This window comes from Lytechinus pictus, chromosome 2, assembly GCF_037042905.1.
Source record: "Lytechinus pictus isolate F3 Inbred chromosome 2, Lp3.0, whole genome shotgun sequence".
Taxonomy (NCBI): domain Eukaryota; kingdom Metazoa; phylum Echinodermata; class Echinoidea; order Temnopleuroida; family Toxopneustidae; genus Lytechinus; species Lytechinus pictus.
The window spans coordinates 68899548-68971636 of NC_087246.1; the positions used below are offsets into that span (position 1 = coordinate 68899548).

General features: G+C 36.1%; 1 protein-coding gene across 1 annotated transcript; it reads right to left on the reverse strand.

Annotated features, from left to right (window-relative positions):
- Positions 1-33777: 33777 nt before the first annotated feature.
- Positions 33778-38727, reverse strand: LOC129253732 (uncharacterized). The gene has a single exon (XM_054892153.2). The coding sequence runs from the start codon at positions 38688-38690 to the stop codon at positions 36753-36755; it is 1938 nt and encodes a 645-aa protein (XP_054748128.2). The 5' UTR covers positions 38691-38727; the 3' UTR covers positions 33778-36752.
- Positions 38728-72089: the final 33362 nt, after the last annotated feature.

Sequence of the window (72089 nt, forward strand, 5' to 3'; positions counted from 1 at the left end):
GTACATGTACTTTTATAGCAAAAACAGAAATCAAACTGCTTGTACATTATTGTCCAGAGACAATAAGAATAATACCAGATTACCAGGTTATATTGAATAACATAGATTACATGTAGAACCAATTGTAAATCATGATATTATAGTTATTCGTTATAATATTCCTTCAAATTTACTTTTGTTATGACTGGTAGATTCCAAAGTAGACTTGTCTACCGTTTTACCCTCATGTTATCAATGCATATTGAAAAAAAAACACTTATCACTGAATGTCCACATTACATGTAGATACAGAGTGCAATAGTTTCATGAATTATTCATGTTTACATGTGGCGAATGGAGAAATATGCTGAATCACTCATGTACACATCCCTGACCCAATATCATAAAGAACATTTCTGCAATGTCATACACATGTAACAACACTGAACTGACTTAAAGGTAAATGCCAGTTGTGGTAACGATATCAAAATGAGTTCGTACAGAATCCAATGAAATGACCACCAAAGTGTTTGTTTGTATAAAAAAAACATGTGCCAAAGAATTCTGGAAGAAATTGTGTAATTGCTGAGAAATCAGCAAATAAGCACAGGATTCAGGTCAAGCGTTGGGCCGACATTCAAGGCAATAATAATACACTGTCCCACATGCGCTTATCTGTGTTGGTGATCTTCATTGTGAACATTTTTCAGCGTAGATTTCAAGATTTCACAAAGTTCAGTCTATGTAACTGTACCAGATCTAGATCCTCGATGATATACTGACAATTAAGCCTGGTTTACAGACTTTCTCATGAAATCAGTGTTTACTGCAACTACTGGCATTTCACTTTAATATTTCATAAAATAACAGTTTTGTATGGTAGTTAGTTTAATACTTTGGCCCATAAATATAACAAGACGATAAAGGTACCACCATGGTAACTACTATACAACGATTGACAGCCTATTAAAATCAAGGATTTCATGGAATGGTGAAAATTACAATTATGATACACAACCAGTCCATTATCTAATGCCTGCTTGGTTTAGTCCAAATGTTATGAACACTTATGAGAGGGAAGGGAGGGGGGGCGGAAATCGGCAAAGAGAATGAAAAAGAGTATGAAAGCCCATCTAAAGACCAACAAAAGGAACCACTGGTGTCAGAAGTTAGGTTTATTTCAGTGATTTGTCTCTGGTGTTGTTTCTCCAAGATATCCCGCTGATTTTATATGTGTACATGTATGTGCCACGGGCCTGACATACATGTTTTATCTGGTAAGTCAGTCAGTCACATTCCTGAACTGGGTCCCAATGAACGGCGAATGCTCCAAGCGTTCTTGGACCCTGCACCCAGCATATTTAATATTGTAATTGTATAATGCTACCCATCACCTCTGCCCCTTAGGAAATATTTTTTACTTTTAGGGGCTATTTTTCTTTACAACAGCAGAATTTAGATGGGCTATTTCTTTCATTTGAAGAGCTGCTTACTCTTCTTGCCCTTTTCTCACTTTCTTAATCTCTCCTTCCATTCTCATCTCCTCCTTTTCCTCCCTTTTCACTCTTTCCCTCATCCCCATGCTGCATCATATCTTTTCCCACTGATCCTTTCCAAATACACAGGTATCAAAATGGCTGGAATCCCAGACTAGTCATCTTCCCATTGCATCATATGAAAGCTGACTGTGTAGTCAAGTGAGTAATGTTTTGGTCAAGATAAACTCTGATTAGCTGTAAGGATATTTGCTGACCTCAAACTGAACTAGTGGTATTCAGTCCAGACCATTCCCTACTCTCATACTCTACTGGGTCATCAATGAGAATGGAACCACTGACGCCAGTTAAAACCAGATATCACCACTGTTAAAATTTTGCAACCAATCATTCTGAGTTCTATGATTATATCTTTGTACCACTGTTTGTGCTTGATTTAAATAAAATACTATACTATACTACAACTATACTAAGTTCATTTTGGCGTCCATATTGTCCATGGGAATCTTGAATTCTTTTCCACTGTTCATGTGAAAAGGGTAGCCAATGGGTGTGTGTGTTTCTAATCAAAGGATGACATTTACCACTGAATGTACATGTATCAGCACAAAGATCAACAAACTTTCTTAGGTTCATTCACTTCCATCCCACAGCGGGTTCAAAACAAACTTTCCACATGACTAATTCCAAATTCTAAGGATAGAATACAAAGAACGCATTGAAAAGACTAGAAAAGCAAAGACTCAATCACTACTGAATTGAGATAGATCTGGAAAAACCCAAAGAACAACAAAAAAGGGTGTGACAGAGTTTTACAGATTTTTTTTCTTCTGGAAACATCATGAAGTATTCATTCCTTTAACCTCTTGATAATGAATAAACTATGTACAATACTTCATATCTGCCTTGCATACATTACTTGTTGCTATGTCTGACAAGCATCTGATAAGCTTACAAAGTACTGTACCATACCTTTAAATTTTACTTTGCACCGCCTTGAAGATATGAATGATGCAATCCTACAAGAGAACAAGGGCTATGATGAAACATAAAAATCATCATCTTATTGTCGTTTTTAAAACGGTCAGCCGTCCTTCCCCATTTTTTAAACTAGACTTTGCGGCTCTGCATTTATGCATACATGTACATGTACATACAGAAGGATTTCCCCTCCAATAAGAAGAATAACTGCATGTACATGTACAGTACATATGTGCAATACAATGTGAGACATAAGAATAATAATTTAAAGAGCGCAGAAACTATTCACCACTGCGATATTATAAGACTCCCTATACAATGTATGCATGGAGCTACTAATGGATGTGTACTTGTTATTAATAAAATGTGTTTTTAGTTTTGATTTGATGCTTTCCTGACATCCAGGGGCGGTATTCTGAAAATCGTGTTAACTTTGGTGTAAAATATTGTGTTATCTCTCTGATTTAACACGCCCCTAACATACCCCCAAATCGGTATTCTGAAAAGTGGTTATCTGCATGTTATCTCATTTCGTGTTATCTTCGGCTCCTCCCACTCTACATCTATTTAATCCAATCAAATGCGCTGTTAAAGAAACAAATCGCGCAAAATTTTCAGGGAAAAGGGGAGTGCGCGCTCGGTGACACGAAGCCTGCATTGTGACATCATCATTTGAAAGCGCATACAGCTAAATAAAAGTTAGATCATCATCAAGAAAGAGACGTCGGGAGGGATGGTTGTGACAATTAAGAATGGATTATTTCAGACAGCATGGATAGGCCTACAAAATTATGACAGGAGACAGAGGCCTCGATCGATTGTGGAGCAGGCAGGGGACGATCGCCCCTAAAATATGGGGGCAAGCATAATTCATACATGACCCCAATCATTTTAAGAACTTGAAAAAATAAATATGCAATGTAAATTTTGAAAAGCATGAAAAGCACTTTAAGAAAAATTAAACCTGACATAGAAATATCAAACATACAAAATTGTATTTTTTCTTTATTAAAATTTATTGCGTATATCGATAAGCCCCCCCCCCCCCCAAAAAAAAAAAAAAAAAAAATTGCCTGTCCCCCTCCCCTATCCGAAGCATATATATTGACTGGCGGGATAGATGAATTAAGGATAACCTAGAAGCACTGAGAGTAAAAAAAGTGAAATCTTTGGAACTATATAACCATTGAAAAAGGGGGGAATTGTGAATATTATATATAGAAGAGTTCCCCAATTATCGCCAATTCTATTCCTTTTAATTTCTGTTTGTGACTTTTTAAAGACGTTTTAAATTTTCTTCCTCTCCTTCTGTCTTTTCTATATTATGGCAAAAAGTAACTCATTAAATAACTCATGAGCATTTATGATAGTGATTTTAATTAATAAAAATTAAAGATGCATTCGAAGTGTACTTTCACAGGAAATTCCAAAGAAATTGTTGTTTAATCATTGTTAGTAGAGAGAAAGGTAGATGGAAAATAAAGCTGGAAAAATGAAAGAAAATTACAGTAAATTCTTCCAGACGATAGTTATATGCCCGTTTATGTTCTTTTTGACGTTTGCGTCTGCTAAAAAAAGTGCAGCCATCGTCATCCCCAACTTAACCTCTCCTTAACGCAGTGTTAAATGTTCGTGTTATCTTTGAACAAAATTTTAGCTAACACCATTTTCAGAATACCAAATTTCGTGTTATCTTCCTCCCTAACACCGCGTATGGGGGTTGCGCGTTGCGCTCTGCGTATTTCATGACCTGCGCGGTGTTACCACTTGGGCCACGTGTTTTTCATGCTAACACGATTTTCAGAATACAAATCGTGTTAGCTAACACCGTTTTTGTGCTAACACGGTTTTCAGAATACCGCCCCAGGGGTAAGCTATTCCAGAGTTACCTCATGTCTCTTTTCTTTGTAAAGATTGCATGCTAGAAGCAAGGAATCCAAATTATGAAAAGGTAATTCAACATTTATCGTTGCAGTTGATAATAAAGGAAAATGATGAACAAATCACTCCATGGTACATTACATCTACATGTAAACTGTCGACTGTGATGACTGATGAGTTAAACAGATAACAATCAAGAACTCTCCAGACGAAGTACTACATTACCAAAGACTAATGAGCAAGACGTGTCATCATGTCGCACCAAAGCGACTTAAAGATGTAATTCGAAGGATGATGGTTAAATCCCAGCAAGGTACTAGCATGCTTTGGCAAGGCATCAATATTTCTCTCCATCCAGGACTCCTGGTGGTTCTTGACTTTAACACCGTCAATGAGTTATTTTCCCAGGACCTTATATGGCGGTCAGCATAAATACGCTACTGACAATAATCGATATCCAATCTGCCTTCTGTATTCGCTGCTATGTGGGGCAAGTGTAGGAAACTGATAACATTTTCCAGGGAATTTTACAAAGTCTGCAAAAATGCTAAAAAGTAGGAGCTGCCATATTTACCAAGAACTTTTGCTCACAAATATTGATGTTGCTCCCATATGTGTACAAGGATGTACTATGAGACCCAATTTATATCAAATTTGTATTTCACATAAAAGATGCAGGTGTTGCCATGTTTACTTTAGAAGAGGGTACTCAGAGCTGACAACCTGTCACACAACATACAAAAGACATAATACTTTGGTGCAAATGAGATCATGTTTTTTATTAAAAGATTCTTGATTTCATTGAGGTATGCAAAACAAAGGGATTCTTGCCGTGGAAAGCTGTGGATGAAAACAAAGTCAGACACTCAATGCGATTCTTGGACAATCAAATGATGAGTATTCCTTCTTTATCCTTTTACATAATCTTTAATCTATGATCACATATATGATTGATAATCAATGGTTTACCTCTTCATTCCAATTCCACATATAAGAACTTAAGGGCCTATAAGCAAAAAATAATCTATTCAATAATTATCCTGTTATTTAGGGGATGGGGTTTAGTTACATTGACAGGTAAACAAATCTATGACTGCAATTATATTTTTTCTAAGTCTCATGCTCTTAAAAAGTTAATCCTATTAGACTTAAGGGTCTATCACTCAGCAATGAATCTATTTATCCATTATTTAGACAAAATCTGTGACTGCAATTGTTTTTGTGAATACTCTCTTTAAAAGTTAATCTTCTTTGCACCTCAATAACTGACAGTTAAGCCCTTTTTTTTGGAGGGGGGCAATGCTGAATATTATGAAGTTCTCACAATCAGAGCAATGGAGGTACAAAGGCCACATTTATATGACCAACTGCCATTTTATCCATCAGACAATGTGCATATTTCATTTTTTTTTCTTCACTGATATCCATCAATGTCAGCTTTATTTTCAATAATCAGAATATAAGCTCTATTAGGCCAAGTAAAAAAAGAAAGTAGTTGATCGTCCTCGCGCGCATCTATTTTGGCCGCCGCATGAAAATTTTTACTATTTACTATTTTCAAAAATTGGCTAAAAAAAAAAAAAAAAAAATAGTGATGTTTCTCCTCCGTGCCTGCTTTTCTTTTTTATTGCAGCATCAATTTTATTGATATTTACTATTTTTATGGCTGCTGAATAGCGAAAAATATTCACAAGATTGGCGAGTGATTTGCTCTCATGTGCTCTGGGATCTCTCTCGCAAGTTAAAAAACAATTGCTAAGTCCGATATCGCCGTAACTGCAAGAAGGAAAAAAATTCTGATTTGGTTTTTTATTGGAATTTTGAAGATACCATCATAAATTAGCGAGAAAATGAAGTTTGCAAACTCGGAAAAGATCACGGATTTCTTCATTTTTAGTGCATTTTCGGGGACCCCGCTTCCTGAATCTGAACTAATCCGTCGCGTGCTTTGGAAATATGGCGCAGATAAATCAATTTTAATGATGTAATTTGTATTTTAGCGGGGTATTTTGCTGAGTGATAGCGCCAGTACTTCGATGTGTGTTACGGTGAATGAGCTGTGCTTGAGACTCTGTTGGGTGAATGCATGTGTGCTGGGATGATGTGATTGACTGTGCTGGCGCGACATGTGAATTTGTGAAATTAATTGAATTTTCTGGCAAGTTTTCTTACGTCAGCAGGCAATGCATTGAATATTCAACAAATCATTTCAAGTGGGTTATTCATTATCAATATTGAAAATCATTAATGGGATTCCAGGAAGTGCCAATTCTGTTCAAATTTGAAAAAAATTCATTCTTCCTCGAGCTATTCAATTTGATGGACAATTGTATTTGTAATACTAACAGTTACAAATATTGAAAATTTGAAATAATAAACATTATGTGAACAATTAACAATTAATTCAATAATCATTTAGCATTTGATATCAATTAAAAAAATGAATAAAAATTGAACAGTATTAAACATTATGTAAACGAATATGACGAATATACAAGCAGCTTGAAACTGCGATGCGAAACCATGACCAGAGCTAAAAAAGAGATTGGCTCTGGAAAACTGAACATGGCTCCATGGTAATAAAAATGACCCCCCCCCCCATGCATGTTTTACCCTTACATATATATTAATATAGAATAATGTTTAAATCATTCACTTGACATGAACATTTTGTTTTACAACAAGTACCGGTATACATCAGTAATACTTCAATAGATTTTTATCGCATAATACATTTTCCATATAGATTTCCAATCAATTGTATACATGTATATATATTACGCATATATATATATATATATATATATATATTTCTACTCATTTATTATTAATATTGAGCATGCATCGATCACATAATTCGAGCTTGACATGGCCTGACAATCATTTGAATAAAAAATAGCAAAAAAAATAGTAAATAGTAAGGACCTCCCTCATCACTGATTTCAAAAAACGGGCCGAGAAAATGCCTCCTTGTTTTTAAAAAAAATAGCAAGATAGCAAATAGTAAGGACCTCCCTCATCACTGCTCTCAGAAAACCCGGACGATCAACTACTATCTTTTTTTACTTGGCCTTATCTTCAAGTTATATCTAGTCTTTAAGGGCGGGATTTGAACCCCTGCCACCCATGGCACAGGGATTGTACCTTTTACCACTCTACTATGAGCAATTGACATCAGAATCAAGTGTAGCCTTCAATTTATAGAAATTATTTACCTTCACATACATGTAGATCTGTTTATTTTTTTTTTACATCCTACATGTAGGTAGGCTTCTTGCCAATTTGAGGATTGCTCGAGATATTCACTATTTAGCATGAACAAAGAATTCATGCCACTTTTTGGTGTATTTTGTACATCAAATAAGCACTTGAAAATGTTCAGGTGGAATCAGAGATCAGCCATCATCAGCAACTGTGGCAACATATCTTATTAAGATGTAAATCAGGTTAATCAGCATTGTATTTTCTTCAAAAAGGAAATAATGACTGTGAGGTTCTCAATGACAATAAAAAACTGGAGAATGGTTAAAAGACTTTGTGTAAGATGCCCCCTATAAACTTGGATGTTTTTAACAAGGGGGAAAATGTCTTGTATACCTGAAAATACAGTACCGGTACAGTAATTGAAAACATTACTATGGAATGTATTTTTTAAAATTCACTTGTTCAATAGACATCTCCAACTGGTAAAAAAAAATAATTACACATGCTTAAACAGGGTATCAATTACAAGATACATGGTAAAAAATACAAAGACAATTCAAATTATTCACATAGAATTTGCACAGTAAATTATTGATAAAGATGAATAAATAACAGAAGAATGGACTGATAAAATTATTCAAGATAAAACTCTTAAAACACATTTACGTTAATGGTTTTAAAATCAATTCATAATTGCCAAGCATGCAGATTAAATGTTTAAAAATTTTCAAACTATTATTTTGGTTAATATTCAAAATATTCGCACACGTATGTACAAGATTTGGGAGGGCACTGTTTCTAAATCTATTTGGTTTGCATTTGAATTCACTATATTTTTGTGCATTTCAAAGAAAATCATTATTTCTTTGAGGAGGTAACCAAGCACCAGTTGAAATCAAATAAAAAACTTAGTATCTCGTCAAAATCTGATCCTGGCATCCATTAGATCTACTTAAGACCAACTTGAGGTTTCTCAGGCACTGTTAGACTCGAGTCAATATTTGAATTCAGACAAGTCAATCACAACAAGTGTATTTATCATAATATCAATTCAATTCAATTTCAATCTATAATTATACATACATAATTGCACAATTATTGAAATATAGTTTAAATTATTAGGGTGCCCCTAAAAGCAGAAGCTTAATCTAAGACTAAAGTTATATCTAACATTAGACCCTCTAATTCTAAATAATTCTAAATTATCTAACTAGAATAAATTGTTAAATGTTACCAGTGTTGGTTGCCTTGACTCGAGACATGTCTTGAGACAGTCTTTATGTGTCTCGTCTCAGGCTCGACAGAAATGTCTCGGTCTCTTAGGCCAAGACATCGAAGAGACATAGAAAAACAGCTCAGTTTTTGGACGAGGGTACATTACATGCCATGCACAGGAAAATCAAAGGCACGACGCATGCAACTCTCTCTCTTCCATTTCTTTGGAGATTCCTGGAGTCCAGATGAAACACTTCCATGGGATTGCACGTGATAAATTAATTTGACAAAATCTAAAATCTACCGTAATCAAATTGTTCCATTTCACTAACCGATCAATGTCAAGTCCCTTCAAATGGTGACTTCTCTTTAGCACTCTGTTCCCCAAAAACGATATTCTTTCTTGATCTTGAGGTCGCTGCCTGTAAAACCACAACATCAATATTTGGCCTAAAGAGGGCGTGCAATTTATATTCATATCAAAGACTGGACAAGGGAAAGACTAGGCACCTAGACTATTTTACATGCAAATCAACGCAAAGCATTACGCAAAGTCCGTGAAGTATCTTTTCCTTGTATAGACTTTGGTGGACCATATTGACAAATGAACAAAGCTTGTACTCTGCTAGTTTCGTTCAAGGTATGGGCAATTCCACCGTTACGGATGTTACATTCATAGGCGACTTCAAACATTTAATTTATTAAAAAAAATATTTGCAGTTGGAAAAACAGCTTATTTCTTCTTACACTTGTAGAAAACATCTAAGTGTTTAAAATAATATGATTACACTGTTTTAGCTTAATTGATTAATTAACCACAAGCGTTGGAAGCGAGCGTTACGGACGTTACGCATTATGACATGGCTTTTTTGCATATTGAACATATTGGTGAAACTCTGTGAAGTTACTTACTTCAGTTTTTCCTACCACCTAATCTCATATAGGTCTGAGTTCATTCTATGTAGTCATAAACAGCAAGTTTGAAATAAACACTTTGTATTGTCTAATTAGGCTAAATTAAGTTGTTACGGACGTTACATATTAGTGTTACGGACGTTACATGTATGAAAATGCAAGGGAACAACATCTTTTAACAACTTTCTTTTAAACATTAATTTATCTATACATCCAATTAATTAATGTTAAGTGGTGATTCTATGAGGACAGGGAAAGAATACCTTGATTTTGAGGTTCTTCTACTCCCCACACGGCCACACCCCTCATACACAACCCTACACACCTTGCTCTTAAAAAAAGGTAAATTTTTGGTCAAAATCGGGTACGTACAACTAACAAGTGGAATGCCTCTGGCCGTCTCACCTGCATCACGCGATTCAATATAGCAGCAGTGCTGATTTTGAAAACTACTATAACTCGCACAAGATGTTCAGTGATACTTGGTTACTCTTATTTCCACGTTTTATGAACTAGACCAATACACTTATAGAGATATGATGGCAATTCAACAAATACCCCCAACGTGGCCAAAGTTCTTTGACCTTACATGACCTTTGACCTTGATCATGTGACCTGAAACTCGCACAGGATGTTCAGTGATACTTGATTACTATTATGTCCAAGTTTTATGAACTAGACCAACACACTTTCAAATTTATGGCTGTAATTCAACAAATACCCCAATTTGGCCAAAGTTCATTGACCCTAAATGACCTTTGACCTTGATCATGTGACCTGAAACTTGCACAGGATGTTCAGTAATACTTGATTACTATTATGTCCAAGTTTCATGAATCAGATCCATAAACTTTCAAAGTTATGATGGTAATTCAACAGATACCCCCAATTCGGCCAAAGTTCATTGACCCTAAATGACCTTTGACCTTGGTCATGTGATGTGAAACTCATGCAGGATGTTTAGTGATACTTGATTAACCTTATGTATAAGTTTCATGAACTAGGTCCATATATTTTCTAAGTTATGATGACATTTCAAAAACTTAACCTTTGGTTAAGATTTTGATGTTGATTCCCCCAACATGGTCTAAGTTCATTGACCCTAAATGACCTTTGACCTTGGTCATGTGACATGAAACTCAGGCAGGATGTTCAGTAATACTTGATTAACCTTATGGCCAAGTTTCATAAACTAGGTCCATATACTTTCTAAGTTATGCTGTCATTTCAAAAACTTAACCTCAGGTTAAGATTTGGTGTTGACGCCGCCGTCGTCGCCGCCGCCGCCGCCGCCGCCGTCGCCGTCGGAAAAGCGGCGCCTATAGTCTCACTCTGCTATGCAGGTGAGACAAAAACTGGTGGAATCAGTTTTCCTCACCACCACAACAGAAAGATAGAGAAGCAATTTTACAATGTTTTGATTTTTAAACTGATTTTGATTTAAACTCCATGAAATGCCAATTCAGCCTTCTTGATATCCACATCAAAGAGAAGCCGGCTTCCTATCATGACAATTTTGGGTGTGTCCAAATTGGCAATGATGTCTTCTTTCGGCTGAACAAAGATCTGTTCTTCTCCTGCTGGCCAAGTGTAAAGATTATTCTGCTTTATCATGTATGAAACACCATACTGTCCCTCGGGCTTGGAGACGACCTTTGCAACAAACAACTGGTCTGATGCCTTTTTACTGGTCCCTTTTACACGCACAGCCATGTTGATGTTTGCTTCCATTCCGACTCCATCAGAGTTGTCATCTCCATCATCAGCCTTCTGCTCCTGGTCTCTTCTAGCTTGCCGCTGGTTTTCTGCCTCCATTTGCAGTTCTGTTGCTTCTCCCTGGGTACTTGCAGTTCCACTTTGCAGTTCTGTGGATGCATCTTGCTGCTGGTATCTGGCTTCTGAACTTGCTGTCACTTCAGGATGGTGAAGAATAAGCTGCTCTTCTGCAGTGACCATTTGCTTCAGCCTTATCAGTTCATTTGATGCCATGGAATATGGTTTGAAGGCTACATGCAAGGCTCGACATTAGCGGTGGCCCGGGGCCACCAAAAATTCACCTCGGGCAACCATTATTGATAAAATGTTAAGTTTTGGTGGCCCGAATCGGGCAACCAATAATTTTCAAAGTAGCGCAATTTTTCTCCCAATTTTGCACGCATTTATCAACTTTCTACAGCTCAAATTGCAAGCCAGTTCATCATGCGCCTTTTTTGTTGATCTACACACAAATACACACACACACAGTTTGCATATTAGGCCTACAGCTATAGCATACAGTAGCTATTATCCAGCCAGCCGCGCCGGCCGGCTGGCGTGAGCTTTGCATGAAGCCACTGCATACAGCTGTGCTCTAGATCTAGCTCAGCCTATTCAGACTCAGGGAGCTGCGATAAAAAATGTTGCTGCTGAGAAATCTTCCACAGAACTTTGAAAATCTAAGTCAAAGTCACCTTTTACACCAATGAAATGAAATTCTACAGTCTATATTACGAAAATCTGGTGTACCCTGATTATTTGCAAGTATTAAGAAGAGGAATTATGACCTCTCTTTTGACTCAAAAAGACCGATTTCCACATGAATTAATGCACATAAAAACACATAGGCAAGTACATCACAGTCCCACGTGTGCATTTGTATGTATGTTGATACTTGGTTTCTTTCGAAGCTGTGTATTTTCTAGCCTTAAACAAACAGACAGTTTCTTTCTTTCTTGTTTATAAATGACTTCTTAAACCACTCTTGAGAAAGTAAATACTTTGGGAAGGCATTTCATTGATATGAAATGTGATTTTTTTTTCCAACATTTTGGCAAATATAGGGAAGGACTTTTCTCACACTTTTTTTCCAATATAGTTTTTGCCGTTTTTTTTTTTTTTTTTTTTTTTTTTGACAGTGGTTAAACCATTTATACCCCTTCCCATTGAATATGCCTGATTAAAAAATATGTTTCTACTGAAAATAAAATAATACAAACTAAAGGATATAAAAATAGAAATGTGCCATTCCCAAAAGGTAAGTGAAAATTATATGCTTGGCTTTTAATTATATTCCAGTCAGAATAGACTGTTGCCACAGCTGTTAAAAATATATGTAATGGCTTCTCAATTTTCCCCTTTTCCCCATTTTTATATTAACTTTGTTTTATTAATTTTTCTTTAATTTTCTTTTCTTTTTTCTCTCTAATTTTTTTCTTTTCTTTTTTTCCCTGTTCTTTGTCTTTTTCTTTCTTCATTTTCTTTCTTTTGTTTTATTTCACTAATTCCTTTTATTATTTTTGTTTTCTTTTTGTTATATACTTTTTGAAAATAATTTTCGTTTGTTTCTCCCTTTTATGCATTGTTCTAATTTTGCAGCATATTTTTCTGTGATTTTCTCCTTCTATATGCTGCAAAAGAGAAAACAGAAATAAACTGGATTTGGGGCATGCATAATCTAGGTTTTAGGATTCAAAGAGGAAGGAAGGAAAAACCATTGTTTTGTACATCTATCTGAGTTTGCTATGCACTATTTATTTACTTTACCATTATCTCTATACAGAGATTAAAAAAAAAAGTCCACACAACCTGCGAACAATACAATTCATTTATTCACTTTCAATCATTTCATTTTTACAACGATAGAAACAATTATCAATTAGCAAAGTAAAATAACAGCAAACAAGGTTTACATACAAGATGTATAAAGTGAAAGGAACTTAGTGGTAGTGGCTGCAGAATTAATATTTCAGAAGTTTGTTTTATTAATTTTTTATGTTTTTCTTTTTATTTTTCGGGCCACCAAACTTTAATATCGGGCCACCAAAAAAAATTATTTGATGGTTTTGGTGGCCCGAACGGGCCACCACCAAAAAAAGTTAATGTGGAGCCTTGCTACATGTATCTTACCATCCCCCTGTGGAGATGCGTAGTGAAATGAGAGTGTGCCCGGTATACTTGGTACATTTTCCCACACAGCTGTCAACTTGTTGTCTTCAGAGGTCTTGGTGATTTGCTCCTCAGATATGTGCAGGACTTTTATTTTCTATGTGTCTTTTGTAGCACAAACAAAGGATTGAGCATTTGTGATAGGGGCCCTCTTGGCTTTTATCATGTTGAGAGCCTTACGCTTGATGCTAGCCCCTATCCCATCCACATCACCCTTGCCATGGGATGTGGCAAAGAAATGCCACATCAAGTCAAGCCGGAGCTTTTCCTTCAAGACACACAATAGCTTAAAGACAAACATGTTCTTGAACTGCGATGCAGCACCATCACTGAAGATGTGCACTTCCTTGAGCTCTGGGTAGATGCTTTTCATCTCTAACAGCAGATTTGTCATGTAACACATCACAGTGATCTTATCATGGTCAAGGCTGTCAGAGATGAGTGCAAATGCCTGGTCCTCTTCATAATCCCAAGACATTCCGGTGAAAACAGTCACCTGCTTTTGGTGCCAATGGGCACTCTGTACCTCATCTTGCCACACTGCTGCAAAGTTCTCGGCAAAGTCAACTTGTAGTACAGCAACAGTCATTATTTTTGGCATCAGCTTTTATCTCCTCAAATATCTTGCTCTGCTCACGTTTCACAAAGCTGTGGATGAGAAACTTTGGTAATTCATTACTGAATTCCACTATCAGATCTTCAATTGTTCCAGTCTTCTCCACTCTGACCATCCTTCCTTCATAGGTATCCCATCTCTTCCAAACCACTGGTGCCAACAGCTTCTCTTTATAGGGAACTTTGATGGTGAACATTTCATTGAATATCTGCAGCTCACCACATGCCAGGCATTCACCATTCATACATTCGTTTTGGTAAATAAAAATAAAGCTCTATGGTGTGTTAAGTAAAGCTGTAACTTCCGTAACGTAACGTCCGTAACAATTTATGTAACGTCCGTAACACTCGTTAGCCTATTTTTAATTATCATAATTAAATAATTATTACTCTATAAGTTCACCCATGGTAAGTTGGCAGTAAATATGTGGTATGATGATAGTCAGTTAATTATTTTTCATTGTAGCTAAAAAAAACACATTAATTGTTACGGACGTTACACAGTTCCATGGAAAAATGGAACGGGAAGTTAATTACGCATATTGGGGTTCCCCGATGAGATATAATTTTTATTCTTTTTCCATTCATCTGAAGCTTGCTTTCTTATCCACGAACATCAAATAACAAGCTATATGACACTTTTAAAGTGATAAATGAAGAATTTTTATGACATCCATTATTTTCTTGATTATTTTTTGATACATCGCATTTTGACACACCCACATTCAGACGACAATATAATTAGTAAAACGAACATTCTGAGGTAAAATCTTTTCAGATTCCCTAAGTATAGGTATACCCCTAACCAACTATAGAGGAGAAAACAACATACAATCAATTTGAAATTTTGGCATTCATGTCACAGTTGGTGTGGAATTGACCGTATGTAGATTTTTTCTATTTTTTTTAATTAGTCATCGTTTTGAATTATAATTTGCAAAGTGTCCTCATCAACAATTATAATTTTTAATTAAATTTTTTAAGGTATTTCATTTATTGGTGCCCAAATTTATTAATCAAGTTTAAAATTTTATCATTTGTCAAATAGTAACTTTTATCTATAAAAACAACAACATAATTGTTCTTCAAAACGGCATTTTGTAACATCACTTATCGAAGCTACGTACATGTACGTCGTAACGAAGCAGTTCAAGGGTCAAGCCTATTGCATGTGCGGTGTATACGAATGGATCGAGGGATCTACACGAGATCGGTCTGGTAAGAAACCTCTAATTTTTCACCTTTTTATTAACAGATTTTTTGCACCTTCATACGCATATAGATAACTTCAAAGATGGATTTCCTCGGAAAACCATCTTTGTTTACAAGTGTCTCTTATATAATGGGAGGGGGTTCGAGGCTTCGTGATGAAGAAGTATACCTATGTCAAAATATTAAAAAATGTCATCACGAAGTCCCCAAGCCAGGCTATGCTCAGTCTAGACCAAAAGCTTCGGTCTCTGTTATGTTGGTTGTTCAGCTGAACTCCGTTTGGCTTCACTCACCAAATACAGAGACCGAAGTTCTAGCGCGATCTGTACAGGGGACTCAATGGCCATATGTTTATGTACTTAAGATCGGATAAAACGGGGAAGTGAATTTGCGCTACAGCCGAGGTAAGTCACTGTTTTTGTTCCTTTTAACTTGATTTTTCTCCGTTTTTGGGCAATTAATGCCAAGAGGGAATATTAATTTGCATTTTGGTCGCGTTAATTTTCAAAAATTGTATTCATTAAAGACAAAAATTGAAGAGCCCCGACGGGGGGATTTCGCATTGCAAGTCCCCTAATGGTGGCTGCACGCTAGCGAGCCGTCTGTGTACGAGGAGAATCAAAATTTAAAAAAATGTTAAAAAACTCCTCGAAACAGACGGCTGCCAGCTGTCTATGCTCAGTCATGATGGCGCAATAAAGAAAAGAAAAAGAAAAGGAAAAGAAGGAAGATAGAAATCCTCCTAAAAGGAGGGGGAAAGCTTGTGTGAATAACCAGGTTTTCACAGAACTTTTGGAGGTGGTGAGACAAGAAACACTGCGGACTTCTAATAATTCCATAGCATAGGAATGGCCCAGCAATGACAATGTTGAAATGATCGAGCATGAATGGGATTATGAGAATTGGAACATCTCTGAGTCTGATCTAGATATCTTGTTAGTTAGGCTTACCTTCAAATCCTCTGGCTCCTGTATAGATGTTAGAAAATCTAGTATGATTCGGCTATTCAGAGATGAAAATCCAGAGAAGATAGTAAGAGGAACTGGCACAAATTTTCATAGGTGTCCGACAGCTGGGCTATGGCTATGCTATGGATCCGCGAAGAACGACAACAACAGTACTACATGTGTATAGCTAGCTTGCTTCTATACGCGGGGCGAACACCGGCATCCGAGGCGGTATACTTTCGCTCGACGTACTGTCGACACACTCAGCGCTCTAGAATCGAGCATTCTCCTGCCACGTGGTAGGTTGTATTTACAATAAACATAGCGTACACTCTCGTATTAGTATGCGAGTAGTCTGTAGCGTAGACCCAATTAGGCCTCAGTCTCAGAAATAACTGGAACTGATGCCCAGATGCCCTGAAAACCAGAATGAAAAACAATGTATATTGAAAAAAGATCAATCTTCTCAAGAAAATAAAAATCTTTACCCATTATTAATTCACCCATTAGGTGACTCTACAAAACACCGGTGTTGGACTGAGGGTAATTCATCCATGCCACGCCCACGACCCCGCCCTGTTCAAGCGCGGGTTCCAAGCGTCAAGTTTATTATGTTGTTTATATTAAAAAGCACTGGTTATTCTTTTTTTTAGTACCATGCATTGACTCACATGAAAGGGTTTTAGTGACTTCTCCCTCTACCGAATGAATACAAAAAATTGATAACCAAATGGAAACAAAAGCCGTATTTGTATTGTAGGTCTATTTTTCAACGTAAGTTTTATCAAGAATGCCGGTCTTTGATCATTCAAGTAGGCCTACATTGTAGTAAAAAAAAATTAGGAGGAAAGTATTAAGGAAACAAAGGAATATTTTTTTCATGTTGGCCTGCTTGGGGGGCATCAACGTAAAATTCTATCCCCAGGTGGGTGTTTCATGAAAGTTGTCAGCACTGACTAAATTGTCAGTGCTGACAATTTCTGTGAAATCTTTGGTTTTGATTGGCTGAAAGGCACTGGTCTCTGACTGTTACTATGGAAACTGTCGGAGGAAGACAACTTGTCAGTGCTGACAACTTTCCTGAAACGTTCCCTAGTTATTCACTTGAGAAAATAATGACGTCACTGCTTGCATACCCCCCCCCCCCCAAAAAAAAAAAAAAAAAAAAAAAAAAAAACATTAAATTGAATAAAAAAAAATAACGTCGCCGCCCTACTCATGCGGCGAGACTGATGTTGGTGTCATTTTCAATTTGCTTCAAGGTTGTAGGTCCCATGAATAAATCTTGAATTTGATCTCCTTTTTTTCTTTCTTCAGTTTCCGCCTTTGTCGATTTTCTTCTTCTTTTTCTTCTTCTTCTTCGGTTTGGTATATGATTGGTTTTATTTACCGTATAAAAATCGCAACAAAATATATTGTACAAAATATTAAGATTAAAATATACAAACACTTAAAAGATATGGATGGATCACTCTATATTCAGAGCCATTGGTAATGGCTCTGTTCTTCCTTAATAATGTTCTTCCTAGAGGTTCTTCTTTTCCTTCTTATTCTTCTTCTTCTTCTTTCCATTAGGCCCCTATCACTAACTCCAAGATTTATTTTTACAGAAAGTCATACATGTAAGCAGCTGCCCCATATGTTATGTAATATAAAATGTATAAATTTAATTTTTTTTTTTTTTAATGGTCCATGATGACTAAATTTTTCTTTATTCAGGAGCGGGGTGTGAAATAATCTGTTGATATACTAAAGGTACAATGAAACAATTTTTAATTTTGTTTTGAGAAAATGACATTTAATATTGTTTTTGAATTCACGATACATAATTAAGCTGCTCGCATGTGTCGTCATCAATCCAAAAATTAAATTTCCAATAACTTTTTAAATCGTTGATGGGTTTTTCTTCAAATCGTCACCAATATTTTCTGTATATTTTTTTCTGCTATTTTACAATAACACTCGGGTGAACTTCCCCTTTAAGCACCAAAAAAAAAAACCTTTTATAAAGTCATCATGTCGAAGATCAAGTAATTGTGTTGTCTTTCCATTTCTAATGCACTATCAATCGTTGTAAATTAGTGTACATAGTTCAGACTTTTTAGTCCATAATTATATTTTATTTTCATCGATTCTTGCCGTTACTTGTTTGTTTTAAGAGCTTATCATTTTAAGCTTTCATCTTGTTCTTTTTTAATGTACATATACATCTATTTGTTGTTAAGCTAAGTTTGTTGCTGCTCAAATGTATTTCTTCCATGCCCCTGAAGGGGCCATTTGAAATATATATCGCCGTGTCACGTGTATCACGGCACGCTCTAGTCAGATCATTTCTGTGGCTCCGTCTATGGACATAAACAGTGCCATCTTGTGGGGGAAAACATCTTACCTGTTTATCGACGGAAATAAATATATAATATTATTTCTGGGTTTTATCTTACACCCCCTTACACCCGGGATCTTACAGTACATATGATTAATCCATGGAGCTATATTACAGATCTATGATTAATCCCTGACATTTATATCAATGTGCGAATAAATATAAAAGTGAGGATCGTAGTAAGAGTCTTTTTATACGGGCGGGGGTAGTTTCTAGTCGTGCCTTTCCTTTTATTTTTACTTTAAATAATCTGTATGAATTAAGCAATGACTCAAAGATTAAAATTTTCTCTGATACAGGAGATTTGAGGTATATACAGGTAGCTTAGTTCAATAACCAAATCATGTCTAGACTAAATATCGTAAGTTTATAAAATATGATCTTTTTTTAGATAACCTGAACCTCTGTAATCTGAAACTTTTTTTGTGTCCATGGATGAATGGAAGTAGATATAGATCAAAGATGCACATCTTGTTATTTCTTTTCAGAAAAATCTTTAGATAGATCAATTTAACCCGTTGAACCCTGAATTAAGTATTTCCAATAGACTTTATATAGGTATCACCTGGTTCAAGTAGGCAACGGGTTAATGTTCCCCCTTATCATGGAATTCCGGATCCGCCCCTGATCGGTAGGAATGAATCAAGGACTTTTTAACATAATTTATGATTTTTTCAAATCGAAAAACAAAACGAGCAAAACATTGATAATTTCTTCAAAATCGGATGTAAAATAAAGTAAGGTCTGTAAACATCACAACTATTATACTGCAAAATGAGAACGGGGGGGGGGTGTTACATTGCACAACTACAATAATGTAATAATGTCTTATAAATTTATAAATTGAATGTAATTTTGAATGTATGAAATTATTTGTCTCAAAGTGTCCCCAAGATAAGCTCGTTCACTTTAAGGGGCGTAACAGGGGTCGGTGGCCAGGGGGGGGGGGGATCAAGAGCCCAAATTTCCCGGTCATATCATGGTATGAACAGGATTTGTTTTATGATTGTGCCCCGAGCAATAGGGCGAAGCTTAAAGCGTGATAAGTACAAAAAGAGGGGGGCACAGCATGGAGCGCGCAGCAAAAAAAGTTGCTTAATATAAATCCTGAGCGAGAGAAGCGAGCGAGAAAAGAAATCACCCTTTTCATGAGACTCTCACTTTGAGATTGATTATGATAACATATTCAGAAAACAACATCATATCTCACATCTACCTTTCCTTCCTTTTTTTCATCTTTTCTTTTTGTTCTCGGTTGTAGAACTTTTTTGGGCCAGTGTTATGCGGATCGGGTTCGGGACAATGACGGCACCAGGATTTTTAACCTCGGGGGAGGCAAAAGAACATTTTTTTTTTTTTTGGGGGGGGGGGCAACACACAAATATTTTGCCTATTTCTCAAAATCGAGCAAGAAGCGCGAGCTAATTCTTTTAACGTATACCCTACTGACTTGTAAAGGAACCTGTTAAGGACTAGCTGTTTGCTTTGGGTCATGAAGATGATATCCCACCGTCCAAATAAATAATGCGAGCGCGAAGCGCGAGCTGAATTTTTTTGATATCCTGAGATGATAACTAGACGTTCTAAGAACTTTTTGTAATCATGAACTGGATGGCTATCTAATAAAACAATTGATGCAGCGCGTAGAGCGAGCTGAAAATTTTTCATTTATGAAAATTATGAATACGCAGGATGTGTATCTCGCTAAAACGAATAATGAAGACTCTAATCGCAAGAAGCATATTGACTTGACCATTGGATTGTTAAGCCCCATGTGAAGAGATTATACTTAGTCAACACTTACTTTAAATTTTATATAATGACCTGAAAGACTTATGTTAGTAACAAAAATTATTGTTGGGAGCTATATACATGTATAACAGTGAATGGATGAGAACATTTTCAAAATTTTGAAGAACGAAAAAGCTGTTTTGGAGCACTTTGCAGCTTTAGTGGGATGCTTAATATGACAACATTTACTATACATTTTTTTACTTTTCAAATTTTCGGGGAGGGGGCCAACTCACTTGGGGCAAATACCCCCATGCCACCCCCCCCCCCTTGGTACCGCCTCTGGTCTGTGGCCTAGCCCCCGGAACTTCGTTATATTTTTAAACATTGCAGATGGCCACTGTTTTATCAAATCGCGGGTACATACGCAACACATCAACTTCAAAGCAGTTGCGGATAATAAACAAAACATATTTAGGCAGCACAACATGGCAAATGTGGAGAAAAAATTGTAAAAGTCGCCAGCGAGCGTAGCGAGCCAGAAAAATTTGGCCTTTTAAAATGATTTGAAATTAAATTATACTTATGTGATAGTAGTTTTGGAAATTTAGCCAAAGTAATCAGGACTTTTACGGTAAATGGTAAATCTAGCCAGCATAAAGCTTTACTTAGGTTAGGACATAACAGGGGGGGGGGGGGATAACTAGCCCTTGGCTAAGGATTTTTTTATCCTGATTGCGACCGTTATTACATAAAATTTAGCAAGCTTATATTAGACGAAATCCACCTTTCTTCCCGTTCTCTAATTCTTTTAATCTTCAGGAACCCGGTCGTGTTATTAAGTTCTTCTCTTTTATCTTGTCCATTTTCTTCATACTTTGATTTTCCAATTTATATTTCGGCTCTACCTTCATTTCCCGTTTCTTTTTGCCTCTTTCTCCCATTTTCCCGCCACTCTTGCCCGTGCCATCGAGTCATATATTTTGATTTTATATCCCTCCCTTGCTAATCATGCTATGTATTCAGGATATTTTGTATTTCCTTACATGTTTTTCTTTCTTTCCTGTTCCCGCTTTCCTTCCATTTTCTCTATTTATGTTTTTTATTTCTTACCCTTTCTTTTCATTTGTTCCCTTTCCCTTTCCCTTTCCCCCCTTTCCTCTTTTTCTTTCTTTCTTTCCCTTTCCCTTTCTCTCTTTCCTCTTTTTCCCGTTTTTTAATTTTTCCGGTGAAATCCACCGGTGGGGGGGGGGGGGGCAGCTCACTGAACTGAAAATACGTATTTTCAGTTCAGGGGGGCAGCTTGCCCCCCTGCCCCCCGCCTGTTACGCCACTGGTCACTTTGATAATTTTATGCATCTTGCCCACCCCCGGACAAAAAATTGTGTACGGCATCCTGTCAAAATACGTGCATTTTATTTCCGATTTTTTTTTATATATTACTCACAATTTGAAGTTTTCGATTTTCCAACGGTTTCATTGAGCTGTTGGCATTCCATAGTTTATTCACGTGTGGATGAAGTGAAACGAAGCAGACGAATGGACCGGACCGCTGATGTTTTCTTAAGTTAAATGCTTATCTTTTGGCCAAGTAAGTGTATAATCGGAATAAGACGAATGATTGAATATATTTGATTTACTTGATTTTTTTTATTTTGTCGTATTTTTTAAATATCTTGTTCAAACTAGTTATTAGAATCCCAGTTCGCCAATGCACAGTCCCAATCACTGCTAATCATGTATTGTTACTCGGACCCCTCGGTAAATGATGAGGCGATAAGCGATTACTGCCACTGCACCGAACGCTCGGCGCTGGCCTGGCTCACTCGCACGTATTGCGAGGTTAGTACATGCTATATTGCTATACTAACCTCGCACTACGAACGCGTTTACGCAATGTATTTTAGAGTTGTCGGTTAACATCACTTCATAACGCGTAACGCAAATAATGTTAGCCGAAACTCACTCATTCAATGAACAAGGTTATATGCACTCTAAGCACCACTCATTCAATGAACAAGGTTATGATATAACCTTGTTCTCAGTTATATCTCCATGTGTGGCAAAATAAGGATGGCAATGTTTGGCTTAGTTATTTTCTCTTTTTCTTTGGGAAAAATGCTTGATTTTTTTACACTGACAGTTTCCATCACAGTTATTCGTCATACAACTTGGCCCTTAAGTAAATTTGATTCTTTAAATTATTTTTTCTTAATTAAAAATAGAGATTAAAAAATGAAAATTTTCTTGCCATATTATTTTCAATCAATAGAGGGTGTACACAAAAATATGCCCAAAATTCAAGTTTTTGAGCGCTCTAGTGAATACAAAAATTATTCCCAAGTTACTAATGAAAAATAAATTGCAACTGTATGGAAATTAGTAATTTTGGTCACAAAAGTGATATTTTAATCATTTTTTATAAAGTGTGTGCTGTGTACAGCATTGGCATGCCATAGTCCTACCTGTAGATTCTCCACAGGCAGGATGGTTGCAGTGAACAAGAGCACCAAGGCTATTAATTCCTGTGTTAAAAAAGTGAGTGCACGCGAATTAAATGTTGGACTTAAATTACTAGATCTTGATCTTACCATGGAGCTCCATGACGAAATCTATTCTTAAATTAGACTCTAGATATTACTAAATTGAAAAAAATGTATAAAAAGTACTCGCCTGGTCTTTTCTTGGGGTATTGAAGCCTTTTTGTCCAGAACTTGCTCAACTTTTGCGGCAAATTTTGTCGCCATAGGGTTGTGCACATTCTCGTTTAATACTGGTTGTCACGTGACACGGCAATGTCGTTAGGCTGTTTGGCCTGTATTCAAGGCGTTATATCCGTTATGATTTTATATTGAATGAAGCAAATTCCATCAGGTATAGGCCCCTATCAAGTCAAAATCGATACAGGGATCGAGAGGGGGGGGGGGGGGGGGGTGGAGCCAAAAATTTCCCAGTCACATGGTATGAAAATGATATTTTTTATGATTGTCCACGATCATTAGGGCAAACCCGTGTGTGGCAGTACGGTAGCGTGATGAGTAAAAAAAAATAAAATAAAAGAAAGAAAGAGGGCCAATGTAGGCATACATGGCGCGTGGGAATAAAGTTGCTTTATATGTTCCAAGCGAGTGAAGCAAGCGAGAAAATTTTTTTTCGTGCAAATCTAAATTTGAGATAGATATCTTAACTTACACTTTTCCTTTTCTTTTCATTAATTCCCTTCATTTCTTTTTTATCTTGGTTGTAGAACTTTCGGGGGCCCCTAGGCCTAACCCTTCCATCGTGTACCCCCAGTGCAATATCAGCAGGTGAGTCTCGATAACTCTGGATATTTAGCAATTAGACCTATTTATAGAAAAACATAACGTTAATGTTTTGACCCCTTCCCCCCAAAAAAAGGAAAAACAATTATTAACTAAGTTATATACATCCCCCTTTTCTCATTTCGCTTTTTATTTTCTCTATTCCCTCCTTATTTTTTTTTGGGGGGGAGGGACCTTTTCGGGGGGCACCGCCCCTAGCTACGCGCCTACCAGATGAAGAGGCGAGCGAGCAAAACCTTTGTCACTTTTATTACAAATATCAATTTTGCAATAGATTTTGACATAACATTCGGAATTATTCTCGCATGCATTTTTCTTTCCTTTTGCTTTTTTATGGCCTTTTATTTCTCTTCCCTTTCTCTTTCTGTCTTTCTTTCTTTCTTTTCCTTCCTTCATTCCTTTTCTCTTATCCCGTTTTTTTTTTTGGTGAAATCCACTGGACCGGGGATCAAGGGCCAGCCTGCATGCCCCCGGCGGTTTACGCCTCTGCCGTGGATGTAAGCTATATATACGCATGATCTTAATCTTCATTATGATTCAAACTATATAGAGGCGCATCCAAGATTTTCCAAATTAAGTAGGGGCGGGGTGAATTTTCTCAAGTAAAATTTGACAACTCCCAAAAAAGGTTCTTACTAAAAAAAAAAAAAACGGTCATTATATTGTCTCGCGTAAAGTTTGACAAGTTAAAAAAAATGGTCACTCAAAATGAAAGTCATTTTGTCCGCGTAATATTCGGCAAGCCCCCCCCCCCACAAAAATAAGAAAAGGGAAAGTCATTTTGTCCACGTGATATTTGGCAACCCCCCCCCCCAAAAAAAAAAGGTTTTAACTATAGCAATGATCGAAGGTCATTTTGTCTCGCGTAAAATTTGACAATTTTTTTATAAAGTTGTCACTAAAAAGAAGGTCATTTTTTCCACCATTGATTATATTTGGCAAGCCCCCAACCCCCACCCCCATAAAAAAGTTTGTCCCTAAAAGTGATGTATAGAAAGTCATATTGTTAATTTGTTCCCAGTAAAATTTTGAATTTGGCAATTAAAAAAAAAGGCCAAAAAGAGAAAAGAATATGAACGAAATATCCCCATTACAAATAATGCTGTACGTGATTCTCATGAGGGGGGGGGGGCACATAACTAGTATTAACAACATATTTAATTCCAAAATGTTTACTATAAATCTCAAAAGGGGGAACGGGCAGAAATGCTCACCCCAACCCCCCCCCCTCCCCCCCCCCCCCCCGCCACTGATTCCAATCAATAATGACTTTTCTCTGCAATACTAATGCTTTGAAATCAAGATACTGAAGATTGATACGCTTAACATAAATTATGAACGTCTGACAAAAAGATAACCAACCGATCACCTGACCGATCAGCTGACCAGTACGCGTATCACTTCGGAGTTGATCACTCGTCGCAGGTGTGTGGAACGCTCACCGAAAATCAACAAAAAGGGCCTGAAATGTAAGTTTAACAATAATCCATTTTAATTTCAACTATATTTAGAACTTACTCAATTAAATGCGACCAAATAAAAGTTATATCTTAACACTGCAACTTGTATTAATGCGTACATTTACCAAAGTCTTGGGTTGGAAATCAGAACAGCATTGTCCAACCCATAATTTGGGTAATGTCGCCTATGAGGTCCATACATGTTAATGTTTGGACCTCATTGGTACTAGGAGTGGTTATATGATATCTCCATGATGAGGCATGACATGTGTGGCAAAATAAGTATGGCAATGTTATTGTTCGGCTTATTTTCTCTTTTTCTTTGGGAAAAATGCTTGATTTTTTTACACTGACAGTGTCCATCACAGTTATTCGTCATACAACTTGGCCCTTAAGTAAATTTGATTCTTTAAATTATTTTTTCTTAATTAAAGGGGAATCCAACCCAAACAAAAACTTATTTTAATAAGAAAGAGAAAAATCAGACATGTTGATAGGTGAAAGTTTGAACAATATTGGACAAATAACAAGAAAGTTATGAATTTTTAAAAGTTGTAAATATTGGTAATCACTATACCCATGGAGACTTCAAATTGGCCGCATATGGGATGTCATAGTGATGTAAGGCAAGGACTACTCTTCTATGTACTCCAATACATATTATGGCTAAAATGTCATTTTTCCCAAAAGTTTTATTTCAAATTATAATTTTCTTTCATGGGGACATAAAACAATATACTACCTGGGTTATATTTAGATTGCTACCCCAGGGGAATGGGTACTTAGGAGAAAACCACAAATCCCTGATAATAAAGTACATGGCCTATGGAAAAGTTGTCCTTGCCCCTTGTCATAATTTACTTACAAAGTTGCCAATTTGAAATCTACATACTATTAGTGATCTCAATTTTAAAGCAGCTATAACTTTCTTATTGCTTGTCCGATTTCTTTCAAACTTTCACCATTATGTTTAATTTATTTTTCTCCTTCCCAACACAACATTTTATGGCCAAGGCTGGATTCCCCTTTAAAAATAGAGATTAAAAAATGAAAATTTTCTTGCCATATTATTTTCAATCAATAGAGGGCGTACACAAAAATATGCCCAAAATTCAAGTTTTTGAGCGCTCTAGTGAATACAAAAATTATTCCCAAGTTACTAATGAAAAATAAATTGCAACTGTATGGAAATTAGTAATTTTGGTCACAAAAGTGATATTTTAATCATTTTTTAAAGTGTGTGCTGTGTACAGCATTGGCATGCCATAGTCCTACCTGTAGATTCCCCACAGGCAGGATGGTTGCAGTGAATAAGTGCCGAAACTCATTCCGCTACTCACCAGGGCTTTTTCTGGTAAAAAGCCACTCACACGTATTGCGAGGTTAGTATTAGTATACTAACCTCGCACCACGAACCGCGTTTGGCAGTGGATTTCTAACTAGTGGGTCGCGCGTGCTAGGATCTCACTTCTTGGGTCCACAACACACGACTTCTATGGCTTAATTTTTCTGTGCGCGGCGGCATGTAATGAACCCTTGGGTGGTAAAAAGCATTCCATTTTCAATTTTTCAATATTTTTTATATAAAAAGCACATAAAAAAGAGCAAAATCGCTTACCCTCGGCCTGGAAATTAGCTTCGCATGTCTCTACCACGGAAATAAAAGGAAGGTCGTTGGTGGCGCTAATACAATTCACAACCTTAATTCAGCTTGTCGGTATTTTTAAACCTAGATTCTTGATTCATTGTATGCGCAATTCCCATGATTGTTTGATAAAATATAGACACCAATAAATGCAATAACTTAAAAAATATACTTTTTATATTATTTTTGCCGACGATAATACTTTTTGGAAAACATTCAAAGTGACGACAATTTAAACCAAAAAAATAGAAAATTCTACATACCTTGAACGAAGAAAAATCAACGCTTAAATGATGCTATTTGAGGGATATTCATCATTTTAGGGGAAATTGACTTTACATCGTTCGGTAAGTTTTGTAGAAGGACTTGATTTTATAAAACCTCTTCTGAAATTCGCGGGAGTTTGTTGCAATTTTGCATGCGCCGTGTCTTCAATTTTCCTGTATACGGCGGCAGTAATGCACCCATGGTGGGCCTGGCTTAAGTTAACTTGTACTTGTGAGCATGTGGACATGAAGGCATTTAGACTATTAGAGAGTAAATATGGGAGGAGATGGTTGTTGGAATTTTTTTACCCGATTGCTAAAGCATGGGGATCTAAATGGGATACAACTTCATTTCCGACATTTAGCATCTATTTGATATTGATTTCTTTTTTAAACAAAAATTCATATTTAAAAAACCGAGAAAAATGTTTTGAGAAGACAGGAAAAAAAATTGCCAATGTTCTCTTTATACTTCGCCAAGCTACAAGACGCACATCCTCTGATATAAATGTATGAAATGATTTAGGGCTAGAACTTTTAGAAAAAGAAGGAAAGTAGAAAATTTCAGTTTTTTTTTTGGTACACACACATGAATGTGCCGCAATCCCTGATTCTGTGGAGAGTAAGCACACGTTAGTGAATGATTTTTACTCTCCAGGAGCCTCCTGGCTACTTCCTACTAGGTCTAGAACTTGTAATATGGTATTGGTTCCTGCAACGCTTAACTACAACATCTATGGGCATAAGGGTGCACTATCTCACTCTCTACGATTTCTCCTTAAATCCCACTTTTAATGGGAGAAATGAAGTGCTGGAATGAAAATGAATTTTTTATGAATACAATCAGCTTAGACCTACCGGTACCAGTTTCCACAAGTGCAAGGTTAGTATTGGTATACTAACCTCGCACAAAGAACCGCTTTTGGCAGTGGATTTTTAAATAGTGGGTCGTGTGTGCTGCGACGCCAATTCTGATGTCCACAACACACGACTTCTATAGTTCTATGGCTTGATTTTTTGCGTGCGGCTACATGTAATGAACCCTTGAGTCATTGAGTGCCAGTTTCCTGAAGAATGTGATGTAAAATCCAAAATTTTAATTCAAAAGAGCCGGTGTCAGGTTCGTCGATCGTTTAACCTCATGTTTCTATTGTAACTTGAGCATACAAAACTGCCAGCCAATTATGTTTGTGTTACCATCATGGAATGCGATGGGATACTTCGATATATTGAGGGATGGACCGAGGGCATGCTGCAAAGCCTTACAAAGTCTCAGTGAAGTATATCCTGAACAAAATAGACTGATTTTTTGGTCAAGTGATTACTCAAGAGCTTTGAGAGATTTATTTCATCACTGTCTTCCTATTGACATGATTGAAATTAGTCTCTAGACAAAAAAACAAAACAAAATAAAACAACTTTTTTTGGAGAGTGGTATTCCCGCCGGTAGATAGGAAAATTAAACTTGTAAAGGTACTGATAATCATTCAAAATGTTTAGGATTGTCAAATTTTGATTTTTGGCACCAAAAAATGACAAAAAGTTTATTAGGAAGTTCTAGGAACATGCAATAAAGTTTTTCTGAAACCAGTACAGTGTTTCGATTATCCTGCTGAGTATTTTGCCCATTCACATTGCACAATTGATATTTCCATTTAGCCGCCTACATATACACATTCTACCACAACCACCTCCAATTCAGATTAAGATATTATTATTGTCCATGATGCAATATTATAGAACATGAAAATTCAATTTGTTCGCACAAAACAGTTTATGCACACAAACAAATATTACATGGTTTCGAAGAATTACATAAGTAAAACATTATTATACAAACCAACAAATAGAGAGTGAAAGTAAGATAACATCGGGGGGGGGGGGGGCTTATAATGATGCGGGAATGGCTGTTAAATTTACGAATTGATACAGGAACAGAAGAATATTTTGGAGGAAGTCAACCAGGTACCACTTTGCAATAACACTTTTTGTTTGGTTGATAATGATTTTGGCAAATCTATCAAATTATGACTATTATTGCCTTCTGATATAACAATCAGAAATAGTTTTTGTTGTGTTTTTTAAATAAAAATTCAAGCACTCTTTAAAAAAATGTATTTGGAAAGAACAAGATAATGATATAATGCTTGATTACCCACCAAGTCCTTACAGATGCGCTACCCCGACAAACCCGCTCCTGTTTCATTATGATTGCTTCTCAGGGATAAAATCCATATGTCCCTCAAGCTCTGACAAGGGGGTGCCCATTGTGATATCTTTTTATCTCGTAAAATTAGGAAATAGCCAAAATACACATATGATATGTATATTTTTATATTCAAAGTGATATGAATGAAACTAAAAGAAATGACATTAATCTCTTGATTATGATATTATTCTTGTACAACAATTGTGTTGTTACAGTTACCGATGATTTAGCTCATGGGCTATTTGTCCTCTGTAGTATAACTTTGCTCTTGTATAAGAGGTCTTTGGAATTATGATATTTTCATCATGGATCAAAAACCTGTTGTGTAAAAATGTAATTGTCTAATATTTTGGGAATTCCACCGTCTTTACAGGAAATGGGACTAAATGTTGTATTTACTATCATACCTCTATTTGGGATAAACTCCAAATTGAGTGAACCACTCCACACACCTTCTTAAGGGATTGGTGAATCTTGAGCTTCTTCTTGATATTGCTGTGATGTGATATTTTTCATGCAATTCAGTCTTGTGAAAATATGTTTTGCAAGTGTAAGTCAGTTTGAACTTATTTTGTTTTATATGAGCCGGAGTACCTCATTTAGTAGTTTTGAATATACTTTATACCACGTTGGTGGGAAAATGTAATAGCGCCAGCTATAGTTGATTTGGGTACATGGGGGTGGATTAGGAGAAGAGAAGAAAAGAGGAGAGGAGAGTGGGAATAGTGACATTACATGTAGATACAAATGGTACATTAAAGGGGAGGTTTACCCTGATGAAAAGTTTGTTTTAAAGATACCAGAAAAAACAGAAAAATATTTGGTGAAGGTTTGAGGAAAATCCATGATGACTAAAAATTTTATTTTTTCAGGAGGGGGTGTGATATACTAAAAGTACAATAAAACCAATTTTTGATTTGTTAAGAAAATGACATTTCATTGATATTTTTAATTCACGATAAATGGGAAGCTGCATGCATACATGATGCCACAGATTAAGAGGGGGGGGGGGGTTAAGGCTGAAATGGAATGGAAATAATAGGTTTATCTTTAGGAATTTCAGTCCTATATTTATCTTGATATCAATTATCATAAAGATGATAACATATGACATCACTAATTTTATAATTACCGTGTGTTAGATTATCTGATTATATTGTGAACATTATCGGTGGATGTTAACAAAAGGAAAAATCCTATTTTCAACTTGAACATACCAATGTCCCAAAGACCATTTACACTTAAATAGCTGATTAAAGTGAGTTCCCCTGGAAGTGCTCGTATTAAGACATCATCAAAACTATCATCAAAATCTTTTTAAAGAATGTGCAAAGAGATCATGTGTAAGGCTAGAACTATGAATACTGTTCCTGAAAAAAATATTTGCCCCTATCTGTCCTGTTAAACATATTCAATATGATTTTCATTTCTTATGATTCTTTAACAGGATTGATTTTATATGCAAATGTATATAAAAAACAGTAACATTTATTCATCATGGGACCATTAAACAGCTGTGGTATACTTTAATAAGGACTGAGGTTAATACATATTTCATGGATGGCGGCAGCTTTGGGGGATTACATTTGAATTTTTATTTGTTTGATAAGTGTTGACTCGACGACGTGGCATTGACACCTGAAGTGATAGCGCAAGGTCAAATGTGCAACAAGGCCAATTCAATGCTTTCCTCTATATCAAAGCATAGTTTGATTTCAATGAATGGCAGAAAAAAGTATGAAATGCTTGTTGTTGCTTTGATATTAATTTTGAATTTGTTTAAGAGGTGTTTCTTTTCTGGAAGCATATGGATGTGTTGGAATTTGTTTTCTCCATTGCAAGTCACATCTTGATAGAAGTCAGAGCTTGTGTCGATGACAATACTTATCAACGCTATCATTTAACTTCAATAGGCCTACTTTGCTTTGAAGTTTGAGTAATATTTTAGATGATTTTAACAAAATCAGGAAAGCATATGAGAAAAGATTGAGAAATATCAATGCTAGTAGTGTGTGCACATTTTAGATTGGGTTACGTATGTATTTGTTTATTGTGATTTTTGCAAAATTCATAAATGAATGCCATGCTAACTAATCAATACACTTTTTGGGAGTTTCTTAATACATGTTTAATGTCTTCAACTTTGAATGTTGAATATAGTAAATACTGTACGTAGTTTTCTCCTTTGTAATCATTTGAAAAAAAGACGCAAGGTAGAGGGGGAATCCTCTCACAGCATGGTACTGAGAAAGAGTTGAATAAAAGTAAAGAAAGCCATGAATATCTATGACACTAACTCAAAATATGACAGACCAGTATATTTATCTATTACCCATATTAATGATAGAAAATTTGTAGGATTTCCTATTAGATATTTCTTTCTATTTATGAGATGTTGGGATATTTGCCTGAAGGACAAGTTTATAGTTGAGAAAAATCCAGAAGATCAAACCTAATCCCTTTCTTCATGGTCAGTTCTTGTCCATTGCCCGGAGAATAGATGAGCATATGGAACAAAAAGAACTCTAATAGGAAAAAGATGACAGAAATGCAGTCGCTTTTACTTTCTACCCACTCCTTTCTTGAAAAGATATTTGTGTGTTGGCTCAGTTGGTAGAGCGTCCGTCTCACAACCGGGAGGTCGGGGGTTCAAACCCCGGCCGCGTTACACCAAAAGACGTTAAAAGATGGGAGTTGCTGCTACCCTGTTTGGCGTTCAACGATTAAAGGGATAGAGCCTCGTTGCTCTTCTGCTGCACAGCGGCTACTGGGCCCACGATCAATTGGGCAAAGCAAATTTTCGGAGTATTTCATTTCATGTCTATTTCGAACAATAAATTATGGATTTTCATCATTTTTCATAATTTCACTTGTACATTACACCCCTTCTCCAACACCACCACCCCTGCCCCACCACCTCCACCCCTGCCCTACCACCTCAACATGAACATCTACCACCATGCTTGCCTGACCTTGATGCTCCCTAGGGAAAGGAGATGGTGCACTTGATGTGTGGAATAGTAATAGATTGAATGACCACTACCACCACTGTCATCATCATCATCATCATCATCATCACCCTTTTCCTCCTCCTCCTTATCATCATTATCTGGTCATCACCTGCAATACAACCACCAGTACTACCTCACCACCAACAAACCAATTGCTACCAACATCACCACCAATGCCATTATGACCACCACCACCACCACCACCACCATCATCATCATCATCACCACCACCACCACCACACCGTCATGTCATCATCGTCATCATAATGATCATCATCATCACCATGACCACCGCCATCATCATCATTACCATTGTCATTATCGCTGTTCATCATTATGCCTTGAATTTGTTCAAAGAGAGGTAGAAGTACATCGCTGATTGTCATTTGGAAAAAGTTGACAGACTCTTGTTTGCTCCATCCAAGTCATGAAATCATCATGTTTTTGGCCCCTGGAACAAAGTCCCTGTCTACTAGTACTAGTATTACATTCCTCTTATCATAACACACATACACAGTATGTCAATAGTGATTTATCATTTAGAGTTCAACCTGTTTTACTAACAGTGTCTCCTTTAGTTCATCTTATGGATTAAAGGTAAAAGAATGTAATTGCAGCAAATAATTACTTACTGAGAAAGCTTTTAAAACAAGGTTATTTACCACTATATTATCATAGATCTAGATCTCGTACATTGAAATCAACTCATCTTTGTGAAAGCATGAAATCTTGGCTGAAAACCCATAATTCTGATGATAACTAACACAAATAGGTATTTTATGACTTTTGACATTTTATGAAATTCGGTGCTTAGTTTGCTCATTTCTCAGCAATTACACATTTTTTGTTTCTAGAGCCAATTGGCACATATTTTTTTATTTATACATATAAATACTTGGGTGGTGATTTTATTAGATTCTGTTCTAACTCATTTTGAGATAGTTACCGCAACTCTTATTTATCTTTAACACCAGTTTTCAAGAGGTTTCAAGTGTTGATTTGTGACCAAACAAGTCAGAAATGGGTTGTTTATGCATTGACAGTGGTTTGTCAATTGGAGTTATGCACTCTAGCTGTTTTCTAAAAAAAAGTATTTGTTTTGGTAGATCACAGGGCAGTATACTAGAAGATATTTTAGGGCACTAGATACATGTATTGTTTTATTTTGAACACTGATGTAATTTCCTTTCTGACTGAATGAACAGACAGATGTATATAACGTCTGGTTGGTGGTTGGGGATGGGAGGGGTTAGCTCGTACAGCTGTGATGACACCTCCCCCAATTGTGATGTTCTTGACATCATAATGTTTCAAATCTCCATATAACATAAAGATGTGCTTAAACAATAAAATTGAAATGACAAGAATTTTCAATGGAAATTAGAAGATTTCAGAAACTTTATTTTCAAATATGACATACATTTCTTTAGAAGTACTTTACACCTTAAAATTGAATTAATTGATTTCTGCTTGCAATTGAAAAAAAAAATCACAAATTGTGTAATGCCCGTCTCTATTTGATGAACAAAAATGGTTAAAATAACACTGTTTAAACAAGAAACAGCAATTTCTAAAGAAGCTCTATTATCAATATGCAGATAAATGATCTATTATGCAAATAAGGGAACCGATGACATCACTCACTCTTTTGTATTTCATGTGACATATGAAATATTCTAATTTTCTTTTCATTATAGGCCTTATGTGAAACAAAGTTTGAATCATCCTTGAGCATGTCGCATTGCGAGTGTTGTAAGTTATTGTAATCCTGTGAAAAGTTTTCTTATTGCAAAACCTTCCAAAAAATGAAATATTGTACAATTCACACAATTAAGAAAAAAAAAATTAAGTGTGTGAGTGACATCATTGACTCTCTCATTTGCATATTTTAGTGTTGTCAATATATAAATGGTTACAAAAATAGGTGAAATTTTGAAATATCATGAATTTCTTTTGTACTTCTATATTTGTTAGAATTTTCTGCATTTTGATGGTTTTATTTTTCATTATATTCAATTGAATATTTTAAAGTGACTGGCATAACAAATTTCCCCATTTATTGAATTAAAATTAATCAAAGTGAGGTATTCAAAAGTGATATTCTTGGGCTCTGTTACATAAAGCTTAGAGATTCATTGTTGGTCTGAATTCTGTGATTGATTGCATTGCTTATTGTGTAGCATCAGTTTTAAAATCAGTGCTACAATCAATTTCTAAGTATTATGTGATGGCCCTGGTTTTATTTTCATCCTTCTGAATCAAATGCCATAAACATCTGTATTTTAAAATAACTCAAAAACCAAATACACTCATACCCCTGTAGTATCTGAATTTTGCTCATCTCCTTTTTAATTCGCCTTCTTTTATCTACCACAAGAATTAGTAAGACCCAAACCCTTTTACTATTAAAGACCAAAGTAAAATATTTTCACATTGAATTTTCTTTATATCTATTTGAAAACATGAATATTTTAATAAAATTCCATTTCAAATTCATGATTTACAAGTTTGAACCTTTACTATTCTGTCTCCAATATTAATTCTTTATTAAACAGATAATTTTATACAATCTTTTGAATGAAAATTCTTGTGACTAGTTCAGCAACCATAAAAAGTGCTCCATCTCTCACATCTGATAAATTACTCTGAATATATACAAAGAAAATGGCATTGCTATCCATGTTATGGAAGCAGTGCATGAAAATATAAATATGCAGTTGTGAAATAACTTAAGAATATGTACAGAAAATATTTGTATGTTCATTGTTCATCTGTCAGCTGTTGAATTTAAATCACCATTCAACAGTTGAAGATGGCAGCATTGATAATATACTAATAAAAAGGTGATCATTTAATCTAAATATTGAGATTCAATTACAAAATTTGTCAGCAAATGTGCTAAGCATTATATTATACCCATGAGGATAATATTGATTGGTAATTTGAGTGAAATACATAAGGATAACATAATTATGATTTACCTACAATGTATGGATATTTAAAAGAGGTGGATAAAAAACCTCTAGATTATCATAGACTGAAATAAGCTGGATTGGATTACAAGTATATGAGAACATTAGTATTTTTTAATTAATCTGATGGTTTCATTAAACTTTACCCCATAATTTAGTACAAATTCTGTTGTGAATTCAGCCTGAAAGTTTACTATGGCATGGTCCATACCTTCATGTAGGTCAATGACTATACTAAGTTTTTAAAAATATGCAAATTAATGGTATTTTAATGGAACCCCCAGATAATCATAAAAGATTCTGTTTATTAAAAACACAATCACTTTATACAGTTGGTAACCATGGTAACCCTGGAGGTTTATATCACCCCGATCTATTTATTAAGACAGAACCATTCTTTATCATGTAGTAGACAAATGGTTGGTCGAGTATAGGCCCTGTCTCATAGAGTTACAATCAATTGTAAAATCATGCAAAAATGTTGAATTATAGATCATTGTGTCGGTGCAGGAACGCCCATAGCACCACTCTTCCATGCATCTCACCGGAGCAGAAATGTTACTTCCTTGCGCAATGCCCTTATGCAGGCAACTAAGGGTTTTTCTGCACGCATGCAATGCGTGAAAGTATGGTGCAAAGGGCGTTCCTGCAACAACACAACAAGATATTCATTAATTCTATCTAATTATGTTGTAGCGCCTTTATGTGTCTTTAAGAGAGTTAAAATGAATTCACAACAATCCCAACTATGGGAAGCCAGCATTGCCATAATCATCTCAAAGGCCTATACACTGCCTATAGGAGGCTTTGGAAAATAGAATGACAGGCAAAGAGGATGGAAGATTGTGATTAATATCTGATCTGTGATTGCTCGGTACAAAGTTTCTTGGGCATGCTTATATTGATAGTTCAATCTTATCTGGGCCCCTGAACACTCTTCATAGCACTTGATCATACTGATGGTTGTACCTAAAAATCCATGTAATCTGTAAAAAAATCAACCCTATGGGCCAGTGTTCAGCTTCGTTTTATAGGATTCTCATGCTACCAGTTCCGTGACTTCTGTATTTTTTATAGTTTTTTCTTACTTTGTTATTGAGAGTCCCTCTTGTCAGTGCATTGGCCTTTAAAACGATGAAATTATGTTGCCACTGGCTTTCCATAGTTACTGTTAATTTGAATTAATCATAAGACAGGCCCATTGCAATACATTTGATTAACATGCAAAATGTTATTGTTACAGTGGAAGATTCATCAACACATTCAATAAATCAAAAATTCCAATAGATTCTATTATTACTGACACTTCATTAAATGGTAATAAAAATTAAAAATTCATAATAACTTAAGTCCTACAAAAGGAGAATACTGTATGACAATAAATTATATTTTTACCCAAAGTACAGCATAATTCAATACATCATCGTGTTCATATCCTGTGATGACTGGTGAATGGTAACCTAAACTTGTGTAAGTTTTTGCAGTATCTTGAAATTCTAGCTCACTCAAGGTGGCCTGGAAGTGCCACGTGTGGAGTCCTTCATCCAGAAATATGGCTGAAAAGAATAGTGTCCCTTCATGATGATAGGAGTCTAAGTAGTGTAAAGTTCTATCTAGAAGAGCATTCGACCTCACCACACCATCTAGTTGGTGAAGGGTGAGGTTGGTATATGAGTTCCAGTTGGTACTATCCCGCTTCTCAAAAATAAAACTCACAAGTGGTGTCCCGTGTCTTGAGGAAACACTTTGCACCACTGGCAGGTATCCTTGTTCCTTGTGCTTGTCTAAACTGTGCAAGTAATGCTCGTAGGATTTGTGGAAACCCGAAAGTAATGTTCTATCTGTTGTTGATGTGAAAATAGCTGCTTGCATGATGTGTCCTTGATGGTGACTACTGCTGTAACTGTTGATAAATGACATCTGCAATCCCTGAGAAGAAAATTCATCAGCCTTTGATTTTAATTCTGATATTAGTAAATCAGACACAACTGCAGTTTTATCACCGATTTCCTGACGGGTGGACACCACACCCATAAATGTTTCACCATTAAAATTGTATGAATTGATCCATGTTGGATAAAAGCTGGTCCTTGATAAAGCATTGAGATATATAGGAAACTGATTCTCTGATATTCTAGCCTGCAACAGAACTGCTTGAGGATCATTTGCCGTGTCCAGTGTGGATAGACCACAGTCATCTAAGAACATATTCCTGAATGGCCAGTTGATGGAAGAGAATATTTCATTGAACAGCCTCAGGTTTTTCCTGTTATTTGAGGACATGATGAGTACCCAGCTCATTGACTCTACATCCATGCCCCTTGGTTTGGTTTGAGCCAATGGTGTTGCATGGTGAAAGATGATGATCTCATTGTCGTGAGGATCTGCCACCTGCCACCACGACCCTGTATTAGATACCCTCACTCCCATACCTGGCCACGTCTCCTGGTGCTCAAACATCGGAGATGATGGAGGCGTCAGCAGATATTGATAAGTACGTCTAGTCAACAACGTTCCATCCGCCAAACCTGTCGCGAATCTCATGATGTCAAAGACAGTAGAATACCATCCCAAGGAAGAATTTATAAGTGAGTATGAAGGACTTTTGGCATTGGAGTAACCCATGAAAGGTATTTCTCCATCTGGAAATGCAATACTGTAGATATTTTCTTTAGGTTCAGATTCGCCAAAGGGCATCAGTCTTGTCTGCCACATTCCCAAAGGTTCCAAGACATGCTTTGTTACATAGTCCTCATAACTCATCCATGAGACCTCTGCAACAATCTGACCCAAGATGCAGTATCCTAGGTTAGAATATTCATAGGTTGTACCAGGTGCATGGTCAAGTTTTCTTCCCATCATAAACTGGATAATATCCTTCTGCGTAGGTTCTCTCAACAGCTTCATCTCTTTGCTGATGTTGAGGACATTGTGCCCCCTGGCCAGATAGACCTCATTCATTAACGGGTCATATAGCGGAGGCTTCTGCTGACTCCATCCTGCTGTGTGGTGCAGGAGATGTTCCACAGTGATCTTGGCCAACCTGTGATCTGTTGATCCCTTCCATGGCTTCAAAGACTGTAGAAGACCTCCACCTCCAAAGACTCTGTCCTCAAGACTCAGTTTTCCATCCTGTACAAGCCTCAGGATGGCTACCGCAGTAATTGTCTTTGAGATACTGGATACTGGAAGCAATTTTGTTGGGTCCATGGATTCACCTTTGGTAGTTGTCCCATAGCCTTTGGCATACACCAACATATTGCCCCTTGCCACTCCCAGAGCTGCGCCTGTGTAGTGATTCTTTTCAAGGTAGCTTTCCATGTAATCATTGAGGTAACTTGTGCTTTCTATTGCTGTATAACCTGAAAGATATAAAGGTAGACAAATGTTTGTTAAAATTATCTTATACATGTATGTAGCATCTTTTAACAAGTCTCCAGAAAAGAAAGTGATGACATTGGTTGATGAGATCGACAGGAAACTTTTCTGTAATCTGTATGTAATGTAATTTCATACACTGTTTTAATGTGGAAAATGAGGAATTCATAGTACATCTTATTGCCCGAAATCAAAGTGATTTTGTATGCTTTTATTACCATATCAATAAAAATGCGTAAATACAAACTTAAAGGATATACTGAAGATTCCTATGCCAATCCTGTTGGTTGAGTGGCCTTTGAATATTAACTCCAAGAGGCATCATGTCACAAGCGAATAATCTCCCCCTTGCAGTTCGCAATGAACTTCAGTTTCTACCCTTAATCTTTTCCCTGTAGACCCTTTTCTACCCATGGTGTGTCTTTTTTTATTTCCTGCCATTGATCAAGCTAGAGGAAACGTTGTATTTGGAGGAGTGATTGGTGTGGACAGAACCGGACAGCGTAGGTCAGGATGGGCCATCACTTGTAAAGATCATCCAGGGGTAGGACCTTGCATCTCCTAGTTCATATTTGTATTTGTTTTATGAATAATGCATTGCATGGATCAAGATTATAAGAGGGTGATGCATATCTTCAAAGTTTTCCTGTTGAATAGGAATATACCTATTTACCTTTACCCCATGTGATCTTGTTTTCTGGTAAAGAAAGTCGAGTGTTGATTAGGAAATATAAGAACATACCTATTTCTGGAAAGTTTTTAGTGATTTGTTCCTATTTCTTGACTGTCAGGGTTGGCAGGTATGTTCCTGAAGAATGTGAATGAATAAGTTTTTAGGTCAAATCTTTCTTCGAGGACAATAGTGGATAATTTGGGACAGTTCTGGTGATCATGGGCTTAGGGATTTGCTTCTTTTGGTTCAATCCTGTCTTTAAATGTTGATAAATTAGGTATCGCATGGGTCAAGAATATCTGAAGGTGCTGTGTTTTGGTAACAACAGAAATGAGGTTCAAACCAATGCTCAGGCAAGACTACATGTATGTTCATTTGCCCAACTACCCAGGGGAGGTAAACTGAAAATATACTATATAATATATATAATTATACTGGAATTTAGAAGAATAAATTAGTACTCCGCAATTCATCAGCTGCAAATATTGTTTCTTCATAACTGGACATATTTAAGAGATGGAGGAGTGTTAGTCATGAAAGCACATTTGTTTCAATTCATGTAATACTAATGACAATGTACAGTTGCTGATATTTAGATTGTACTTTGTTTGACTTGATAAAATTAATTCAGATTTTAAGTTCATTGTTATAATGGACAGAATTCAAGCTTTATTTTTTTTCTGCAATCTAATTGATGCATTTGAGACATTGTTACTGCAAGCTCTTTCATCAATAAGTTTAACTAACAACAATGCTAGCACAAGTTCCAACACAATCCTCACTTGAAAGTTTGAAAATTACGAAATGTACATGTATAAGGATTTTCTGAAAAACCTTGGGCCTGCAAATTCTTGATGTATGATTGTAAACATGATGTGACTCTGGCATGTCTAGGTCAGTATTTACAGCTTCAATTTATTGTTCACTGTGAAGGCCCCATATCATCATACAACTCAAAAGACATTGACTCACAAAATCTATTGAAAACCCTGTCTATGAGAGAAAGCAAGTGATAACATTCAAGGCTTCAAATTCATGAATCACAAATCAGAACATCAAGCAGTCGAAAGCAGAAAAATGATGCACAAGGTCCTGAAATCTCTTTCTTATCATTTTCTACTGAGCGTTCTTTTATCACTTTCACACAAGGAAGCAGGGATCTGTGATTTGTCATCAGCCATGGAGGAAAACGTTTTCGTAAGATGTGTCCCGGGCTTGTCGGCTTTCAAATTGGATGCACTTGATGGTATGCCATCACCAATTTCCTGCATTTTGTCTTTGGAGGACACAGGTTCCTAAGTTCAGTAAATGTTCCCCTTGGAAGAATATTGGGCTGAGTTCACTGATTGTGCTATTTCTGTGCCAGTGACTTATGCACTCGAGGTGAAGGTTTCTACTTGTCAGTTGTAGAAGCTGGTAAATAAAGACATTGCAAATCTTTATTTATTGAGCTTTAGTGTGTTCTTCGTTGGTTTGAAAGCATGGCTACCAACAAGAAATTGACTGGAAAACATTTCAAAATGTTTATAAAAGATTCTGATTTTCGCTGTTTTTTCACTCCCTCATCTCATCCGAATACTCTAATTTATGAAGTGCCTCATAGCTGCTAGTTAAAAGCTAAATTTTTGCATTTTGGTGCAATGCATACCTCAAGCTTTGTAGAGAGTTCAAGAAAAATAATTTAGTAAAACCGCTGACCTTGCAAATCCTGCTACGATCATTCAAAGTCTGTCGTCATAAACCTCAATCGATATCGGCCCATCCCGATCCCTGCACGAAATCAAATTTTGCACCAACATTGGGGAATTTTTTTGTTATTATTGATCAATCCTCTAAAAAGCCATCTCACATTGATTTTTTTTAATTCATTGTGCTCCACTAACTCAGAACCATTAAGTCATGAATCATGGTATCTTTGAAGCACCAGACTGGAAGTAATAGACACGTTTCTAGGACATGGAGAAAGGAAGGGAAAAAAATCTTGTTTGACATTGATTAGAAACCCCCTTTGCATACCAGCACAGTTATTCTTATTAAAGGGATGCTGTATACAAATGTAAATTTATTTCAAGTTTTGGATAAATGGTTCACTATAACACTTTAATGATTAGAGAAAGATGGTGTCAAGTTGCTTTTGAATTCAACCTTTTATGCAGTGGGTCGTTTATATGGCTACTATATATGAAATATTAATGGTTTTGATCTGTAAGTAAGTTATGATATTTGAATAGGAATAATTGTGTTGTATCAATTTATCTGTATTTTTCATTGCTTAAAATGATAAAATAAATTTTCATTGCTTGCATCCTCGATTTGAAATGTAAGTTCTCTTGCACTTTCACATGCACCCCTTCTATTTCCTCTTGATAAATGGCTACCTATCAATGAACAATTTTTATTTTGATGGGAAGAAGTTGAAGCGATAGGAGTGGGATTGTTTCCATTGCTATATTCAATATGTTTTACTTTTGAGGTGATACTTTGCTATTCTCCTAAACTCATAAATATAAGTTGAAATTTTGAAGTCTCTGTATTTCATATTGCAATAGTGTTTATTATTCTTATACATGTAAGCAAATTTGATTGCAATTTACATAAAATTATTATCCTTTCAAGTCGGTAAAAGTACTTATGATTGTGGTTGTAAAAATTTAAAACCCTCTGTCCGAATTCTGCTTTTCAGCTTTATGCTGCAAATGAATTTAATAAAATTATTACTATTACCATTGTAATTAATCAATTTCATAATGCAAAGTAATCATGTTTTATGCTGGGATGGAGGTCACCCCTAAATAAAAGTTTAATTTAAATAAATCTGGTCAGTGTTCACCTTCCGTGCATATCTTGAAAGCCTCTAGAGAATGCAAAACACAATAGCATCATATTCATGTGATCAGGGAGAGAGGCCACCTATTATAGATATATATATATATATATTAGATGAATCAGTGCTCATATATGCTGCCTGAGTTTAAAACAAGATGTGTAAAGAGGCAGATTTTTAAAGCAATATTTCAGTTCAAATATGTTTCTCAAGAATGTTGAAATTTATTAATTATTTCATTCAGCAACTCTGGTTTGGTTACTAGTTACTATCGTGGTAACGGCTCAGCAGCCTGAATCAAAATTCCATATGAGTAACCATAATCGCAAATCTTCACGAAACTGGGCCAACATGTTATCTTCTTTGGAGATAACTGGTCAGACCTGGTGCCCCATTTTACAAAGAGTTACAATAGATTTGATTCAAATTTAATCCAGATTTATCTCAAAATGTGTAATTAAGGAATAAGAATTGAGGTCAATTTCAATCCGAGATCAATTTGAATCAATCGCAGCTCCCTGTGAAACAGGACCTGGATGGAGACGAAACACTTGACAGTGACACAGTTTTGCTGTGCATCGATGCTGAGATGGAATTACTTGCATTAAATCAGTTTTAGAGAGATGGATGTTGACGGGAGGGCATCTCATATTTAATGAAAGGCAGTGTGGATGTGTCATCTGAACTAGATTGAATGTTGCTGACAATTCTTTCCAATCAAGAGGCCATTTCTGGATATTGCGATTGAATTTGCGGATTTGTAGTTTAGTGACGTCAGCCTCCTCCCATATTGAAATCTTGTCGATGGGAGGCATCATTTTCTTCAGTTTCACGAGTGTTATTACATTGCTTGGTGAGATAGAGAAGGGCGTCACTTCAATCTCCGATACTTTCATCCTTGATATGACTATGTCTGTATATTGTCAAAAAAAATCTGTAGTTAGGTCACTCAAGAATTCAAGAAACTTATTTTTTGATTGGCAAGTATGACATTTCTCATGGATGGCTTTGGGTTACATTTTATCTCGCATAGCTTAGTTTTAACCTTAAAAAGTAGTAACAGTTTTTTCATCGTTTTCATCCCCAAAAGTGTGTCATCTCATAAGAAATTGCAATTTGATTTTAATTGTGAATGATGCAGTATCTCTTTTGAATATGAAATGAAACTCTTATAAGAATCCTCATTAATAGAGCTACTAATTTTGGCCTTTTTATTCAGATGTTATCACTCGTACTGCTCTTTCTCACTTCATCCTTATTTCCTGTAATTCGGTCTTCTTTGCCCTAAGAAATGCAAGCTTATTTTTCTTTTACAGTCCCCTCTTTCCAAAATGCTTGTTTGGCCTCTTACGTGAATTATTTTTCATTCTTATATAGGGAAACCAAGAAGGGAAAGAGGGTGGGGGGGGGGAGCCCCTGCTTTGATGAGGCTAAATGTCTAACTTTTAACAAACAAAGATGCTGCAAGCCATCCAGAAATGATGAAAGGATTCATAGAACATTTAAGAATTACTTCTTGAAAATGCCCCTTGAAAATGCCCCTCTTGTACCTTCACAAATTGTAAAGTAAAATCACAAAAATAGGTTTGAAGGACTGAATTTGAGTTTGTTTGCATTTCTCAAGATCTAAATTCATCTTCAGTTGCTCTTAGAGAGCCCTCTTTTGTCATCTAACCCAATCTCCGGTTAGAAAAACACCTTCTTAAGAGCAATTCTAATGCCTTTGTAATGGAATAATTCATTGGTAGCTTGCCTTCAAAGCATCCAGACGATATCCTTTCCTTGTGATTATTCCTTTAGTAAATGTTTGTTTCTTGTGAAATATTAGATGGGATCTCATCAGCACTTTCTTGTCTATATGGTAATTGCTTTTCAAAAGTCAGGTTACATGTTTGTAGATCATCGGAAGCATACAGCGCTAAGAAAACCCGGAAGCATACAGCGCTAAGAAAACCCGGTCCTAGAGCGACCCCTATGAATGTTTGAAGAATCTCCCAACCAAAAAGCTGACAAAAACACTGCCCCCTGGAGTCCAGTTAAGTTTGGAGGTCCCATCATCGATTGTAAAAATATTGTTCCGATAACACCTCCTGGATGATGTGTTTTGAAAAGCGAGGGAGCTATTTTCCCTTCCTGTGTCCTTTAAAAGGCCGATCCTTTACTTTAACCCTCAAGATACACAACTCCCACATATATGCAATCTCCTGGCATGCAAAGGGTTGATTAGGTCTACAAACCTGATATTGTGATGCAGAAAACTTATAAATTTTTTGTTTTGTTTTGTTTTTTTGGGGGGGGGGGTGATGAGGATGTAGAATGAACTAGCTGGGGAAAGAGAGAGAAAATGAATGCCACTATTTTCATCTATTCTACAGAACCAATTCCTTCATCATATTCCTTTCTGAGATAATTAGAAAAATGGAAAATAGGAGACAAGATGAAATTAATTAAGTTGAAATTATATCTGTTTTTTTTTGCTGAATTCAATAAAATCAAGCAATTGGCTAGATAATCCCTGGCTAACAAACACGGATACATGATAGAATAGCCTAGTATATTTACTGTTTTGTATTTCATTAAATAAGTATGATTTATCGAATTAAAAAGAAATGTCTAAATTTTAATGAAATACTTTCAGTAATAATTAGATTTGTTTGGAGGGTAGATAATCTTGTTCCATGCAGCAAAACTATTACATAGAAAGTTGATTGTATGTAGATAAAGTGTGCTGTATCAACAGGTTTTTCATTAGAATATCATCCAGTGGAAATTATACCCCTTTCATAAACCCAATAAAACCCAATTATGCGGCTAATAGCAGCTTAATTTGGTCGTAAAATCAGAGGAGGACAAGAGTTATCCGCATTATTCTGATGCTGCTATTATCCGCATAATAGCGGCATCGGGACAAGATTTTGAGTTTATGAACGTATTTCCAAATAATGCGGATAATTGCCATGGTGCGGTCACAAGTTCACCCTTTTCCAACACAACCGCATCGGAGGGGGCGTGTCCAGTTGTCACGACGATTATCCGTCTTTTTCAGGACGGGCGCTCGTAAAAATAATACGGATAATTTTCGGAGTTTGTGAACGCAATTTTTATTGAATTATCCGCATTACTCTTAGGCGGCTAATTGGAGGATAGGTTTTATTGGGTTTATGAAAGGGGTATTAGTTTGAAGGGTATTAATTCAAATTGTCAAATTCATTTAAAAAAGGAATCAACAAAGACTAACTCCAAAGACTAACAATATGTGTTCACAAGTAGGTCTATATGTATATTGGAAATACATATGTACATCTAAGTACAAGGAGGGGTAGGGGGAAGCCAAACTAATTAGTATTAAAATTTTGAAGTAAATTACTAACTTAATCGATGAAAAGTGATCACTGAAGTATTGATTTGTAAATTTTAAAATTGTAGTGGAACAATCTTAAACATAATTAATAGGGCATACATTATAATCATACTAGGATGAATTTCGCTGTGAATCTGGTACACTTGTATGTGGACAGAATTAATGCGGTGTTCAAAGGGTTTATCGTAATCATGAATGGAAATGAGTTAGCGTCCCAATTTAAACTTTCCTTATGTGGGTGCATGACTGAAAGGGTTGTAATTGTGGTGTTAGTGGTTATTAATTACAGAGCAGTTTTGGGAGGAGCACATGGTTCTTAGATAATCCCATGATGACAATATTTTCTAGAGGCTTAAAGAGAGGATATCAGGGTTGACAGCCTTCACATTCAGACACAGTAGTACACTGATAAAACCCTGTAAAGAAACATCTGTATCAAAAAAAGAAGTTCATGAAAGGGTTGTACTTTTGAACTTGCTGAACCTGACATAGCTTGGCTGTCCGCAATGATAAAACTCTCAAGAAACATCTGATTTAAAAGATAAAGTTCATGAAAGAGTTGTATATTTGAACTTGCTGAACCTTACATAGCTTGGCTATCCATAAATGCCCACTTTCTATGCTCTCATAATATACACTAGGATTTATGGTTCAAACAAGTTGTAGAAGTGAGTAGATGCAAATATAGTGTCTCTGTCCTGGGTCATGTATTATTTAGATCTAATTGGTAGATCATGGGCATGTTGACCATCATGTGATATAACATTAATCTTCATTGGCCAATGCTATTTTGTGTTTGATCACAAATATTAATGTTACATGCAGGCCTTGATCTCATTGTCAACTTGAAATGTCGACCTTTGCCAGCTTTCTCCATCAGGAATATTCAAGAAGGAAAAATAAACCAAAAGGAAGACCGCATCAAGCACTATGACAAGTGCAGTTACCGGGTAATCTCAATTCCTGACTTTATGCTATTCTGGTTTGGGATTACATGCTTAACCAGTCAGCAAAGTTCACTGTGGCATTCCTCCTCCCCCAAATCGTCAATTAGCATTTTGTTCTTTGCTCTACACATTCATTCTACGTCATTCTTCGTTACACATGTAAAGATGTTCTTGATCTGGCGGATAAAAGAGGATCTCTGACAAATACTGTTCTATAAACCTTTTCTTTGGATTTCTAATTCAAAGAGAGATAAACATATTTATCAAATATTTGCATTGTCATCAATTTCACATGTTTCAATGATGTACAATCAACTTTTAATATCAAATTTTGCTCAAACTAGAGTCAGAAAAACCCTGCAGAATCAGAAACATAATATCATGTAACAACAGAGTAATATGAAATTATGATCTTTTCAGTGTGAAGAAATGAAAGTTATACCATATTAGCAATGTTCCTTGGGTATCATATATATATATATATATATATATATATTTCACACTAAAAATAATTTAGAGTGCCTGATGTTATATGCATAACAACTGAGGAGAAAAAGAAGAGGAGAAGAGGGAGGAGGAGGATGAGGTGGTGGAGGAAGGAGGAGAAGGAGATAAAGTAGATAGAACAAGTAAAAAGAAGAAGGGAAGAAGGAGAGAGAGAGTTAGAGAGAGAGAGAGAGAGAGGGTGGGAAGTAATAGGAAAGAAAGTGATTAGGGCGGGGAGGTAGAGATACATCCGAGGAAGGGATGAAAGTGAAGAGAAAATTATGACACATCATCCTACAGAAATGCAGGTGTAACAATATTGCTGAAGACATTTTAAAATGCACACAGACAGAGATATTGATTTTCTCTTTTATTTCATATAAATATTGACATGTGTCTGTCGATTCCATTGAATGAAATGCAAAATTTAATTGTGAAATGAATGATGGAAAATATTTTTTTGTTATCAAATAAGGACAATATTCTTTGGATTATTATCACAGAGACAGAACAAATATTTGTCAGGACTGCACCCATATGTCAGGGAACATGCTAGACTAATGTTAAACCTGTGTCTACTTATATTTGTTTTAATATTCTTGTAGATAGACATGAAATAATAACTAACAAGACTTTTCCTTGATGAGGTAGTCGCTCATCAATATTTGATGATGAATTTGCTTCTCTACCGTCAATAAAGAGCAATCGCATGCTTCTATTCATACTGCACAATAGGGTATTGAAATTCAAGTTGTAGAATACTCTGGCATGAAGACCCATCCATACCCATGTTTATGTTTGGGAGTATATTTTCGTTTATATTTTGAGAGTGGGTTTTGAAAATTGCGTTTGGGTTTTGTGTACCATTTCTGTTTTGAATTTGATTGTGCATGAAATTGGATTCTGTCCATACAATAAGAAGTTGCAGATTTCATAGAACATAGTTTTTCTTGAGCATTTTGAAGGTTAACTCTTGTAAACAAGGTTCAGATTTCTGTCAGGCAACAAACCAGATGTGCAAAAGAATTTAATATATTTAAAGTACAAACACAAATATATACTGTAACATGAAATACAGGTCTTGTATCGGTTCCCAATCCACTGTAAGCACACATTCAATAAAGCGTAAGGTCACCATCAATTTGATGCTATCCAGTCTAGTCACCAAAGAATTAGTGATTCTCACTGATGTCTGGTCTTCTAATTTTTGACAAAAACTTCTTTTCAATCTGTTCACCTCTATCAGACAGAAACATACATGGTAATACCATACAGTAGCCACAGTGCTAAGTTCATTGTACTTTTGAGCATGCAGCACAGGTGGTTTGACCATTTGATGTGCAGACTATCAGCCAATTTCAAAGGTCCTTTCCAACATAAACTTTTTTTCCATGATTTAGAGTGGCTCTGATGTTCCTGTTTCAAAAGGCGAAATTCATTGCCAAACAACTACTTATGAATTTGAAATGTAATGAATAAACTTTTTACATTGAAAATGCTGCAATAAATTGGACTTTCAGATTTATCGGACTCGGGGAGGCAAACATGTATATCAAAAGGAAAGTTTCATTATATTTATAACAATTTTTATTCTTTGCATTTTACCTTTAAACTCACTGACATTGAAACTATTTACCTGAGAAAGTAGGAATACCAATGTACTCTAATTCCCCTTTACCTGTGAAACTGATACATCCATTCATCCATATAAGTTCCTTCATTAGAACAAGGATACTGCTAGAGAAAAGCATCAGATTTCTCACCCGAGTGGGGAAAAAAACCAACTGAAAAGTAATGGAATACTTATTTTATTGGCATAATTTGATTGTAGCTAGTGGCTCAAGATTATGATCCAGCTGTAGCAGCTCTCTTTCATTTCACCTGGCTCTTTGAGTCATTCAGACAAGGTGTCTCTTGTCGTATTTCTCGGGTATTAAGCTGTGTAAATTATTTATATATGCACAAGTTTTATTACAGTATTGTTTCACAAACATGTTGCTAACACTAGAATCATTTTCAGAAAAAAAAGGAAAGAAAATCTCCTGCGTAGCTTCCATTTTCAACTAAACAGTACGATTCAGGTCTGCATACCTGCCAAGTGTTCCGTTGAAATTTCAATTTTTTTTGGGGAAAAGAGAAAATTGCCTATTCAACCCATGTGTTTCTACTTCTTTTAAAATTATTTTGAGTATCGGATAGGATATTCAAGAATGTTTCATTTCTGGAAATGTCCTAGTAATTTGTTCCAATTTCTTGGCTGTCAGGATTGGTAGGTGTGCGTCTGGTGTGAATGCCTATAGAGGTTGTCTTCCTTACGTTGTGGAAAAGTCGGCAGCTTAAGAGTACAAAGGGGGAAGAGGGCTGAGGTAAGCTTGGGGACTCAATAGGGCTCAGACTTGATCTTGGGGTTGATGACAGGCTGAGAGTGACTACCCTCAGTTTGGGAGGGGCAATGCTCCCCTGTGTAGATTGAACAGTGATGTGTCGTTGCCATGGAAAACATGGGTGTGGTTTGATTTGGCAACAGTGATAATATAGGCCTTCATTGTTGGATTCCACCTTGGAGCTCTTTATGACTGTTTTTAAAGGTACTGTATTAGAGATTCTACACTCATTTTTCCAGCTAAAACAATAAAAAATCTATTTTGAAGTATGATTCAAGAAAATACATTAAATAACTTATAAAACTTTAGAGACCACTGTGGAGATATTTTGGGACTCTGATTCTAAATTAAAAAAAAAGATTAGATGACACCCCAAATATTTTTCTCTGCCTTTTACCTGTATATTTACCCCCTACCCCCCAAAAAACCCCACAAAGGTAAAAGTTAGTGAACTTTAATACATTTGTAAGTAATGATAAAGGCCTGCACCTCAAGGGACAAGTATCTCAAATATGAAAGAAGGGCTGTGAGAGAACATAGAAGATGTGTGTGTGAGAGAGAGAGAAAGAGAAAGAGAAGGCAACCAACTGTCGAAAATCAAGTTCATTCATTCATCCACTGATGGCTTTTTGACTTTTGTCTTTGAATAGCAAACCACATACTCTTCCCCCTTTGCTCTGATATAACCCTGCCATCAATCACACTCCTGCATTACTGTAGTGTCACTTTATCACCTCTGAAGAACGATGACAAAAATAGAAGCACTAATTTTTTTGCTTTCTCCGTGCATTAAAGAGGTTGGTTTACTGAAAATGTCAGAAAGTCAAAAAATCACCACAAAGGGGTGTGAATGAACTTGATTGAGCAATGGGAAATATTATTTTTTCTAAATCAACTCTTTGAAAAACACATGCCACCTCCATTGTGAAGAAAAGAATGAAAGAAAACTTGGGGAAACACCTTCGATAGGTTTCAAGGAAGTGCAACACAGTGTTGATTTTCATACAATGTGTATTTGTAATAAAACACTGAGATTTAATCACAAATTGCAACCTCAGTAATTAATCATTTAGTTGAGATAGTTAATATGATTCACTCACCCAACTGTTGATGTGAGTGCAGTCCATTCAGTTTTTCCTTTGATAGTATGTTAGATACATTAAGTTCACTGACTTAATCAATTAAACTACTCTGAAAATAGTCACTCAATAATCACACCCACCCTATCCCAGGTAAATAAGATGAATCACTTTCATGTATTACTTTAGACAGCTGTACTGTCAGAGAACAATTCAGTATGACAACATAGAGTACATAGCAAGTAAGTATTGCCCTTTAACCATTTGTTTAGCAGTGGTTAATTTTCCTTTGCAATGGTTTATTTTCTTTGCACAATGTGAGCAGGTCTTAAAATGTAAACATATGAAATTCACATTTTATATTTTACATATTACATACATGTACACTGCAGAATTAAAGCAATTTGACCATGGTGATTTGATTGCAAACAGTCAATTAGAGTGTGATGAGGAATAAACTAGGAATATGAATAATTAATGAGAGATATGGTAATGATTGAGTTTGATAGATGAATGCTTTTGAAATAGCGACTGATTGAGGACACAGAGAATAATATTCTGTGACATGGAATTCATGTCCATATATAAGCAAGGTATTTTACATCCATTGCATTTCTCCACCCTCAGCTTCACGTAGGTGTTACAGGGGTATCATAATTATGTCACAATTCCTGGCATCGTATTTGAAATAGGTATGATAATTTATATTATGTTTGCTTGCCTGTGAAATTATATATGAAATACAGATGTTTATCGAGAAGAGAGTTAGAATTGCCCGTGTAGAAACAGTGCATATCATCTATACTAACCTTTTGTTCAGAACCTTTATTACAAAATACATTGAAGGTGATAATGAGAAGTATCAGTATTGTCATTTTCTTTTATTATTATTGTTTTCATTATCATCATTATTTATACTATTATTATTGGTATCGTTATTATGAATACTTAATTGAAATAATCATTACATGACGACCCCAGGGGTATACAGATCTTCTAAACGTACTGTATGATTCCTATTTCCAGATAACACTTCATAGATATTCCAGAACAAATACTTTGCATGTCAAATTAGAATTGTGTAGAGATAGCTTAGTGGCATACCTGTCAAGCTACATGATAGCAATTTGATATGAGGGTGAAGTAAAATAGGTCAAGCAAGCCAAAAGTTGCCTCTTGCATTATTATTTATGGTAACTACATGCACACATCACTCTGCATTTTTTTAATCCAAAAGTTGGTTCAAGTTTGAACTTACCAAACGTTGGTGTAAAATAATCTCAAATTGTTTGTATCAAATTTTCTTTTAACAAACAATCGGTAGAGTCGGTAGGTTCATAGTTTAACCCACCTGTAGGTTGATAAGGAATTATTTTTTAGTTTAATCAATTTGAACTGTTTTACACATAATGAATCTTGCATTATTGTCATCCTTGCCTCTTTGGTAATTTAAACTCTTGTTCATGTAGCTCTTCTGTGAAAGTTCTATACTCTTATTGGAATTTTTAATTTTTCTAAATGAATGATTACTACAATTTGTAAGTAACCCAGAGAGAGTCACAGGTGTGTGAGAATTAGAATGAGTGGTCAGTGGCGATATTTTTTTTTTTTTTTTGGGGGGGGGGGTTGGGTCAAGTTTCAGGCAGTGTAAGGATTTAAACATGTATAATGGGCAGAGTGTGTGCCTTGAACCAAATAAGGGGGGAGGCCAAATAGAGGGGGAGAGAGAGGGAGAGGGGTGGTATCTTTTTTTGCCCAATATTAAGTAATTTTCTCCTTTTTGCAAGATCGTATGGCTTTGGTATAGAAATCGACACTTTCCCTTTTGCCAGCATAAACACTGTCATGAAGAAATGAGTATATAGTCCAATGTTATTCTCATAAAGGTACTCTTCCAGGCGTTCATGTTATTCTTAAGTCAACCGAGAGAGCCGGGATGGTGACTTGACATTGGGGTGACAGCCGCTTTAGCGTTGAAGTGAAAAATTGGAATTTAGAAAGCAAAGTGGCCAGTGGGGACTTGACAGTGAAGTTTGTAACTCGATACAGAGATATAGAATGTGGGAGAAAGAGAGAACTAGAGAGAGAGAGAGAGAGAGAAGGCTAGCTAGTAACTAAAGAGGACCTTATTGTTACAGCTTTTTTTTTTTGCTCGTAAAATAGATGCTGTTTGAAAGCAAGCGTGAGATAAATGAAGCATGTCAAAAGACTACTAATAGAAGGGTAATTCTTTCTGCAACATACATGAGTATATGAAAAAGACTGATAAGCCTCCAAATTAGATGGATAAGGAATGATAATGATAAAATAATTCACTTTTATATGGCACCTTAATATACATCAGAATGACGTCTTTAGGTGCTGTACAGATAAATTATTGCCACGGTCATCTGCTGGTGATGTATCAAGTTGGACCCCCGATTCAATGTCAATACTATTGATTTGATATAAAATCTCAAGTGAATTAGATTCAAATCTATAAAGTTTGAATACAATCCTTTGAGGGGTTAAATCCAGTGCCGGTTGGTCACTGACCATAGCTGATACAGATTTTATTTTATCTCCATGAAAATTCAATATGACAGAGAACATAAAAGGCTACCCGGTAGTTGCTTCAGCCTATACAGATAACCAGAATGCGAAATTTTTCATACAGCTATGAAATATCTTTTGTACGCTTCACGACACACTCCCATAACAGCAAATGGCCATTGAGAGAATGCTGAATAACCATAATTGCATCTGGCTCAATAGATTCGTAACAACAAGTTCATTACAAGATATTTATTGTCTATTCTTTTGATGTACGCATATTTAATTGTCATTTCATCTTTATTGTGCACGTGTAGGAGGTATGTAGGAGGTATGGTTTCTTCCATGCGGCTAATTTAGTGGTGACCTTTCGGCAAATGGATGCAGCGATGTGGAATATTGCCCACTTTAAATCAGTGTTCTCATCAAATAAATGGATTTCCTTTCAGCCAAGATGGCTACTTAATACCATGGTCACATTTGCTCTACGGCGGCCGTACGGCGAGTCGAAAACAGCCGTTTTATTCATTTTTACTAAAATCATCTATATGTAGCTGGTACAAATAAATGTAAAACGGCTGTTTTCGACTCGCCGTATGGCCGCCGTAAAACAAATGTGACCAAGGTATAAGTTGCAGAGTGTAGTTTGGTTTATGACCACTACAGTTTCAAGCTTAAAGTATCATTCATTATGTCTCTATGTCTTGATGATACTACGTTTAATCCGCATAGAACCAAAGAGACTTCAGAATCAATGATAATAACAAAAATCCTTACCAACTCTTGGACCCTATTACAGAAATGAAGCTTTCTCTGCCCTTTTAAAATATTGGTCTGATTCAACTTCATGTATCAACTGGGATCTCTCTTGCAACCTTCTATTTGTTAATGTCTTGTTCTTCAGGTGCTAGGTAATTTTTTTTTGTGTACTCTTCAATGAAAGTAATTGTTGGGACATACTCCAATTATTTTTTCTTCTAAAAAGATAAGTTTCTTTGGTATATCCCTATAAGCCATTGCTCAGGGAAGTTTTCAAAACATATTTATGATTGTATTAACCAATGACGATGATGAGGATGATGATGATCAACAGCATGTATGTGTAGGCCTATATTTTGCCATATTTCTGTTAAAAACATTCAACCCGCAATGAAAGTATTGCAGGAAAAGGGAAAAGATCCTACATTTCAGTCACTTTTGCGTACATCTATACCTGAGAGTGAGTAATACATGTAGAAGAATGATTAATTGGAATTCAATGAATTCTGAACTTCAAATTTAGTTTTTATATCAAAACATAGCATCAGTGCATCCATGAGAGTAGTGAAGAATGAGTTTAGAAATTATTCAATTTTTTATGTTAATTTCATATACATTGTCCAAAAAAATTGTTCCCCTAGAAGAATAGCTCTGAGATTACATTGGAGCCCAATGCCATAACCAAGTTTTATCCTTGGTTTATGTTTTTCTTTTTATCATTCGATTGCATGAATTGTTTTCTTTATTGCATTTTTAAAATAATAGCAAACAAGAAAATATGTGGCATGTGTATACAGATCATTAAAAACCTTGTATATTTTATAATAATAATAATAATAATAGGCATTTATATAGCGCCATCTATCTAGAAATATTCTATTCCGAGGCGCGTTGTTATTGTTATTGTTACCCCGGCTTTAGCTCGAGCTGCCTTTCAGCGCTCATGCATTCAAGGAATTAATCCTGTAGGGTACCATGCCATTTTCTTTGGGATTATCATTACATGAGAATAATGACTGAAATGCTCCCCTAGGTGCCAATTTAAATAGTGATAATGTCAGATATATTTGTTTCATATATTCATGCACATGTGTTACTTTCCATTTTGATGAATTAAATTACTTATGGTATTGTAAAAAATGAAAACAACTGGTTTTATAGAACCCATTTGAATGCACCGCACCAACTTGTCAGGTCTAGTCTCTTTTAAGCATTTCCTTTCATGATGTTGTTTGTATGAATAGAAATAAACTTTACAGGAAGTCTCTAGGTTTGAAAATGTACAGCCACTTTAGTGTGACTCTTAGCACCTTGAAGTCAATCACCTGGTTTGTTTGCTTATGAGATTTGAGAATGGAAATGTGTATGGATTGTTAAGGGTTTATTATATGTGTTCAGGGCATTGAAATTTATAAAATTGGTATAAATAATATGAAATGGGTCAGGTGGTGTTTGATATCCAAGTGATTAAACTTTTCACTGGTGGTTGTAAGCATTATAAGGGCAAAGATTACAATTTGTTAAAGGAAACTGATGACCATTTGGAAGAATAGAGAAACTGAAAATCAATTAATATGAGCTTTTCCAGCTTGGTTTGAGTAAGGACTTCATTCTGCCCATCATTTGATCATTCAGAAAAACAACAACAATTTAATCGCATGAAGGTACTTTGATCTTAGGGTGGCCCTGAAATAAAAGTTCAAGTAATTGAATAAGTATGTTACCTTTTTTGATGACAATGTTTGAGTATTTAATGAATTATTCTCCTATTTCCTGCCATCTAGATTTTCCATGGCTTCAAACTGTCTTATTACCAGCAGGGGGATTGACCTAGGATCTGAACTGCAATCCACGTTTTCCTATTTTTAATGCAGTATGCATCAGATGTTAGTAATTTCATCAAAGGAAATGTACAAGGTCTTACATGTACATCTTTCTAACATACATTTATGTGAATATTAAGGATTAATTTTTGAAAAAGAATGAACATTTCCTTCTGATCTACCTGTATTTGAGTATGGAATCACCAGTTTTATGGTTATTTCAGTGTAAAATTCAGATGAAATTGTCTGTAACATGTTGAATGTAATATAGGAGTTTAGTGATTGAGATTTGGGATGAAGGCACAAGGTGTGAATAGGTTTATGACAGTACCCGGTCCTCCTTATCTCAAATCGTCAGGTGCCTTTGTTAGAACTTAAAAAAAGTAGTCCCAAGGGAAATAAATTCATATCAGGTAGATCCAGGTATGTATGACATTCGTTGGTAGGTGCATTAACACATTCAACACATTTGTCAGAACATTATCAGGTGGAAGGGGGGGGGGGGTTGTTCTTTTATAGGCTACCAAAGTGATCGTTGAATGTGGACATAGGAACGTACATAAATGTACATGTGTGAAAGTCCAACTGAGCTTTATAAACAGACTGCCTTCAGATTGTTACTAATAAATTACCTGAGAATATCAACATTTACGAATCAGAATTTCTTATACAAATGCCTTTTCAAAGATGATGTCATACCCTGAACACTAATCCCCTGAAAAAGAAGCCCCAGTCTATAACCCCACCCACTCAACCCATCTTTTACCCCCAGCACCCAACCCCATTCACCTGGATTTCAATTCACAGTTTGGACCACACTTTATATTACCCTGATTATCTGTGATAATAAAGACACGGGCAGCTTAAAGCAGATTAAAGCCAATGTATCTTTAAGGTCTCTTTTAGTATCCCAGCTAAAAGGAAACCAGTCAAACATTGCACCTAAGTGTAAATTAGAAGGTTGCCTGTTGTAGATTTAGGCCTAATTATCTCCTTCAAGTCTGTGCCAAGTACTTGTTTGCAATTGTACCACAGAGCTACCAGCTAGTGTAGGACAAAAATAGGTGGATTTCTTCAGGTGTTTATTAGAATATCAGAAGTTCATGGTTGAATGTTAAATCTAAATCGTCTTAAATTTTATGATTCAGAATTATCATGTGTATATCCACCCATAAATCTAATTTACCTTACATCTTAAACACAAGGTAACCCAGAGGGTCTTCTGGGGTTGCTGAGTCGCACCAACCATGGAACTAGTAGGTCCATGATCCAACAGTGTCCAAACTGTCATTGAACGGCCCTGTCTGAATTCTACTTCATGTGCTGTTATTTAGCTTTAAAATTACTTTATTTTCTCCTCCTTACTTTTACCTATTCAGCTATTAGCTATTTGTCTCATTAAGTGATAGCTTGTGAGTACAATTTTTTCCTTATAGTGCCTTAAACATGCTGATCCCGTCAAATGTATTGCTGTACACACGCGTGGACAAATTATTTCTAAACACCCCCTAAACAAGTTTTTCTCTGTGTGCAAAATAACCCCCTAAAATCAAGTTTTTTGCGGGCTTTATTTACACATTTTGGCCCCTAAACAAGTTGTCGCCAGAATATGACCACAGGGAAAAGCTTGGGGAAAAAACATACCCTAAACACGTTTGGCTAGTCTTTAAAAATAAAGCTTTGGAAAAAACATACTCTAAATAAGTTTTACCCTGTGATTGACCATTGACAAGTCTTTCAAAACTACCCCTTTTTGGAAAATCTGTATTTTTGATACCCTTAACGAGTGCACGCGCGGCCCGCGTCCAAAACTGAAAAAACACCCCCTTAAACATGTTTTTTTTGGTCACGTGTGTGTACAGCAATTTATTTGACTGCCCCCCCCCTCCAGATGCTGATCAGACCTACCCCAGAGATATTTCTTTATTTCCAATGACATATCATCAGTTTGTGAAGTCAGTTTACTTGGTGCCCATGTAGCATATAAATCACAATTTTACTGAGGACAAAGGATCATGGCATCAACATCTGACTGCTGTTTTCAATAACATTAGTTACACAAATCACAAACATATTGACCTTATTTTTCACAGAGAAGTGTACTTTCTCCCACAATTGAAATTGAATTGTAGTAAACGCTTCACATGGATATGTGGCATTCAAATGGGGGGAAAAGGAAAACTCTAAAAAGCTTCACAAAAGAAGCTGTTTAAGCATATGTCCATGTTTTTTTCCTCTTTTCAATTACTCTCATCTTAAAATGAAGAAAATATTTCTTATGTAAACATGATTTTGATGTTGATTGACTTGTCTTTTATTACACCACGCTTGGTATGATATCTCTACCTGAGTCACACATGTGTTTAAAAGGCAAGAGAATTTTACATGGTGGTGATGGTGATTTGGGGGGGGGGGGGGGCAGTCAAATGTATTGCTGTACACATGCGTGACCAAATTATTTCCAAACACCCTCTAAATGAGTTTTTTTCTGTGTGTGCAAAATACCCCCTAAACAAGATTTTCGTGGGCTTTTACACACTTTTCGGCCTCTAAGTTGTTGCCAGAATATGACCCCTAAACAATTTTTTGGTGTATTTGCTAAAAATAACCATGATAACTGTTTTCCCGTTTCCCAGGCCCGTTCCCAGGGTCATTGCTGACAATCCGGAAGAACCCGAACACTTTTCAGAAACGAGGATCGAGGAAAAAGCCCTGGGGGAAATGCTTGGGGATACCCTAAACACGTTTGGATATTCTTTAAAAAAAAGCTTTGGAAATAAAAACATACCCTATTATAGGTTTGACCCTGCGATTGACCAGTCTTTCAAAGCCACCTTTTAAAAAAAAATATGTGTTTTTGATGCCCCTAACGAGTGCATGCATGGCCCGCGTCCAAAAACTGAAAAAAAAACCCACCCCTTTAAACATGTTTTTTGGGTCATGCATGTTTACAGCATTATATTTGACTGGCCCACCCCCCCCCCCCTCGGAGTTTATTTCATTCTACAGTTTGGGAAAAATATACTGGAATGGCGTTAAGATTGATTGCACCTAGTCATTTAAAAAATATTTTGGATGATTATCACTGGAATTAGAATGACTTTATTGGTTTATGTGGAAATTTTTTTAAGCTAGGTGAATATCCCATTCTTACACTTGTACATAATCATTCATTAAAAATGAGATTTACAGAGACTCCAACCCCAAACACCTTCTGATCTGGAGATTCTCCCGCCAAGATCCCCTAGCAAACTGGAGACTCTAATTTGATGTGCGCTTTGCGCACATCACGAGCGCAAAGTCCCTTGCCGCCGGGGTCCTGGGCCCACTAAAAGGGTCCAGGAAGCTCTAGGGTTCTAGATGCTCTCTTATGCTATATCAGGCTAATTTTTTAATACAATGGCACCAGTGGCGTAATGAGCTAAAAAATTTGAAGGGGCTAGATATGGAATATCGCATAAAATTGAACAGTTGCGAGCGAGTGAAAATTTTGATGTTTTATTTCAGAAATCCAATTTTGTTATAGATTTCGACATATTAAAAAAATGATAACATCACATTTCACCCTACTGTCTTTCCTTTTCTCTCTATTTTTTTTCTTAGTCGTGACCCCCCCCCTCACCCATCTGTATGACTTAGGAGGGTACCAAGTAATTAACAATTGAATGAATCAATCATATATTTTGGCGTGATACAACTTAATAAAACTTTTCATATATATCATTATTAATGCATGCATATAAAATTGATAAGCATCTACAAAACCATACGTTTTTGTGATACCTTTATCCGTATCAACCAGTGAAGACATACTACCTCACGGGCTTAAAATTGACATTTCCATCCATCTTGTCTCAATACTTGATGATCTCTGGTGTAAGATTGCTCCAAACGCCATAGCGGGGCGCGCCAATGGGCGAGATCGCGCTTGGATATGGAAATTTAATTCCGGGTTTCAAAAAGGAGTTCGGGCGGGAGAAAGATCATTTAAAGCGGGAGAAAATACATCTTATGCGGGAGACACAGGGCCTGGGCGGGAGATATAAAATCTCAAGCGGGAGAATTTGCGAAAAAGGGCTTTCGACGGGAGATCTCCCGCCGAAAGCGGGAGTCTCTGGATTTAAGGAAAAAAAACTGAATATCCTAGTACAAATCTTGTGTCTGCATGATATTCTGCCCATGTACTAGTAAAACCCAATACATTTCTATAGAAAATGTCCTGCACTTTTCCAATATTCTAGGAGACATGTTGCCATATCAAAGAGATCTTCTTGGTCATATACACCTGTACAACCTTGTACTGTCTAAGTTAGGAACCTGTAAATCTCTGAATAGTTTTATGATGATCTAAATGGTTTTGTGATAATCTGATCTCTTTCTTCAGACTGGTCCATCCCTGTTCTAACACTTTCTCAAGGGTCTTCGAATCCTCTTTGTGGTGTGGCTTGGATAAACTAGTAGCCTTATTTGCCTTCTTAGTGCAGTTCTTTGATGGGGGGAAACTGAGGGGGAAACTGGTGATTGGAGAAATCTTTTCTGTCAATGTTTAAATTCTGGCTTACAGGGTCCATGTTTCATTTTTTTCACAGGTTCATGTTTGCATCGCTAAATGGTGCCAGACTTTCAAGCAGGACACCTTTTCGGCTTGTTGGAATTTGATAAGTGAGTAGGCTACTCTGCACATTCTCTTTATGATCTGTTAAGTGTCAAACCAGAATAGCATTGTCTCCACACTTGCGATGAGTTTGTTGGTTGTTTGAAAGCTTGCCATCTTCTAAAGAAACCCTCTCATTTACAATGCTTACAACACAAGAATCAAACTTTTGAAGATGAATAACTTTTAAAGTAAGAATTTGCTAGGTTCAGAGGGAGCTGGAGAACAATGAGAAAAATAGGGGAAAATGGAAAGGGAAATGAAGATGGAAGAGAATAAAAGAAGGTAGATAAGGTTTAAAAGTAGAGCCCTCTTTAAAGGAAGATGAAGATGGATAAAGTAGAAGCAGGAGGAGGAAGGGGAAATGTTTGAGTAAAGAGAATGTGTTCTAGATCTTAGACCTCAGGGAAACTGAATTAGTGTTATCTACCCATCTCTGTATGTGACTTACAACCATGCAGATCACAATATTTTTTTAAAGATTTATATCAGGTTTAAACCCCGGACTATCCTTAACCCCATACTATCTTTTTTTTTCCATTCACATTGTCTTTCTTAACCCCGTACTATTTGCTTAGCCGGGGTTAACGCCTCAACCCCGGGCAATCACACAGCTCATAAATATTGATGATTTTACCATACAGAGCGTGATTAACGTGTAATTTCGACTTATGTGATTGGCTAATGCTTAGCCCCACTATTTGCTTAGCCCTGTTTCGTTTCACACTGTATCTCTTAGCACCACAATAAGCCGGCTAACCCTGCTTTTTTGCAGGGCCAGATAGTACCGTACTATTTACCGTGCTAGCCCACTTTGCTAAAACGTAGTGTGAAAACGAAGTGGGCCAAGCTTAACCCGGGAAATTGGTGGGGCTAAGACCCCCTTAGCCCAACCAATTTCCTGGGGTTAAGGGAAAAAAGTGCAGTGTGAAAAGCATATTATTTACTCTACAAAACCTATTCCAACAAGGATAATAAATGAGCTCTCTTAGTTGCACTATGATCACATAAAAGATTTATATATAATACTGTTCAGGAGGAATCCTCCCATATGTTCCCTAATTTGAAATCCAAGTTCTTTGTTTGACCCATTATGGCTAAAGAGTCTTGACAAGGTTATTATTCTAGGGGAGCTTTTTGGCAACTTTGTTCAAGTTCCATGTCATTAACACCCAACATGGTCTCACACAATACAGAACAAGTGGGACATTTGTGTACTTAGCTTTTAGAGTTTCTATAGGAGCAATTTTGGAAAATCAAATTTGCCCATGAGATTAAGGTTTGAACTTTCCAAGCAGCAGGTCTTGGACTCCAGTATTCCATTTGTACATCAAGAGTCTGCAGTGTTTTTGAAAAGAAAGGAGTTTTATGTCTGATGCAATGCATAGACAGGCATTTAAAAAAATCTTGATTTTTTTAAGTGATGTGGAAGGAACAGCAAATCATTGTATCCAATCATCAAATGATAATAAAAAATAAAATAATGCTGCACAAGGTCCCATAATCCAAACTTGAAACACAGTCCAAAATTGTGATTTATCGCTGGATAGCCAAATGTGATGCAAATCTCCAAAAGTAGAGGTTCAATTCATCAGTAGGGGAAGGTGGGGTAAGTTGAGCATAGGGGCAAGTTGAGCCACCACCCACAGGCTAATAATGAATGAGTCAGACATTGTGGTGGTGTCATGTATTGATGACCAATTGCATAACCCTTAACCCCACCACTTTGTTTTCAACTTTGAAACAAAAAGTACTTTTTTAGAGGGTAAAATACAAATTTTAGCCAAAAAAGTAAAAAAGGGTGTGAAATAGATAAGTGCTTTTTACCCACACACGTCTTTAAATATATTATAGAAATAAGAACAATAATGTTAGTCCAGATATTGATTCTCATTCTTGTCAAAGTCTTTTACATGATGAATGCATAAGAAATGTGTGGATGTGAAAATATCGCAAAAAGTTCGGACTGGGGTAATTTAAGCCAAATCAACATGGGGCAAGTTGAGCCATGGTAATTCTAATGGTAATGTATAATAAAAGATTAAAAAACGTAAAAAGCCATTGATATGCAGGCAGAAAGGAGCAAATTCACATTCTGACAGTTCTTTTACTTTTAGAAGATGTTAGTATTTATAGAGAATTAGCAAGTGAAAAGACTTTAAATGAAAAATTGACATCCTGGTTCTTCCCGCATACATTTTGTACAAAGTTTTTGTGGCTCAAATTACCCCAGACGGTGGCACAACTTACCCCACAGATGGGGCAAGTTGAGCCATTTGACATCTTTTTTTTCAAAGGTCACGATGACTTTCAGTGTTGGGGTAGAAAGTTATATATAGGTGAAAAATATTTCCCAAGAATCAAATTTAAAGGCAAGGTACTTATTTCTACAACATTACTAGTCATATCAATTCTAACATGCAAAATGCAAAAAGTGTCACACCTTACCCAGCCTTCCCCTACATATTGACAGCCGAATAATTCTTGAGTCTGGGAATAATTGCTGAATAAGTATTCCCGTTAAAGCTTGGGAAAGAACACAATAAACAAGAAATGTACAATATTTAGATTTTGACATTTCTGTTTCCCATAGTTTTAGCACAGATTAAGGCTGTAGTCCACATCAAACCTAACTTCAGAATGAGTACTGGCAAATTTTGTTTTTAGAGACACCATAGACTGCAGGTCGATAGTGACTGTAGAATCAGATAGGAGTTGGCACATAAAAGTAGAGTATGTGTCAATGAAATGGTAAGAGAGATTACACATTAAGTTTTATCATCATTAAAGACTCACCGCAACATTATCTTTGGTTAGTCTGCTTACAATAAATACCCAGTATCTCTTAATCTTCCCAGTAAATAGGTCTTATACCAATCTGACAGCAGATTAAGGGGTTTTGAGTTGTCTTTTTAATCTCAATGACTGAATTGGAATGAACCTTCAAACTGGATCATGTCTGAACCAAGGATGCATCTTGTTAAAGCATCACATTTCATTTGATTCGATAAAGCCACTTTTGTTATAAATCAGATAATAGGTACTTTGAACTGGTTTTAATATTGTTATCCTATTGTACAACATCAACAAGAGGATCTTCTTTGAAGAAAGAAGACATTTATATTACTTTATATACATTTTTCAGTATGAATTATCGCAGGATTACAAATTGATATTCGGGATAATAGACGAGATGCAATTGATATAGACAATCTATTCCAAGATTTGTACATAGTTTCATCATCATCATCATCACTTATTCATGTCAGCATTTTCACGCCTACAGAGGGATACCGACTCTCGCGCCAGGATGACATTCTCTTTTTCCAATCCTTTCTTGTCTTGAGCTTGGTGTACATTCAGACCAAATTTGCATATCTTTTCATGTAATCTTTGTATGGCATTTATTTCTCGATCCCATGCTCTTTTCATCCTCATCTTCCCTTCATAACATGTGGGTCGTCCACCTCAAATCACCTCTCTTTACCACTTTCACAATAGTTTCTTCCAAACCTAAGTTTGCAATAGACTTATAGTTATGACCAAATATGGGATTGGTTGGCTTTAAATATTTATAGAACATTGCTTCTTTCTGGTAAGAATATCATAATTCAAGATAATCAGTTTGGTAATGACTTTCATTTGTATCTTCAGAATACATTTTTTTCGGGTATACGTATAGGGTGCATATCACACCACCCCCATATTACACAAGATTTTATATTTTAAATGAGAACTTATCATTTCTAAATATTCAGCCAACTATAAATTTCATTAACATTTTATAAAATGGTCCAATCATTGATGTCCTCATGTATTTATTTCAGGATTTTCATAGATAGTGATCCTCAGAACAGACACAGTGGACTTTGCACAAGATCAGCTATCAAGATCCAAAAGAGATTTGAAAGACGGACGTCACTGACTAAAGGTATGACCAAGTGAACTCATTAGCAAAGCCCGGCTTTCACAAAACCTGATATAACTAGCAAGTTACAAGCCTACTGTTTCACGTTACTGAAATCTTGCCATTTCATTTGCCAAGAGAATTTTAGGATTTGCTCTCATTAACAATTGGGCCTACTATTATGAAACGGGGAGCTTTGCCATCAATTCTGGATTCTCTCACAGACGTACATGTACAGGTATGTATAAGAGAGAAGGTAGTAATGACATTGTTCTGTATGGTCTACAACTGGTGGAGCAGTTTCATAACTTAAGTTTCTACTCTTGGTAAACAAAACTTTGTTGTTATTATTTATCATCAAAATTGAACAAAATGAGATTATCTGGTTTAATCAGGTAAATTCCAAAGTTTCTAAATTTTGTCATCAGGGAAATTATTATTTGAGGGATAAATTCCACTTGAATGCTCCACTTAATAAGTCATTGCAAACTCCAAGCCCGATGAATGGGGGGGGGGGAACTATAATCGGACTGAACAGACATGGAACTGGAAGAAGGACTTCAAAATAATTAGTCTTTCATTGTCCTGCCAAGTCAATCATGAGGGTTTCGATCAAAATTTGTCTGAATCAAACTGCTTAATACTCCTGACTTAGCAGATATTATGCACCATTAAGCCCTTTTAAAAAGCACTTTTGTCCTCTTAAAAAGCACCTTTGTCCCTTTTCTTTTCATGGATTACAAAGTTTCGCCACAAGATTCTGACTGATTTCAGTCCAAATTGTCTTCTTCACCAATGAGCAGCCAAGCAGTGACTTGAGGAATCAAGTTCTATTCTTATCCAGTGGCCTGCGAAGTTTGTTTTTACTGTTATTGTTGGTGTTTCCATCCATTCCAGGATTATCTTGCTATGCATACATTTAAACAATCATTTCAAGAGATTAAAGAATGAAAATTAATTATAAATGTCTGATAATAATTTCTTTGTTTTGAAGTCTGTCCTCCCAATGCACTGGTGGAATCCTCAAGTTAAATTGATCTTCTGTAGCATATCTCATTTTGTATATGTTACAGTAACCACAATTAGTTCAAGGAAAGCATTAGATGTTATAACCCAATTGCTTGCAAAGTTAAAGTCAGCATACAAAATTGGGTTTGTATCTGCTTTTGTTTTCAACTGACGAGAGGGCTTACGCTGCTAAGGTTGAGAGAAAAAAAGTAGATAACCTTCATTTAAATGAGTTTGGAATTGGGACGTGTTCTGATCAAAGACAACGCTAATAACCACAATTGTAATGAAATATGCTATGTATTTGTAGAACTGTCCACAATACCCCCTTGCCCCAACTGTGTGTACCCATGCCCCTGACCTGATGGGATATGATTACATTTTGTAGTATATATATATGTTTATAATGATCTCTGTTTTTAGAGTCGAAATTTGCTCCTTTGACAGTAGCGTCTGCTGTTAAAGAATTCCAGAAGACATTGGCTCACATTCTAAACTCTGAGAAATCTTTAAATGTTATCAGCTTCAAGTTTCAGCAACCTTCCAAATCACATTTCTTCTGTGCCCAAGGAAAGCAGGTTCAAAGTTATCTGAATTTATTTTTAGAGCCAATTGATTCATAGTGCTCCATAACGATTAGCTAAAAATATATGTTATGATTAATCTTAGTTATAATTGAGATTGATGTTTTCAATTGAAAGCTGTGTGAGGATGCCTCTAATGATTTGTTACGTACCAGCGTTTTTTTGTCTCACCTGCATAGCAGAGTGAGACTATAGGCGCCGCTTTTCCGACGGCGATGGCGGCGGCGGCGTCAACACCAAATCTTAACCTGAGGTTAAGTTTTTGAAATGACAGCATAACTTAGAAAGTATATGGACCTAGTTCATGAAACTTGGCCATAAGGTTAATCAAGTATTACTGAACATCCTGCCTGAGTTTCATGTCACATGACCAAGGTCAAAGGTAATTTAGGGTCAACGAACTTAGACCATGTTGGGGGAACCAACATCAAAATCTTAACCTAAGGTTAAGTTTTTGAAATGTCATCATAACTTAGAAAATATATGGACCTAGTTCATGAAACTTATACATAAGGTTAATCAAGTATCACTGAACATCCTGCTTGAGTTTCACATCACATGACCAAGGTCAAAGGTCATTTAGGGTCAATGAACTTTGGCCGAATTGGGGGTATCTGTTGAATTACCATCATAACTTTGAAAGTTTATGGATCTGATTCATGAAACTTGGACATAATAGTAATCAAGTATTACTGAACATCCTGTGCAAGTTTCAGATCACATGATCAAGGTCAAAGGTCATTTAGGGTCAATGAACTTTGGCCAAATTGGGGTATTTGTTGAATTACAGCCATAAATTTGAAAGTGTGTTGGTCTAGTACATAAAACTTGGACATAATAGTAATCAAGTATCACTGAACATCCTGTGCGAGTTTCAGGTCACATGATCAAGGTCAAAGGTCATGTAAGGTCAAAGAACTTTGGCCACGTTGGGGGTATTTGTTGTATTGCCATCATATCTCTATAAGTGTATTGGTCTAGTTCATAAAACGTGGAAATAAGAGTAACCAAGTATCACTGAACATCTTGTGCGAGTTATAGTAGTTTTCAAAATCAGCACTGCTGCTATATTGAATCGCGTGATGCAGGTGAGACGGCCAGAGGCATTCCACTTGTTTCTCTCAATGTAGCTCTCTTGACAGGCTGCCAAGTGCTAGAAGGGATTCATATCATGCATCCACAAGCATGTTAATAATGTCACAGAAACATTCCAAAATACATGAATGAATTTTGGTGCCTCTTTAGTTGAACTTGGCTCTGATATAAGGTAGTTGTAAACCACATTGGGACCTCCCCACTCTAGATCAGCAGTAGATTACTCTTAACAAGCTCTGTGATCTTTGGGGGAAGTTCCAACAGGGAGAATTACAACTTTCCCACTGGTAGGTGGGGTCCCCATGGCAACCATGGTGCCATTGGTGGAGGGAAGTTTCCAGAAATTACAGGGGGCCAATTAGGGAGGAGCTTGCATTAAGTGGTTTGTGGGATCAAAGAAGACATTCCATGGAGATTTCACCTTGTCAGCAAGTTACTGGATCATTTTATTTACTAAAATTCCTCTTGGCTTTTCTTCAAGACATGTGAGTGACCGATGGATGTATCGTCAGTAAGATTCTTTTTCTATGTGCAGCATTATGTTCAGAATGTATTTTATTTACATCACGCATTGATATACTGGCCAAGCTGTCATATGAACTGCGTAGTAAACGGGTAATGTATTGAAATGTCACAAACATTCATTCGCATGGAAAATGATATTAAATAGTTTCTCAGCCAACCAGAATGTCTTATAATTGCAGTGTTTACTAATGGTACCTGTCCTTGGCTCTAACCCACAAGATAAATGTGTAGTACAATGAAATCTTAATAGAACCATCGCTATACCTAACAAAAATCTGTGAGATCACTTATTACTCTACATGTATGACGTACATGTAGATGCATGCATGCGGTTCCCTCTCTACCTTCTGCATTCAGTTAACAGGGATTTGTAACTTTCTTTGTACATTAAGTACACTTTAATCAAATACCAAAATTGGGCATTTCATGGACATTTGATAGAAATTATTTTTTGTACACTTTTTCTCCAGTAAATTTTCTAAAACGTCAGACATGTTATAAGACTTACAGGTGACACAGGTCTAATAGGTGAACCCTTGCTGTCTTGTGTTAAAAGGTATGTAAATGCATTCCTTACAGTTTGTGCTGGTGAGGATAAATCCTGTAAACATTAGTTAGTATATAGATGCACTACTTTATGAAGGCAACATAAACCAACCCATCTTTCTTCCCTACTTAATACTGCCCTAGGGGAATCGATGCTTCCCAAATCGGAAATATTCAATGATATCAAAGGCACTTTGTAGTTCCAATACTGTGAATGACAACTTCTACTATACCCATGAACCTCGATGCGTAAAGAAACAGATTTCACAGCTCGCCTCTCCCTTTGTGCATGGGAAGAAAACGGTTGTGATTTCTGCCACCAAAAATAACAATTTCTTGTGAGATTTTTTGTTTGAGGAAGCCCCGCTGTATGACTTGCTGTGGTATGCAGTATTTGATCAACTATTGGCAATTTATCCCCCTGTGGTTATGAACTATGGTTTGAGTGATTTCTGGGGTACATTAGTCCTCAATTTTGAGGATTAAATCAATAATATTATTCTGACATGTAACTGTTGTAAAACCTTGAACATTGCAATTTGTGCGTAAGAGGAAAAGCCTGTATTAAAGTCTTACCTTCCCTGAAGTACATAAGTTGGATGCTGTCATAAATTAGTATTGGCTGAATGGGTTATTGTGAAATGATGTCATGTAGCAAAATCATTTTGTGCAAGCCTTTATAAGATACTTTTATGTCTAACACCAACACAGTGTTTGTTACAGGTACATGTTATCATGGAAGGGACAGGTCATGAGAGAAAAAAGAGGCTGGTTAATTTTTTCATTTTATCCCTCACACGTTAGTGATTTTAAATTATAATCTTTATCTGTACGGGAGTGTCAATTGTTTTGGATATCACCATTTTCAATAATTTTCAATTCTTTTTCAAACTTTCCTTGTCCCCTTGTATGGGTATAGGATTATATATATGTTTGGAGATTAAAGACAGTATAACATAGTCAGAATGGTTCTAACATGGGTGTGATTTGTTTGATTTTTCACACTCCAAAGCCTTAGCATGGGAGTTGGGATGTGTTTTGATTGTATTTCTACATGTCACACACTCACATTATGTGTCTTCTACATGTATCTGTCCATATACAGTGTAGAGGTTGAGGTTCAACTTTTATTAACAAAACTCAAGAAATTGTTGGGATATGTTTTAATATTCATCTAGTAAATAATGTTTTATCATGTTTTGAGATTTATTTTATCTTCTGGTCAATAGTAATAAACGTCTAAAGTTTAACACTCTAAAAGTCACAAAACCTCTCCCCATAATAATAAATGGAAATCAGTATACCATAATCCTCAAACCTCTGAATAATTTACAGTTCCTACACAAAATAATCTGATAAGCAAGCTGCAAGCATTAAAAAAGTCATGTATATGGTTCGGGGACCACCGAATTATTTTCTATATTAATTACATCTGTGAATAAGCCAGAGGCTGGGGCCCCACCCCCTTTCCTGTATGCCTAGATCTGCCTTTTGTAGGCAAAGTGCACTATAGGCCTATAAGGATACTTCTACCTGACAACATTTGTTTATAACAATATGAAATTATGAGGAAAAAACCAGGGTATGAAGTCCATCTTAAAAAAAATATGCAATGAAATCACAGTGAAATCTATTGCATAAGCAAAATAATGTGCTTATATTGAGTCATTTGAGTGTAAACATAAGGTAACAAGACAAAGCTGATTTAATACATTTAAAGGGGAAGTTCACTCTGGCGATAAAATTGTAAAAAAAAACAGAAATGTGAAAAATGTTGGTGAAGGTTTGATGAAAATCCATCAGAGAATAATTTTATTTTGTGACGTCATGCGAGCAGATCCGCAATATATCATGCAATATAAACTCCAAAATGTTTGAATGGAACATGATGGATAAAGATGTTCTTTTAAGGAAACGGCATTAAAAAAATCTATATCACACAAGTTATATATGAGATGCTAATCTGTGACGTCACAAAATCAAAAGAGATTTCCATCAAATCTGCACCAGTACCTTTCTTTGACTTTTCTGTTTATATCAAAATCAACTTGTTAGATACACCACGGTCCACCCTTCATCAAGATATATTTGGTTGCTCCCGAAGCGTACGGATTTCCTCTTGAAAGGTGAAAAAGCAAAGCTTTTGAGGTTACTTGTAGAAAAAAGGAAATATTGGTATCAATAAGAACGTGTCAAAATATAAGTAATCTTGACTGACGGGTTTAATAGCATCATTTTAATTCACCCGTGAAATCAAGCATCCGAAAAATAAACCAATTATGGGCGCATATGACAAAGGCCTCGGCATATCCTGCCTGTACCAAACACCAATCATTTGTCATCGAAAATATGATCAATATTTATCCGACGTCTTCCTTAGTTTCACAAATATAACTCATGTTGATAAAACGCTTCATATTATCCCCGCAGGCTTTATAATATTTCTTTATGGTATCACTATCCTGTATTAATCCTGTTTTTATGAACAGAAGTACGAAGAAGATGATAGTGCTGCTGTCAGCGCTTGCATAGTAATCTTTTCTGAAATTGTATTCTAATGATGTGATTTGAGTCTTTATGCATTTTGAGGTTACAGTACATGTATAATCATTAAAATATGCGGAGAACAATCGTACAGAAATTGGTACCAAGAGCCCGACGTGATACATATGAACAGGGATAACTTACAATTCTCTGGTATGAGGATGGAAATCGAATACGATATATAAGAGCAATGTGGTTGTGTGTGTGCTACTCGCTTGTGTGATATCGGATATTTGTGGGTGAAATTGTGTTTACTATTTATATGGTGATATTGATTTTGTTTCCACTCTAATTCTACTTGTATAATACGAAGCATTTACATGTCATATTTTCCTTGTTCACACGGCGCTCATATTAAATCATGATGAAATATTTCACGAAATAATATAATGTTCTTGAAACCTTTAGCTATTTGAATGTATGTATGACATGAAAATACGAAGTTATGGATAGTCGCAAATGTATATATATATATGGCTTTGAAAATTCTTTCCCAAAGCTCGTAATACATTAATAATTAAATGTATACAACTTCGCATCTTTCCGAACACTTCAAAACACTTTTGACTAAGGAATCGATATATTTTAAGAGGGTGAATTGAAAAGAGTCAAGAGGCCCTTTGTTTCGTCATCAAATTGACGAGAGAAGATTACAAATATTGGACGTACTCGAGTGTCGGGACTATAATGGAATGAAAGTGGTTAAAGTGAACGAATCCTTAACCATCAATATTTTACTCTTCAAGTGAGCAAGCACCTCACGATCAGAATTTAAAGGAGAATGAAACTCTTGGAGCAAGTTAGCTTTTGTGAAAGCAGAAAAATCAAAGAATAAGATCAACAAAACTTTGAGTAAAATAGGACTAGCAATAAAAGAGTTATGAGCATTTGAATGTCGAGATCACTAATGCTATGGAGATCCTCCCATTGGCAATGCGACCAAGATCTGTGATGTCACACACGTACAACTCTCCCATTTGGACACTGAAAATATACCCCAAAACATCTCTTTTTGCTCATTCTAATCATATGACAAACGATTCATCAATGATATAATGTTGTGAAACCTCTGTACTTGTCATCTCATAAAGAAAACACCTAACCTTGTGATAGACTCTACAAAAGTGAGAATATAAGTGAAATAAGTACTAAAGTAATGAGGGAGGTGTACGTGTGTGATATCACAGATCTTGGTCGCATTGCCAATTGGAGGATCTACATGGCATTAGTGATCTCAATATTCAAATGCTCATAACTTTCTTATTATTCATTCAATCTTCCTCAAACTTTCAACAATATGTTTCTTTGATTTTTCTCTTTGATATGGATTCAGCTAGTTTCAAGGGTTTCATTCTCCTTTAAACGGTATCATGAACACTGGGACAAACTTATTCGTGTATATTATACATCATATTTTTCTCAAGTAGTTGACCCCCCCCCAAAAAAAAAAAAAAACGACAGCCGAAATGTCAATTTCAACATGCAATGTTTTCGAGGGTCAAAATATACTTCCTCTGAAATTGGGGGGAAATTTATGCTTGTGCATGCCCACTCACCAACCATGCCAACATTTCCGTTTGCCATATGATAATAGTTAGGCAACTATTGATG

Coding starts and splice junctions, on each gene's coding strand:
- LOC129253732 (XM_054892153.2), bottom strand. CDS start 38,690: ATGGAAAGCTACCTTGAAAAGAATCACTACACAGGCGCAGCTCTGGGA.